The sequence below is a fragment of the Mustela putorius genome, unplaced genomic scaffold, assembly GCF_011764305.1.
Source record: "Mustela putorius furo isolate JIRA1106 unplaced genomic scaffold, ASM1176430v1.1 tig00003853_pilon_pilon_pilon, whole genome shotgun sequence".
NCBI classification, from domain to species: Eukaryota; Metazoa; Chordata; class Mammalia; order Carnivora; family Mustelidae; genus Mustela; species Mustela putorius.
Window position 1 is genome coordinate 9148491 of NW_025422005.1, and position 71590 is coordinate 9220080.

Consider the following 71590-nt stretch of genomic DNA (forward strand, 5'->3'; position numbering starts at 1 on the left):
TTCTCAGGCCTTTGGACTCAGACTGGAGCTACACCACCGGCTGGCCTTGGGTCTCCAGCTGGTCACCTGTGCGTAGAGGGACTTCTCGGCTTCCATACTTCTGTGAGCCAATCCTTTGTAATCTAGATGGACGGATGGATGGGTGGACAGACGGACAGACAGTAACAGATAAGTAATAGATATATAGAATACATATGTCCTGTGGGTTCTGTTTCTCTGCAGAGCCCTGGCTAATACACGCAACTCTCCGTTCTGGAGTTTAACCACTACTCTTCCACGGGATCTCATTGATATCTTTCACAGTGCTTGTCTCTACCTGCAATTACAGTTCGGTCTCCTTGTTTGTTTTGTGCCCCCCCCCCCACGCCCCGGTAAGAATCGAGGCCAAGAGAGCTGGGGGCTCTGTTTTCTCACTCAACACCTCCTCCCCACACCACCCAGACCAATGCTTGGCCCTTTGCAAGCGCTCAGTCGGTATATGTGGTCACAGAGATGGCAGGGAGCAAGGGAACAGGACACAGAAGGAATATATTGTGAGACACAATGGAGAGGTGTTTCCCAGCAACACCCAGGGGCTTCTCTCGAGCCCCAGCTACGTCTCAGTCTCCAGCAGGGTCTGAGGCTGCAGACGCTGTCACCTGGTATCAACCCGCCGGGCTCGTGACATGGTTTCGTATTATCTCTGCCCCACAGTGCCATCTTGCACATCCAGCAAAGCCGTGCCTGTCACAACGTGTGCTCCCAAGAAATAGCACACACACCCTAAGGCCACGGAGGGAGGGACGTTTCTCAGAGGCCAAGTCCCGGGTTTGGTTGCTTTTTTTGGTTTGGTTTTGTTTTTAACATTTTGTTGGTCGGGTACAACCTGCTTTTTGGAATCCTGGCCTGGAAGACAGTTTGCTGCAAGTTCTGGAGATGACAAGTCCAGACCGAGGCCAGCACAGAGACGGGGTCAGGCATTAATGGGCCGAGGAAGGAGGACGATTGGTCGTATTTCGGGGGGCAGAGTGACGGGGAGTAGAGGTCCTCCAGACTGTATGACCCACCGTCCTTCCTCTAGGAGTTGCTTCCTGAGGCCGAGGATGAGGGCGAGTCCTGCCAGTCAGTCTTCCTCACCTGCCTACCCAAATACGGCAACGAACACCGCTTGGCCTGAGCTTTCCCCTCCGTGCCCCTGTAGCCAAATGGGGGTTTGTCCTCCGCACCTCCCGAGGCTGCTGAAACCCATTACAGCAGGAGAAACCCGGCTCCAAGGACAGGGCCCTGGACACGGGTCCCTATCAGAGCCGCTGCATCCCGCGGGGTGGAAGGGGCCACTGCTCCGTCTCCGAGTCCAGGCCCAGAACAGGTGCACAAACCAGCTTGGCGGCGGGAACTGCAAGCGTCCACACCGCCTGACTTGGTGTTCAGCCATCAGCGGGGAAGCCTGACCCGCCGTCTCCTCCCCCATTCTCGCATCTCCCGCGGGGCGGGGAGGCAGGTCCCCCCTGAAATCTTTCCTGAGCTCCTCCCGGCAGGTTCTAAACTCTGAGCTAGGAGGTCCCAGAGGTCGGGCGGGGGCGTGGCCTCGGCGTGCCGGGGGCGTGTCCGGGGCGTGTCCGGGGCGTGGCTACGGGCACGCCAGGTGCACGGCCAGGGGCAGGGGCTTCTCTGGGCCCTGCCGAAGGTTGACTCCTTCTGGCTTCCCCCTTCCCCTCTTCCCTCTCCGCGTGGAGAGGAGCCCGGCCTGGGCTCCGGCAAGCCAGGAAGGGAGGGGGCGCCTCAGTCGTCCTCATCCTCGTCCTCATCTTCTGTGTCCTTGTTGGGCGCGCATCTCTGGAAACACTGCACCACGGTGGCCAAGAAGAAGCTGGAGATGATGGCAGCAATGGACACGGCCACCCCGGAGAAGATGATGATGAACAGGTCCGTGAGCGACAGGCTGAACCTGCACTCGCTGAAGCTGGCCTCGGACAGCTCATGCAGGAATATCCTCCTGTTCCCCAGGGGCAGGGAGCACTGGATTTCCTCGCGGCCTGTGGAAAAAGCAGGCGGGGTGAGAGAAACATCTGCGGGCCAGCCTAAAAGTTGGCGGGGCGAGGGTTTGCCAAGCGCAGAGTGGGAGTGTCCCCCCCCACCCCAAGAGCAAAAGGGGAGGGGGGAGTTGATTAAAATGGAATTTAACTTTTTAAAAAGCCCCAGAGGAATCCCCATGGGAAAAACAGAAGGCCTTGGTCTCCCTCGCCCCGCTCTAAGATATGGAACTGGGTTTTGAACCACCCCGTGGCCACGCAAAAGGAGATTTAGGGTCAGGGCATCTGCAGACCTTGATCCAGACCTGGGTACCACCTGGCCTCCCGGGAAGTGGGGGGTGGGGTGGGGGTGTCAATGGAAGGGCGGGGGGAAGTGCCCACGGATGAAATTCACTCCATTTTGGAGTGCCACCTTCTGGGCCATATGCCATTCCCCTTGTCCTCAGGACAAAAGTGAACACAACTCCACTACTCTACAAGGGTTTTCCCTCCACGGGAGCGGGGAAAATGGGCTCTCTCTGAAGGTGGCCTTCCAACAGCAGTTACCAAAGCTGTGAAGCTTCTGTGAGCTTCAGAATCACCTGAAGAGAGCTTTAAAATGCAGGTTCCCTGGAGAGTTGGCAAGCTTCTGGGACGCTGTCTCCCACGATGCCCAGAGGAGCCTGGTAACCTCTGTTTTATGTACTGAGGTTCCCTTTAAGATTTCACTTGGAAAGTGGCTGATCCAAAAAGAAGTTTCCCCCTCCAGTCCAGGAAAATCTGACTGCTGAGTGCGTGTGAGAAAGTGCTTTAAAACAACAGTCATGAGAAACACTAACTTGAGCTTACCAGAGACCAGACACTGGTCTAAGCTCTTCACGTACAATAAAGCATTTCATCTGCCAGCCAGTGAAGTACAGGGACAGCTCGGAGGACTGCAGGGAGGAGGGGTCCACACCCTCCTGCTTTCTAGGGAGCCTAAAGGAAAACTTGCCTGAGGCATGAAGATCCAAGCACCGTGCCAATGGTTTTCCACGCACTCCTTTATTCATTCAACACACATTTAGTGGACACTTTATCTTGTGCCAAGGGATTGGTGGCCCTTAATCTCAAAGAGTATAAATCCTGGAAGACAGACACACATTCGTGCCTTCAACGCGTGTTTATTGAGTATCTCCCACACATTAGGCCCTGGGAATACAGCAGTGAGCTCAACAAAATCCTTGCCCTAATACAGCTTAGGTGTAGACAACTAATGAGTAGATCAAGAAATACATAAATGTTGAGGCACCTGAGTGCTCCAGTCGGTTAAACATCTGACTCTTGATTTCAGCTCAGTTTGTGATCTCGGGGTCAGGAGATCGAACCCCTCTTTGGGCTCTGTGGTCAGCGGGATTCTGCTTCTCTCCCTCTCTCTCTGCCTCTCCCATTGCATGCATGCACATGTGTTCCTCTCTCTCTCTCTCAAATAAATAAATCTTAAAAAAAAAAAAGAAATACATAAATGTGAAGATGACACACTAGGGTAAAACGAGGGGTGTCTGGGAAAGAGGGTCGTCTTTAGATGGGGTGTTCGGGAGGTACAGTTTCAGCAAAGATCCTGAGAATGAAACAGAACCAGTCACAGAAGAATAATTGAGGCAGAGGAGGCAGGAAGTTGGCAAAGAGCTCAGTGTTCAGCAACACTGTGTAGCCAGGGGCAGCAGAGTGGGCAAAGGAGTGTTTAGTATGAACTGAGGTGGGACACGTGGACGTGGGTTGAGATGAAGCCAAGACTTGCCAGGGTCTCCAAATGAATATCCTGAACAGAGACCCCACCTCCAGCACCAAGCCTGTTATGGACTGAATTGTGTCCCCCTCACCCCCGCATTTGTTGAAGATCTAACCCCCAGTGTGAGTGTAATTAGAGATAATAATGGGATAATTAGGTTAAAGAAAGTCAGAAGAGTGGGGCCCTAATCTCATAGGACTGGTGTCCTTCTAAGAAGAGGAAGAAACAGCCCAAAGATATATATCTCTCTCTCTCTCTCTCTCTCTCTCTCTCTTTCTCTGCATGTGCACAGAGGTGAGGCCATGTGAGGACTCCAGGACACAAACAAAAGAGAGACTTGTGTGAGCAGTCAGCCCCCAAAGGCTATTTGTTACCAAGTGTAATCTACATACCCTGACTGATACACAATATGAACTGTACACAAAGTCAAGTTGCTTCCATGATTTCACAAACTTCACATACAAGAAAATGTGTCACTTTAAAATGCATAAAGAGATCAGGTCTTCTGTTTCTGATCTGGAAGAGGAGAGAAAGACAAAGCAGTAGAAACTAGCATCCGTATTGCACTCAGTACGTGCAAACTCTATTCCAAGTGCTACAAACATACCAACTCCTCATTCTTGCCACAATTTCACGAGCTAGGTAGTACGAGCATGCCCATTTTATGGATGAGAAAACTGAAGCACAGAGAGTTTTCATAGCTTGCCTTCAGCTTCCCGGAAACTTGAGGACACCATTTTGACATGTAGCTCAGCTGTCTACAACCTCCACTTCCCCTGGCTTCCTTTCAACTTTTAGGAAAACCCACAATTGCTCTCTTTGTCAGGGCTTCCATTTCAAAGAGCTGGCCCTCCATCCATCTCCAGAATTATATGAAAGTCAGAATGATCTCTTCACACCTCACAAGGGAGTTGGCTTCCGTGGAGCCTAAAGCAGCCTCGCTAATTGCCCAGCAAACCTGCAACCACCCTTCAGGTCTTGGTTAGTATCTCTTTCCTCCTCCAGCTCAGAAGAGGCTTCCTCCTTCCTTCTGTCCTGGCCTGTCTTTTCTGTGATGTACAGCCAAACCCACTGATGCTGTCCTCCCTGTGGAAGCCGTTGCCATGGCAACCAGACTCCGAGTTCCTCATCTCCCTGATCCCGCGCCCACCTCACATACCCCGGGAAAGAGCTGGACGAGAGCTCTGCATGGTTCTCTAGTTTATGCTGGGCTCGCTTCTGACTTTCTTTTTCTTAAAGAAGCCAATCTTCCGTTGACTACTTATGAGCCTTTTAAATGCGTCTGAACAGAATTAGGAGAACTTGAAGACAGAGTCATATTGGGGTTCCTTTGGGCTTCCCTTGTTTTCTTCTATGGAAAGTGGACAAATCAATTGGCCAGGCTCCTCTAAACAACCCCCTGCCCACAGCCAGGGATGTTATGAACATAAACAAGATGAACTCCAATGAAGCACAGGCCATTCCTAATTGCAATGTATTTGCAATCTTCAGATCTGTACCAAGTCACTACTATTGCCCGGAGAACCTTCCTAGCAGTTCTTGCCTTTGAGAAGCTGTAGTCACTGGAAAACACCCACAACGCAACAACACAAGCCCACAGAGCCTGCCGTTTAAATCCAACCTCTGCTCGCCAAGACTCCTTGAGTCCATTCCGATTTCCACAATGGTCTTTTTTATTTTTTTAAACACATTTACAAAGTGACACTTTTGGAGAATATCATTCCACATCTCTCTGTACCTAGGAGAAACAGGCTTGTTTGCAAACCACTGCCCACCAACCCACCCATCGTGGGAGACTCTAGAACCACACCTGGAGCTAGCCCGATGAGATACACTGTCTTAATGGGTTTTCCTAGCTCACAAAAGGCACAGAAATAAGAAGAGTCGGACAAAGAGTGTCATCCCGGCAGACAAGGCTCAGCAGAGGGGGCAGGGCGCTGCGGCTCATGTCCCAGGCTGGCTGCAGAACTCCAGAGTCAGGACAATCTGACCTTGGGTGTATCTTCTCTCCTCCACAATCTTACTCGAGACTAGAGTTTCTCACCCTTGCCAGTACTGACGTCTTGCGTCAGTTAAGTGTTGTGGGAGGGCGATCCGATGTGGGGCAGAAGGTTTACCAGCATTCCTGCACCCAGTAGGATGATCATAAATGTCTCACAACAGTGCCACGTCGGGGCAGGGGCAATAAAGTCCTTCTGGTTGAGAACTTTAGGGGAAAGTGCCCGGCAAAGGAAGTTACCTTCTATGCCAGGACCACTCTTGGTGACTAAGCTTAGCTATTCAATGGCTTTCTTTGATCTGTGCATTACACACAACAGGTAAGGTTTTATGCTAGAGGCTGTGATGGATGCAAAAAAGGAAGCAGAGGACGGAAAGAGGGAGAGAAGGAAGGAAGAAGAGAAAGACACAGTTCTGGCCTGAGAACCTTCCATCTAACGGCAGGGGCACTAGGGCAGGGCCAGTGGAAAGGGGGGATAGGGCATGGGCCCATGAGGGGAGGGAGTGAGTCCCTGGGATGTCCCTGCTTGATTTGGAATGTTCTCCCTCCCCTCCTGACCCCCATCTCCTCAGCTGTCTGAGTTAAGATCAGTGAACAAAAGCCCACACTGATACAGCATTTTGAGTGTGCTGGGCACTGCTCTTAGGTCTTTACATATATTAGGTAGTTTGATCCTCACGCCAGCCCAATGACAAGCCTGCTACAACTATCCCCATTTAGCAGATGATCCAAACAAGGAACAGAGACATTAAGTGACTTGCCCAAGGCCACACAGCTGGGGAATGGCCAAGCTGAGACTGAACCCAGCCAGCCTGGATCGAGTCCATACTCCGACCACCACCCGGCCCACCTGGACTCCCAGGGCTGCCCAGCCTCACCCAGAATCTCACAACAAGCTCCTTTCATGCAGACTGTCTTTTAAAGAGATGCTCAGAACTTTCCCAAAACTCTCCTGTCTTCTCCAGCCCTGACCTAGATGGACCGCAGAGGTCTCCCTTGTCAGGAGCATAGCTCTCAATGCAGATGCGCAGGGATGCCCCCCCGCTCCCCCCAGTGGCCTGGTGATGGTGTTGTGAACATGACATAAGGAGACATCTGGAAACTTACCATGGCGCCTGGCCACCATTCACGCTTAAAATACAGCGCTCATTTTTATTCAGATTTTTAAGGTTTCAAATTATACCCACACCTGACTCCAGATATCTGAGGAGGCTCCCTGTATTAGTCAAGGTTCTCCAGAGACACAACCAATAGAGTGTGTGTGTGTTTGTGTGTGTGTAAGGAAAGAGATGTATCATAAGGAATCGGCTCACACGATTATGGAGGGTAAGTCCCAAGGTCCGCACCCAGTAAGCTGGAGATCCCAAGAGCTGGTGGGGTACTTCCTGGCTGAATACTGGCAGGCTCAACACCCAGGAAGCCAAAGTTCCAGTTTGGGTCCAAAGGCAAGAACCCATATCCCAGCTCAAGGCCCTCAGGCAGGAGGAGTTCTCCCTTACTCACAGGAAAGTCAGTTTTGGTTCGTTCTAATCAAGTGATTAGATGAGGCCCACCCATACTGGGGAGGGCACTCTGCTCCACCCAGCCTACAGATTCAAATGTTCATCTCATCCCAAGACACCCTCAGAGGCGGACAATGTCTGCCTAAATGCCCAGGCAGTCAAAAATCCACCGTCACCGTGCTCTTCGTGCTTTTCTGCAGCAGCGAGAGGGGCATTTTTTAATTCTATGGGTCTAGCGCGAGAACTCAAAAGAAACGGTCTTCTTTCCTCTACTTATTTGGAATGCCGAAGAGAGGCAGAAAGAGCTCAGCGCCAAAGCAGGATTCAGCAGTGTGGAAAATGGACGATCTGCACGCTGAGAGCCATTCTCCGACCGCAGAGGAGGCGGCTTCTGCTTCTCCCCCTTGTCCTCCATCTTCCCTCCATTCTCCTCCTCTTCCTCCTCTCTCTCCTTCTCTTTCTTCCTCTGCATTCTTTTTTTTTTTTTTTAAGATTTATTTATTTTAGGGAAAGAAAGAGAGAGAGAGAGAAGAAGCATGCCAAAGAAGGGGCTGAGGGAGAGGGAGAGAGAATCTTCCCGCAGACTTGCCCCGTGAGCACAGAACCTGATGCAGGGGCGTCGTCTCTTGACCCTGAGACCCTGACGAGAGCTGAAATCGAGTCCGCTGCCCAACCAACTGAGCCACCCAGAGGACCCGCCTCCGTGTACTTTCTGTTGTGGTAAAACATACAGGACATAGCGCGGACTGCCTTACTTGTTTTTAAGTGTGCGATTTGGTGTCGTGAAGTATAGTTACAACGTGGTACAGACATCACCACTCTCGTTTCCAGAACATTCTCATCCCCTAAACTCTGTACCCGTTAAAGAATAACTTCCCTTCCCCCATCCCCAGCCTCTGCTAACCACTGTCCCACTTTCTGTCTCTATGAACTTGGCTACTCATAGAGGTGAAACCACACGCTCTGTATCCTTTTGTGACTGGCTTATTTCACCAGGCACGATGTTTTGAAGGCCCCTCCATGGCTGTAGCATGTATTGAAATTTCCCTCTTTTTTTAAGCTGAATAATACTCCATGGAGTGGATACACCACATTTTACATCTCCCTTTGTTGGCTGATGCAACCCTTGGGTTGTTTCCACCACGGCTATTGTGAATACTTCTGTTATAAACATTGGCATGTAAGTATCTGTTGAACTCTCCACCTGCAGTTCTGGATATATACCCAGAGGCAGAACTACTCAGTCATATGGTGATTCTATGTTTAACTTTTGGAGGGACCTCCCTACTGTGTTCTGCAGTGGCTGCGCCCCATTTTACGTTCCTGTCAGCTCCACACAAGGGATCGGGTCTCTCCACATCTTTGCCCATGCTTGTTAGGTCATATTAAAAAGATAATAATAAGACCCATCCTAAGGGGTGCAAAGTAGTATCTCATTTTTTTGGTGGGTGTGATTTTGATGTGCATTTCTCTAATGAATAGCGACTCAAGCATTTTTTCATGTGTTTACTGGCTTGCTCCTTCTTTTTAAATAAAAGCCATCATCTCCTAAAAAGCCGGCATGTGACCTTTCTTCAGGGATTTGCAGCCACATTGCAAAGGGCTGCTCCCTGGTGATTCAACATTTGGAAGGAGAGCAGGGCTGGAAGAGCCCATGGGAGACTCACTGGGCAGATTTCTGACAAGAATGAATATGCAAATCTCCCAACTCAGTATAATTCACCTACAATGTCCTGAGCCCTCACCCATGCCCTAAAGTGGGAAACGTGGACACGCCCATGTGGGGACCGTGTACCAAGCACCTGCTGTGTTTGGATATAGTGTGCGCCCCTTAGTGCACTTACGTCATCTGGGAGATGCTCAACTCCTAGCTGAAGAAACGGGCCTCAGAAATCTTTGGCAATTCACATGCTATTCAATGGGAAAGCCGGAATTCAAGCTGCACTCAACTCAGTCTGTTTTACTCTGAAGCCTGTGTTTCCTCCGTCTGCCCGTGTTGTCTGTAGCACCGAAGGAAGTGACATCCCTGGCCCCAGGACGTTTACAATCCAGCAGAGGAACCAAACCGAAAATACATGAGGCCACTGGAAAGGAAGATAATTCACCGCTGGGGATCTACAGGGCTTCACAAATGTAGAGAATGAAGCAAGAGGGTGTCTGGAAGGTCTAGTGCGTTCTCAACAACATTTATGGAACGAATGAACAGCTCTGAGTTTGAAGGATTATTCCGGTGGAATGAGAAAGGCCTTGCAGGCGAGGGGCACAGGTGGAATCCGAAAGCGAGGGTGGGTGGTAGACGCGCCACCAGGAATAGGACAGCGCCCCCTAGCGACGGTATCATCCCAAAGGATGGTCCTTGGCAGATTTCCTGTGGGCTGAGTGTGGGGTCACGGGAGAATCATGACCAGGAACTGAGAATTTGAATTAAGACATTAAAAAAAATTTTTTTTTTGTTTTTTTGGTCAGTGCAATGTGGTAGTCTTTAAAGAATCTTTTAAAATCCCATTTAAGGGGCACCTCATTGGCTCAGTGGGTTAAAGCCTCTGCCTTCGGCTCGGATCATGACCCCAGGGTCCTGGGATCGAGCTCCACATCAGACTCTCTGCTCAGCACGAAGCCTGCTTCCCCCTCTCTCTCTGCTTGCCTCTCTGCCTACTTGTGATCTCTATCAAATAAACAAATAAAATCTAAAAAAAAAAAAAATCCCATTTAAATCAGGAGCTGAAGCAGCATTTTCACACGGACACAACTGTCCGGCAGCTGTAATGAGACAGGACACATGCCGTGAGCCCCGTCACTCATCGCCACCCCCCCCCCGACTCCTGTGCAACCGTAGGAGTGTGCAGCCTCTGGGCGGTGGTTTCTGCCTGTCCCGTGTCCCAGATGCAACCCAGAGTGAGGGGCATGGCCAGAGTTGGGGCCAAGACTCCCTACCTGTGACAGAGATCTTGTGAGAGCCTACAGTCTAGAGCTGTGGTCCTTGGGATGTCATATGCTGGTAAAGAAAAAAGAGAGAGAAAGAAAGAAAAACAAGAGAGAAAGGGAAAGCGAGAGACGGTGGGAGGGGGAGGAAAGGGGAGGGGAGGGGAGGGGAGGGGAGGAAAAGAAACAGAGAGACTGACGCAGGACTACAGCTTATAACTTTGCCCCGTAAGAACATTCAAAACATACACCATCATCATCACCACAATATCATCGTCAACATTTTATAAGAGAAACTTCTGTAAACCATTCAAGTTAGGACGTGCAGGATAAGATGAGAAGGGGAAACCCTTAAGAACCACTCAGGACGCTGCGCTCACTGTCCTCCCTTTGGAAGGGCCTGTGGATGCCTGGACAGACAACCCCGGGTCTGGGGCTGCCTCGGGGGGTGCTGTCTGTGCTCTGTACTTCCCATTCCACCTGGAGCCATTCCTGGGGGGAGGTCATGTCCTTATTCCTCAAGAGTAGATGTCTGCGAACAACAGCTCTGGGGCCACACCGCTCTTGCTATGCCCCCGCCCCATATATTTTTGGGAGTCAAGTCATACCGGAAGACGGCCAGGCCCATTGGTTTCCACGTGCTTGCAGGCCTTTTTCACTATAATGGCAGATTCAAGTAGTTACACATCCCAAAAGATTTGCCCTCTGGCCCTTTTGAGGAAGTTTGTCAATTCCTGTTCAAAACTCAGGAAACTCCTCCTACGGGAAGTCTGCCCTGAATGCTACCTACGTTCCCCCTTTCCCTGAGTCAGGCTTCTCCTTCCTGAAACTCCATACATCCTCCACAGGGTGGGGAGCCCTGCCCACCATGTCTGCACCCACAGCTCCCAGCTTAGAGCCTGGCACACGGTGCACAAATATCACTAAAACCAAGAAAATCCAGAACAGGTCAGAAATGTCTAGGTGGGAAGGGTCCCAGTGTGTGCTGCCCAGCCAGGGTCTGGAAGGCGGGCTGCGGATCTGTCAGAAAACCGATCAGAAGCCACTGACTTGTTTGTGATGAGGCCGTAGGGGCTGTTAGTCAAACACGCAGGTGTGTGGTGGACAACACCTTTCAACGCTGGGGTCTGGAAACAGTAACTTAATAGGTTCTTAGTGGCAAAAATGTTGGGCGCTACCAATTTTGATGACTTTTCACCCTTCTTCAGTGAAGTGCATTCAAAGATGTGAACTCCTCCTACTTCTTACAGATGTGGGGTCCCACAGATAACCCCCAACCCTCCCTTCATTAGCCACAAGTGTTTTACGGAAAAACTTACATCCCATCACTCTTCAGCTCAGATCCCCTCCCTCTCAAGCATCTTCATCCTTCTCAGAATGCAACCCAAGATCCTCACTGCCTTCCCTCCAAACCCTTCACTCTACCTTTCTTGCCATTCCCTCAACAACCCCAAGCACCGGCCTACCTCAGGGCCTTTGCACCTGCTCCCTCTACCCAGCTCATTCCTTCACATTCTTAGGGCCCCTGCCCAGGTGTCATTTTGTTGGAGATGCTCTCACCACCCTCACGATCATTCTCCACCCCCCACATCTGGCTTTATTTTTCTCCAAACACACCCAACCACACCTGCCATATTGCCTAGATATGTATTCGTTTATTTTCTGCTTCTCTGATGCTCCCCACTCCAGTGTCGGCTCTGTGAGGTCAGGCTTCTCTGGTTTTGTTCCCTGCTGTATTCCCAGTATCTAGAACTTTCAAAATATATTTTTGAATGAATGTATGAATAAAGATAGGATGGGAAAATGGCTGAGCGGTGCACCACAAGGAGCTTCCTAAGTCATCACCCCTGACAGACAGGCCATTCCCCCTAATGGCTGATGATGCTGGACCAAACTCCTTTTCCCCAAATTCATCAGCAGATAATTCTCTGCTCCCTCCAAGGAAAGAGAACCTTTATGTATTTTTCCCGTGCTTTTCCCTCTTGAGGGGTGGAAGCTTGCAGTGCTCTTCAGGAACAGATGTTGTGGGAACAAAAAGCTCCCCACAAGTAGTGGGGGCACATCAGCTAACCCCCCTGGAGGTTAGCATCCTGCACTGTCTACACTGCTTTAACCCACAAAGCAGACACTGGGACAAGTACGATGGTGACTCCAGCTTGCAGGTAAGGAAACCGAACCACTGCGTTACTTGCGTAAGGTTCTGCAGCGGAGAAATGGTAGAACCATAATTCGGGATCAGGCAGTCTAACTCCAGACCTGGGCGGTTGGCCGTTACCCACCCTTATTGCCTTAAAAGGGCTTGCACAAATTACTTCAGGGGATATTAAGCCCCCAGTGGTTCATATCAGGACGCCGAGGCTGTACAGTGAATGTGCAAACCCGATCTGGAGCCCGTGCTGTCTCCAGCGGCAGCCCCTGCCCAGGGTACTTGGTGGAAAGAACACTCAAGGTCATGCTCAAGGGTCTGGGTGTTGTCTTCCTCTCCTACGGCTGCCCTAACTAATTGTCACACACTAGGTGGTTTCAAGCAAGTTTATTCCCTCCCAGTTCTGGGGGCCAGAGCCTGGAGCTGAAGTGCCAGGAGGGCCGGGCTCCCTCCGAAGGCTCGAGGGCAGGGGAATGCGGCGTGGCCCCCTCCAGCTCTCGTGGCCCCAGAGATTCCTCGGGTTATGACAGCATGTCCCCACCCTCTGCCTCTGTCACGTCTCTCTCTTGTAAAAACACACCTGCCGTTGGATTTAGGACCCATCCGAAATCCAGGATGAGCTCATCTCGAGATCTTTAGTTACCTCAGCAAAGACCCTTTCCAAATAAGTTCCCCTTCACAGGACTTGGCCATATCTCTTGGGGGGACACAACTCAACCCACTCCGGGTGTCTTATGTGTGACACATAAGTCACCTGCTGCCCTTGGGCCTCTCATCCCCCGTCTCCTTATCTGGAGGCTGCTCCCAGATCGCAATTTTGGGCGATCCCAAAATCCTTGGGGACCTCATGAAAATGTGTGGCCCTTTCCTGGCCCCGGGGGTCAGCATATGACTGACACTGGGCCACAGTCTCTCTGATTCGATAAACTGAATCCTGAGTGGCTTGACCACGAAGGAGGCCAGAGAGCTCCGTCGGGCAGCCCTGCCCCGCGGGAACTGTCCCCTGGAGACAGGCCTCCTTCCTTCTGCGGGATGGCTCGGCCCCCCGGCCTGCTGCTGCTCTGTCCCCTTGACTGATGACTCCTCCCCCGCAGCTGACACCTTTGCTGGAGAGGGTGAAGAGCTGCCACTCTCCCGAAATAGACGGTGACACAGCGGATGGTAGATTGAGATTAATCTCTTGCCCCTTGCCAACAAACAGGCCTGCAGCCAGAGGATCTCTGGGGCCCTCCCCGCTGAGCCAGCGTTCCCCACCCAACCCCAGACCTGCCTCACCCACACCAACGACAAGCTCTTCCAAGCACTTTTGTCATTAAAAATATATTGTTTTGTTTTCCCAACTCCGCGTAGGCAAAGCCTACGAATTCACTGGAAGAACAGAAAGGACCCACACATACATATTTAACACGCTGGCTTATACCTTTCTCAATTTCTTCTGTGCATCTGCGTACAGATATCACCCAGGTAGAAATATACTCTGCCGCTCTGTTGGGTAAGCACACTGGGAACCTCTTTCCATCTGACCAAGGTCATTGCCAAATGTCTTACTGATTGATTGATTGATTGATTGATTTTTAAGCAGACTCCACACCCAGTGCAGAGCCCCAGGCACAGCTTGAATTCACGACCCTGAGATCGAGACCTGAGCTGAGATCAAGAGTCAGACGCTTAACCAACTGAGCCACCCAGGCGCTCCCCCCCCCCCCAAATATTATTTTAAATGGCTGCAGGCACTGTACTGTGTAGCTGAGCCATGATTTCCTTCTGCAATCCCAGGGCCCTTCCCGTTTTTTCCTTACTAGAAGCAAGGCCGCTATGGGCATCTGTATACACATTCTTAATTATCTCCCCACGATGCATTCCCACAAGCCGAGGACTGTCCCTGCCCTTGTGGTGACAATGGATTTTGTTACTCGTTCATCTTGGCTGATCTCGTAAGCCATAAAAGAGCATAGCTGCTAATGTAATCTGCATTTCCCTGACGAGGAGTAGAACTCAATGTTGTATCATGGACTCATGGGCCATTCGGAGTGGTTCTTCTGCAAATGGCCTGCCCAAAACCTACAATAAATGCTTCCAGGTGTGAGAAGGCCCCAGTGTCAAGGAGCGTTGGGGAGAGAGTGTGGCTGATTCTCTCCAGCCAAACTAGCCAGAGCAACAGCTCCCAGGGAAGGAGCCTCCCCTCCCATCTCTGGAAAAAGGACCAGCATGAAGGCCCTCTGGGGACCCCTGGGCATTCGTCCCACTGCTTGTGACCAGAGCTCACCCTCCTAGCACTCTCCTCTCCAACACTCTGGGGTCAGAGGGCTCCCTGTGGGCCAGGGGCTGGCTTCCAGAACTCCAAATCCAAAGAAGCAGGAGACAGAAAGAAGCAGCGCGTTCTTTCACAGGCCGGGTCAGACTTCCAGACACGGCTTCCCGATTTCGCAGCCCTGTAGAAGGTTAGATCCAAAGGTGTCTGCACCTGTCACCCCACCCCACATCTCCCTTTTATTGGACCTGAAGGTGCAGGTCCCATGGCTCCTTGCTACAGCCTCTTGGTGTCACAGAAGAAGATTTTGCAGGGAGGCACCCCTGCATGGACTGCAGGGGGGGTGGGGTGCTGGGAACACCAGCTCTAATTTTCTATAGTGCTGGCCCTTGTTCTCCACCATAACTTTCATTAAATATGGGCTGCGGCATCAGGGAAATTCCCAATGGTCCCCCTGTCTCAGCCGCAGACACTTTGTCTGATTAAGTAATCAGCTGGCGTCCACCAGAGGAAGGGACATCGCAGCATCAGGTCAAGGGCTCCTGCTTGGGACTGTCTCCACAGACCAGGTTCTGTAGAATGGGCAGCAGAGAGCAGTCAGTCCTACGCCAGGGTTGGGACTCCGCTATGCTACCCTCCAGCCTGACTGGCAGCCCTGGACCTCAGGACACCCACATTAGTCACTGCACGAGGATAGAACATCGACAGACTCACAGTGCCGTTTCCCCATCCTGTCCTCCTCCTGGTAAGAAATGAGCAGGGATGATCACTGAGGGCTGAAAATCTTTCTCTGCGAAGGCATGCATTCATCTCCACTACCACCACCAGCATCACTGTCACTGCCATCACCTTGACCATCACCACCATTATTACTTCCACCACCTGTCCCATGTGCACCATCTCCACCATGATGTCTACCACCTGGCCTGGTTCTATCAACTCCACCATGATGTCCCCCAACCATCCTGGTTCCACCATCTTCACCATGATGTCCCCAACCATCCTAGTTCCATCATCTCCACCAAAATGTCTTCCATCTATCCTGGTTCCATCATCTCCACCATGATGTCCCCCACCTGTCCCATGTCCACCATCTCCACCATGATGTCCCCCAACCATCCTAGTTCCATCATCTCCACCATAATGTCTTCCACCTGTCCAGGTTCCACCATCTCCACCATGATATCCCCCATCTCTGCCATGTGTACCATCTCCACCACAATGTCCCCCACCTGTTCTGGTTCCACCATCTCCACCATGATGTCCCCCACCTGTCCCAGTCCACCCTTTCCACCATGATGTCCCCAACCTGTCCTGGTTCCACCGTCTCCACCATGATGTCCCCCACCTGTCCCATGCCCACCCTCTCCACCATGATGTCCCCAACCTGTCCTGGTTCCACCATCTCCACCATGATGTCCACTACCTGTCCTGGTTCCATCATCTTCATCATGATGTCCTCCACCTGCCCTGAGTTGTGGGATGTTTGAAAGTGACCATAGGTCAGGGGGTGGAGGGAGGGACAGGGGTGTCATTAGAAACAACCTGGGCAGGCAGAGAGGTCCTCACCTTTACCTAAGGCTCTGTTTTCACATGTGGGGAAACAGGAAACCAGGAAAGGCCAAAGGAACCCAGACACCTCGATTTCAGCCTGCAAGACTTGTTTTGAACTTCTGGCCCACAGAACTGTAAGATCATAGATCTGTATGACCTTAAGGCCCTAATTTTGTGGGAATCTGGTACAGGAATAGTTTCCTATAACACAGCCCCCAAGATCAGTGATCTTGTCAGAGGCAGAGCCCCGCCTGGGAATGGACCCTCAGTTCCCAGGACCCACAGCAGTATCACACTGAGACATATTGGATGCTCAGCGTGAGCCTCTGGAACTGGGGTCCTCGGGGAGGCGACATGGGCATAGATTTACGGCTGATAATAATAACAGCTGGTGTTCATTAGGGGCTTTCGGTGTGCCAGACGCTGTGCCAAGCTATGAATATTATTGTCCATATTTTACACACAGGACAACTGAAGCACAGAGAGGTTAGTTATCTGCCCTGGCTCACACAGCTAGTATATAGAAGAGCAGGGTTCAAGGGGTGGGGTCTCTAAATGCAAAGCCTGAGTTCTCAGACACTGTGCCACATGCCCATCTGGTGACTGGTGAGCAATATGAGGGTACGGCAGCCTGGAACTGGAGAGGGGGGCTGGGCTAGATCTTTGTCTGCGTTTCACTAGTTCACTGTGTGACTTTGGACAAGTCACTCGATCTCTGAGTCAGTTTCCTACCTGAAAATGAAGAAGGATAAACTAGATCACCCCATAAGCTGAGCTTGAGTTTCCTGGAGCGCACCCTCCAAGAGAGCGGAGTTTTCGTCCAGATCACTGCCACGGCCTTCCCGCTTGCAGCCGAACTCGTTTTCATACGTGTTTCGTCTGTTCCGGTTTCTGCGGAGACACTCGGGTGATCTTTGGATTCAGGCCAGCTTCTGAATCTGGAAAGCTCCATGACCAAGTCTGGTTCTGAGCCCAAAGCAGAGGCTCTGGACCCGAGAGGTTGGGCTCACCGCAAGGGGACCCCGGTTTCCGAAATGAGAGTTGAGAAGCTGCGCAGGGGCCTGTGACGGACGGAGATCCTGGAGCCAATCTCTCCGGGTCACACCTCCACTCTGGCCAGTGACCCGGGCAGAACTACATTAACCTGTCTGTGCCTTGGCTTTCTCACCTGTCCAATGGGGAGATACTGGCTGGAAATGTACTCTTTGGACAACACCAATAGACCTAGAGCTCTGCCGTCCCCTGGGGTAGCCCCTGGTCACATGCTGACAAGGTCACATGTGTCCAGTCCGGACTGAGTTGTGCTGCAGGTGTCAAATACACCCCAGACTGTAAAAACTCGGTGTGCAAACACAATGGGAAAAGATCTCATGAATGACTTTTCCCCTGACGACAGGTTGAAAAAAATTAACCTTCCGGATCTGCTGGTTCAATAAAATATTAAAATTAATTTCATCTGTTCATTTGTGGCTCACTTTGTCTTTCCAATGGGTGGGGCTGCCCTGGGCTGCTTAGCTCAGGGCCTGGAACATGGTCAGACACTCTGTTAATGAGCTATGGGAATTGCCTGCTCGAGGCAGGGAGCAGAGAACACCCGATCAAATAAACAAGAGCCTGATTTTACCTTTAGTGCTTATTCCCCTTTAATCAAATGCAGCGGAGGGATTTGCTTTGACATCATAAAATCTGACTGACGGCTGGACACCATTTTGGAGGCTACTGAACCCCAGCTCCTTGGTGTTCCTTGACCTGTGGACACATCACCGTGACCTTTGCCTTCTCTCTGTTGGCGTGTGCCCCAATTGGCCCTATTTATAAGGACATCAGTCCTACTGGTTTAGGACCCACCCTTGGGCCCGTATCCTAAGTAATTACATCTGCAATGACCTTTGTCTTAATCATGTTTTTGACTTTCTGTGTTTTATTTAGCTTTGACATCTTGGGGCCCCTCCCAGGGTCTGCCACTTCCTAGAGACAGTAATCAACCAGCTTGAAAGCACATTTTTGCTAAGCAATCTGTCCAGTCCCAGTCCACACACCCATCCACATTTTTTGTCAGATTCTTGCAGTCTGGAATTCTCGCCAGGGCCAGGGACTGAACACTAGGGGACCCCCTCACCCCAACCCACAGCCTGCCCAAATTATTCAAACTAGCCAACCCTGCCCCTTCCTCCTGCAAAACCCACAATAAAGATTCTTGATTGCACTTTCCCGTCGGTCCCTCTGTCCCCTGACGGTCCTTGGTGTCTCCCTGCTTGGCTTGCACACTTCCTGTTTCTAGAGATCTGTATTAAACATCTTCCTTCTTACAGTCATTTCTGTGTCTGCATGTCTCACTACATCTGATTAAAACAAGCCCCAGCTACATTTAAAATAACCCTATCGCCAAATAAGGTCGTAATCTGAAATACGAGGGCTTGAGATATGAAGTAATCAGATCTGAGTACATATGATTTTGGGGAGACACCATTTAACCCGTAGCATCCCCTGCCATCATTCCTTGCTCAAGAGTCTTTAAGAGCTCCTCAAGTCCGGGTCCCAGCCGGCGAGCACGGCCCACCCAAGCCCACCCAAACCCAGTTATTTGAAGGGAGTCCAACAAAGGGGCTATTTACAAAGGCGTGGACTGGCCTTCAGAAGTCAACAAAGTGCGTGCAGTCCCCAGAGCTCTCCCACTGGGGAGGGGCAGCCTTCCCTGAAGGTATAAGTGGAGTGGGCGGTTATCCGAACCTGGAGAAGCAGGAAGACAGAGGTGTGGCTAATGTAGATGTGTGCACCTGTTTGTCTGTCGTGGGTCATATTAATAGAGGTAAGGTCAGGGAGGGGGAACATAATACTTAGGCATTGTACCAACACAGAAGAGCACATGGAAGAAAAGGAAGAAGTGAAAAACTCTATGCCATTCTGGAAAAGGCCAACCATGGAGGCAGTAAAAAGGTTAGACTTTCCAAGAGAGGGGGTTTAGGAGGGACAGGAGGGGAATAGACAGGTGGAGCGCAGGACATTCTTAGAACAGTAAGATTACCTGTATGATACCATGGTGGTGGATGCCCAACACTAACCACCTGTCCAAACCTATCTGTACATCACCAAGAGGAAACCCAAGCATAAACTGTGGGCTTCCATTAATACTAACGTAATACTATCAGTCCTAGCTCCTCAATTGTAACAAATGGACCACACTAAGGCAAGGGTCACTAACAGGGAAACTGAGGGTGAGGGGGCCTATGGGCACTCTCTGCATTGTCTGCTTTATTTTCCAGAAACCTAACACTGCTCTAAAAAGTAGCCTATTTTTTTAAAAAATAAAATAAAACCACTTTTTCAGCCAGAGAAAATCATCAGTGGCACTTGACTGCCTACCCTTTCCAGCCATTTTTCTTTTTTTTTTTTTTCCTTTTTAAAAAAGATTGATTGATTGATTGATTGATTGATTTAACAGAGAGTGACACAGCGAGAGGGAGGAGCACAAAAACATGCTGTCGGTTCCGTTCCCACCCACCCTTCTCCCATGACTCCCACCTGTTGCCCCAAGATCTAGATCGCTGGGGTGATCTAGAGCAACTGAGAGAGGGACGAGACCCGCAGGCCCCACTGCTAGCTATGGACAGAGTCAGGACGAGGAACCCGATTCCTGCCTCTTTGGTTTAGGTTCACCTCTGAGAACCTTCCCTTTAATCTCAAGGGGCCCCCAGCTCCCTCGAGGTCCTGACTCATGCCCTGGGCACTTATCCCATAACCAGCCCCGAGGATGGGGGAGATGGGGCCCCAGGCAGTCCCTGATCAGCAGCCTCTGAAGCACAGAGACCAGGCTGCGAGCCAACAGCGAGCACACGGTCCCCATCTATGTGGATCTTCGGACACTTGGAGTCTGACCGTCAGTGCTGAAACCCAGTGGGACCTGTGAGGCTGTGAGCATCGCTGGGATGTTCCCAGGGGCCCAGGAACGTTAGGGGACGTATCTGCCATCAGACAGTGCACTGGAAGCAAAACCATGGTCACGGATGGCTCACAGTGGCCTGCCCAGCCCCCTCCCTAAACTCTGCCCCATGCCCCGGTCCCTGTGTACGCGTCACCGCAGCCATCCCCTCCCCTGCCGGCACCGAGAGGGGTGCAGCGGAGCCAGATGCAGCCTCCTCCTGGGACCAACAGCGCTCCGGGCCTCCGTGGGTCTCCCGGTTGGAGCAGCGTGGTTTGGCATGTGCGTGAGAACGTAGAGAAAGTCCATCAACGTGTGGAGAAGAGAACGAAGAGGTGTGAGAGGCAGAGAGGAAAGCACGAGAGAGGGGTGCGCCCGCAGCCTCACAGAGCTCCTTCCACACTGGGTGTGGCCCCAGGGGCTGGGGACACAGCCGCGAGCGGACTGATCTCTGGGAGCGTGTGTTTCCGCAGGGACACAGATATCTTGTGGACAACGGAATGTGGCCCTCAGGGAGTGCTGTGACATACATTCCACCAAGATGTGTTGGGGGTGGTGCAGGACGGCACAGGCAGGGTGGTCAGGGAAGGCTTCTCGGAGGTGGGGACATCTGAGTGGAGGCCTGAGGAAGACTGTGTGGCTGTCCACTGGAGAAGGAAATGTCCTAGTGGGAGAGGGAGCTGCAGGTTCGGAGGTCCTGGTTGGACACTGGACCTTGGCATGTTGCAGGGACAGACGGGGGTCCGTGTGGCCAGGGGAGGGTGTGGAGCAGGGGTGGACAAGGAAGTGGGGGAGGGCTTGTGGGGCATGAGCGGGAGCTGCGGAAGCTATCAGAAGGTTTCCAAACATGCCATATACTGTACCAGCCTCTGGGCATTGAAGGATGAAAAAGACACATTCTGTGCCCTCCACACAGGCTTGACAGAACCGGGACCTGGCCATGTCATGCCGCAGTCACAGCGATATTATGGGATCCAGTAAGGTCACTCAGAATAGGCTCCCCACCTGGCCTTGGGGGCCCAGAGGTTTGGAGGCTGGAAGGCTAAGTAGAAACCAGGAAGGTAAAGAAGTAAAAGTAGGGACGGGGAGGGAGAGCGGGAGGCAAGAATCCGGGCACCTGTGACAGCCGGGGCAGAGGCCTGAGAGCAGGAGCCCAGGACAGAGCCCCAGGACCGCATCATGCCCCCGGGACAGACGCGGTACCCCGCAAAGGCACCCGATCCAGGTCCTCACGACAGATGTACCCACGGCTCCTGCTGCCAGGTCATCGACACTGCCAGCCTGGAGGTGACCAGGCCTGCCCAGCCCAGCCTTCCACACCACACGGAATACCGCAGGATTCTGGGAGAATGGAAACTGGTCGACCCCTGGCTGTGGGGCCTCCTACTCTGGGGCTGAGTCACGCAGGCACCCGTCAGCCTCAGCCAGCAGTGACACGGGCCTCTCCAAAACAGGTCCCCGGCTGCTTCCCCCCGGGGCTGCCCTGGATGGGCAGGAAAGTGAGTCCACTGGCCCCCGTCACCCAGCAACGAGGCCGCCCTTTGGGTTAACTGACAGTACGGCTCAAGCATGTGACATTTTCAGAGAGATCCAGTGTTTGGGACGGAATCGCAGGACTCGGCTGGGCTCCCCGGGAGCCAACAAGACAAGGCGAGGTTGCCTTAGGTCACGTTCACGGCTGACTTTCCACCGGGACTCCAGAGCCTGGGGCCCGCCAAAGCCGACACTCGACCCGGACACCGGTAATGATGGGAAAGGTGACACCCCGTGACTCCACTCTAATTAAGAGACGTGTTAAAAACGCATTAGCTCGTGCACGCAGGACAGGTACAGACCTGTCAAAGGCACGAGAGAGGTCACACGCAAGAGGGCGTAAGACCCCTGTCTGCCTCTGCTGCGAACATGATTTTCTCAGGCGTATAAACACACCCTAAACATCCACCCGACTGGTCAGATTAAAGCAATACAATGTCGCTGCTTTGCCTCCCAAATAGAAAACATGTTTCCAAGTAATAGCACACCACACCGGGAAAGAGATGGCGAGACAGGTCTTCCCCATTCGCCAACGGCACCAGCTGCCCGGGAAATAAAATACCAAGAGGCACCCCCAAGCTTTACGCATATGGGAGGTTTGGTGTAGCGTTGTTTATGTACAAAAATAAATAAATAAAGGAAAACAAGCCTCATTTCCGACAACAGGAGGGGTTCAACGAAGAGACCCATAAAATGACGTATTACGTGGCCATGAAAGGTTACGTTTTCAAAGAACTGTAATGGCAGGAAGTTCTTGCGGCTCAATAAGAGAAAAAAAAACAGTAATAAGATCTGCAGTACCACAGCAATTTGTTTAAAAATGTATATGCACGTAAGAATAAAACCGGAATAAAATACAGCAAAGCTTTAATAGCGGTGGGATTCGGGGTGGCTTCTGTTTCCTTCACGATACTTCTCTACATTTCCCACATATACAAGGAGACTGTTATGTTGTAGTTAGGGAAGTAAAACTGCTTTGATTTCTAAAGGGAAAGAAATAGAGTCACCTTGGAGTCACCTGGGAGAAAGGACCCGTGTTACCTCCAGCAAGCATCAGCACTGGTCCCTTCGGCTGAAATACTGGTTACTTGGCGGTATGACAAGACGACCCCACTTGTCCGACTAAGCCAGGCTCTCATGGTGATGGACATGAGAAAAGGAAGTGGGGTTACTGGCGAGGGGGGCGCAGCTCCCCCAGGGAGCGGTCAGTCGGGCCGGGAAGAAGGGGTTCATCATGGAACCCTTTCAGGACCTCGCTGCCAGGACACCCCTTCTTATTGAGGGGCTTAGGAACCCACAGGGGTTGAGCCTTCAAATGCTTGAATGCTCCAGGCCCTCTAGGGGACCTTCTCCAGGAGGTGTCCCCTAAGGGGCCAGGGCTACAGACCCAAAGCATGAGCTGTGGCCTCCGGGCCCTCCTTCCTGGCCCCCAGCTCATCCCTCCCCATAGCTACATGTGTCGAGATCTTGGGGTGCAAGATGAGGTCAGGTCTCTTCGGTGGTACCGCAGGCTATGACGTGCAGGCCACGTGCATCGTGGGTAGAGAGAGAAGGGAAGGAAGGTGCCTGGGCAGTTGGGCCTCCCACTCTGGGACCGGCACACGCCTCCCCTGTGACCCACTCTGGGGCGTGGTGCAGGCTGTCACCTGGGTCATCTACTCACTCTGTGCACCTCTGAAGCCCATCACAGAGGCAGCCCCACCTTGCCTGTTGCTATGGTTTCTCAAACCCAGTAGCCATGGCTTCTTGTAGCTCCCGGAGCGACATGGGGATGGGTGAGATGTCCCGTGAGCCGAGTCCCGAATGGTTTGGGTGCTCTGCCCTCACTCTGCTGCACCGAGACACAGTCCCCTACATTCCTGCAGAGGGGTCTCTAGAGGGACCTGGTCTCCCCAGGCCCTCAACTTCCCAATCCTTAATATGATGACAATATTCCCTTCCCTTGAAACCAGACAATTTTAGAGTTAGAAGGAGCCTTGAAATCCTCCTACCCACACTCCTTTGCTTGCCAAAATAAAAAAATCTCAGAGATGTTTCTCTTGGTTCAGCTTCTGAACCAAGACAAGACCTTGGGTTTCTAGAGATGAACCAAAAGGCCCTCTCACCTCCAAGCGGTTCTCAAGCTTCAGGGTATACTGCAAGCCTGGGGTGGGGACCGGGGGCGGGATTAAATATGCAGACCCTGGGCCTCACCCCCAAGCACCCATTCAGTAGTCCTGGGGGGAGCACAAGAATCTGCATTTCAACCTAGTTCCTGTGTGTCTTCATTCCCCAACCCCCACCCCCCCGGGCTCCTATAAGGAAACTGGGTACTAGGCCTGCAGGGAAAAGCTTTAAAGCCCAAGGGTGTTAGCCAGCTGCTCCCCATCTCCCCCAAACACTCCCCACCCTCTCCCCCTCTACTCCACGGCTCACCTGAGTGATTTCCAAGGACCCTTGCTTCCAAGTCTGGAGTCCTAACTACTTAAAGAGAGATGGTCGCTGTTGCAAATTGCCTGGAATCCACTATCTCACGGGAGAACCACCAGCCCAGGTGAAGGATCTGGGGCTGGGAGGAGGTCGGCCAGCTGCGACCCGGGGCACTCGGCGATTGGGAGGGGGCAGGGTTGGGGACAGCCTCCCCCCCCTCCTGATCTATCAGAAAGAATTAGGTGTAGGGTCAGACACTGCTGAGTGCACTCGTCTCAGCCAGGGGCTGCATGACACCGTGACCTTGTGCAAACCACTTCCCTTCTTGGCACCTTGGTGGATAAACGGTGGGTTAAGTTGCCTGCCAGTGGGTTATGTTACCTGCCAGGCACAGCTGAATGAGAGGGGATGGCACCTGTCCATTACCAAGTGACATCCATCACAAGGTCAGGCCACCAGGTAAAATATAGGATGGCATATTTTATGCTGAATCTCAGAAAACGGCAAATAATTTTGTGGGTAAGTATATCCCAAATGTTGCATGGGACATACTTATACTAAAATAGGATTTGATGTTTATCTGAAATTCAGAGTTAACTGGGCATCCTGGGGGGGGGGGTGTTTCTAGTTTGTTTTCTTATTCTAGGTCTGTCTGCTTTGTTCGGTGCTAAGTCGGCCGAGGGGCATTTGGGCAGGCGTCCCCTTGCCCTCTTCCTTCAGCCCCAGCGCCAGGGGGACAGATGCTCCCGAGTCCCCAGACCCGGCCCTGCTTAACCCCCGAACGAGCCTGGATGGAGGGGGTCTGTTGCCTCCAAGGCATCCCTTCCTCCCCGCCGGGGTGTGTTCCGGGACGGAGCGCTCCCATCAGCGTGGAGACCACACAGGAGGCTCGCCTGGCAGACGAAGGCATTTCTGTAACTGTCCGAGCCAGTCAAGGTCACTTGCTCTGCTCCGTTCTGCTTCTCGAGGGGGGGGGGAGGGAACGGGGAGGCGAGAACAAGGCCACCAGGACGGGATCCCTTTGCTTCTGCCTTTGAGTCCCCTCTCCTGGGAGAGGCAGGGCCCTTGCCTAGAAAACACCGGAGCTTAGGCCTCATGGAGCCCCATGTTCCTTGGCAGGAAGCGGGTGGCCACATGGTAGGGGGAGGAACCTGTGTCCCCCAGCTGTTGTTAACTCTGTGCCGTCACCCCTCTGGGCCTGCCAGTTAGAGGATAGTAAGAGCGGCACTAACACTTAGACCGTGCTGCGGTGTGTCAGACACTGTTCTAAGAACTTCATAAATAATACCTTTTTAACCCTCCCAGCAACCCTAGGAGGGGGGCACCAGCATCCTCTCCATTTCACAGAAGAGGAAATGGGGGTGCGGAGAGGGTCACACAGCTAGCAAGAGGCCGAGGCAGGATTTGAACCAAGGCTGGGCCCTCACCCACTTTGTCCGGCGCCTCTCGGAAGATAGAAGGAGCGCAAGGCAGGAGGAGGAGGGAAGGGGCGGCGGGGACGGGTGTCCAGCAAGCACCGAGGCTGTGCTAAGCAATCCCAAGCCCCCGACCGAGCTGATCTCACTCACACCTCACCACAAACAAGGTGTGGGATCCTGTTCTGGCATGCTGAAGTCGGAGGGAAACTGAGGCTCCAAGAGAAACGTAAGCAGAAATCAGAACTCAACTGTCTTGCGTCAAGGCCCGTGCTCGTCCCCTCGCTGCCCACCTGGCTCTGGTTCATGGTTCTCTGGACACTGCTCTGGCCGCACACGTGGCCGCCCGCAGTGAGGCCACAGCTGCTCTTGGCACACACAGACTCCAACCACCCTCGAGGTGCCTGAAGTCCTCGTGCTCCCTTCTCGCTGCCTCCGTCTCTCTCCACGGAACCGGACCAACCCTCAACCAGGGCCAGGACACTGGTCCTTGCTCTGAGCCTGTCCATTCTTTCCCCCAGCCACACATCCCCACCTGGTGCCCCCTCTTCTTCCCTCTATCATGGGCCGGCCGTCTGAGGAATAACATCGTACAGTCTCACTGGTCTTAGCATTCACCCGGGTTGGCTGGTTTTGATCCTGACAACCACCAGGTCAGACCGACCACCTGGTGTTACCCATGTCCTATTTTCATACAGGAAGAAGATGGGGCTCAGAAAAGTTAAGGGTCCTGGCCAGACTCACCCAGTCTTTCCACCAGGACACAAACCTCTGTCTTCCGACTCTACGACCAGGACTGTGTAGGGATCTCAGAAGTCAACCAAAGCGTTTTAGAAATGAGAAGTCAGAAACCCAGACAGGACATATGGCCTGTTCAAGGTCATAGCCATCCATCCGTGGCAGAACTGAGAATGAAGTCTGCAGCTTTGAACCCTATAGCACCTTGCCCTCAAGCGAGAACACATGGAACTAATGAGACCCAGTCAACTCACGACAGAGGTTAATGATGCCCATTCCACCCAAAAGCAAAGACAGGAGAGATCAGAACCAAGGCACACTCCCTTCCACGGTGAGGTGTTTATCTGGACATTCTTGTCTCCAGAACAGTCTTCTACTGGGGCAGGGAAGGTGAATGAGGGCAGGTCGGACCTTTTTAGGACTTGCTCCCCTGGTAGAGGCAGCCCGGGCTGAAGATGCCAGTTCAGGGGCGTGATGGCCCCGATGCCTGGGGTTCATGCTTAGTAAAGTACGGAGTGAAGAAGGGACCACAGGAATTCAGGGCATAGAGGAGCAACATCCTCAAGATCCAGGAAGTGAAAAAAAGATATAGCAAAGTTCAATCCACATCTATGTCACTTTTTATAACATGTGCCTTACAGCTCTGGGTCCTATTCTGTCAAACCCTTGGGGGCAAGATCACTTGGGACTGAGGCCCACATGCCTACCCCTGGAAGCCTGGGATCCACGGGACAGTACGGACATTCTGCCTGCTCCCCATCCTGGGCTCATCTCTATGGATGCTGGGGTACCCTCTTCTCGGCTCTGCCTCTGCTTCCCTCCGCTGGGCTTTCCACGGCCCCTTGACAGATGTGCCCTCTGTGTTTCCATCTGCCAAAGGGATGTGTATGTCCATCCGTGTCACCACTGGAAAAGCAACCAGGAAAGCAAAGGGTGCACCAGCCTGCTAAGGTTTTCGCGTTCAGCTTTTCACATCTGGGCTGAAAAACCACAGAGCTGCAAATCTTTACTGCATCACCGGCTTTTAGCGGGCTGCCAGTATTCTTCACCAGGAATATTTCTCATCACTTTTGGATGGAAGAACAAACCTGGGAGCTCAGAAACAGACCTGCTCGGGCTCTGGAAGCTACTGGAGAGCCCCTAGAATTGGCTGGATCTTTCGATGTTCCATGTAGCAAGAATAGCGCTCAGCCTTTCCCACACAGGAGGGTGTCTTCCACTTAGGAGGGGCCCATAAATAACCTGCACCCACCAGTCCTGGGACCCAAAGCCCAGTGAGTTGGTCTCAAACATGGGTAACAGAAAAAGGGAGGTCCCTAACTTCGGAAACTGAGCTGCTGGAGAAACAGGTGGAGAAGCATGATCAGGGCTCAGAAACTCCAGAGAATCCAGATGTGAGCCTCCCCACCCACTTTCCCTGGAGGACTCCCAGGCAAAGTTCAGGCTGGAAATCTGCCAGGCTTATACCTGAGCAACCGTCCTGGGGCAGTTTCTCCCATGCACCCGGGCTGGCCTTCCAGACCTGACCCAAGACCCCTGCCCCCCATGCTCCCTGATCCCCCTACCCTCCCATCCCCAGCCTGGTGTGTAGCCCAGCCTGCCTGCAGGCTCACCTTTCGGCAGCTTGGACGCGTTGTCCTGGATCCAGGAGAAGAGGTGGGCAAAGTCGCAGTCGCAGAGCCACGGGTTCCCGTCTAGGCGCAGGGTGCGCAGCGCGGGCAGCGCGGCCAGGGCGGCCACGTTGAGGCTGCGCAGATTGTTGTCGTTGAGTTCCAGCACCTGCAGCGACTCCAGGGTCTCGAAGGCGTCCTCGTGCACGCCCGCCAGCTTGTTGTTGGCCAGGCTCAGCTTGACCAGCCTCCCCGCCGAGCGGAAGGCGCCAGCGCCCAGCTGGGTCAGGTTGTTGTAGCTGAGGTCCAGGAAAGCCAGCTTGGCGGAGCCGCTGAACGTGCCCTCCTCCAGCGAGCGCAGCGAGTTATTCCTGAAGTCCAGGTACACCAGGTCGCCGTAGAAAATGAAGAAATCCTCGGGGATGTGCTGGATGCGGTTGCCGGCCACCAGCAGCTTGCGCACGTCCAGGGGGAAAGGGTCGGGCACGCTGGGCAGCCCGCGATCGCGGCAGTCCACGGTGTGCGGGTCGGTGCAGGCGCAGCCCGCGGGGCACGCGTGTCCGGGTCGGAGCAGCAGCAGCAGCAGGAGGCTGCAGAGCTCGAGCGTGGCGGCGGCGGCGGCGCGGCCGGCGGGGGCGCGGGGGGCGGCGCGGGGGCGCATGGCCGGGGGAACCTGAGCGAGCCGCGGCGACTCGGACCGGGCTCTCGGAGCGAACCCTGGCGCGGGGCGGCGCGCGGGGTCCCGGCTGCCAGGCGCTGGGAGCTGGAGGGCGGCCGGGGACGGCGTGCGCCCGGGCGCGCGGGGGCGACCGAGCGCAAGGCGCACGGACTCCGGGAGTCCGGGGCAGCAGGGACCGAGACGGGAGAGTCGGGGAGGGAGGGGCGAGGACTCGCGAAGGACTTACCGGGACAGGAAATTAACCCGCTGGAAAATCCCAGGGAGAGGCGGGGAGCGATAGAGGTGGCCGCGTGGCCAGCGCCAAAGCGGCCCCACCCGGGCAGCTTTTTTCTGAGACCGGGTAATAAGACCTGTCGCGTGGACTTGGCCAGGAGGGCTCGACGACTAAGTTCGGTTACCGAGCGCCCCCCACGCCAGCGATTTCCAGAGGGCGTGTTGGGGGCCTTGCCCCGCACCCCAGCGCCCTCCTGGTGCCAAAGAGCGCTCCCCGTGCGCCAACCCCATTGCCAAAGGGAGCCTAGGTCCCTCTGGCTCTGTGCCCGGGGCAATCCCGGCGGGCTCTAGAGCCTAGAGCCGCTGACCTAGGGTTGGGCGGAGCTCCTGAGTGGCTCATTTTTCCCTCCTCACTCCGCCGCCCACCCGCACTTGACCCATCTCAGGGAGGCACTAGGGGTCAAGTGAGGCAGGCAGCTGTGGCCTGAAGGAAGCCAGGGCTTGTCAGCACTTTCCATGCTGGCTGGAGCCTGTCAGGAACCGGAATCCCCCCTGGCAGGATTAGACCAGACTGCTGGTCTACCAGAGGCCCAAGGGAGAGGCACTGCGGGGGGGGGGGGGGGGGCGCACAGGGGTCTGGCTCCCAGTGGTGAGGCCTCTTCCAGTGTCCCATCTGTGGAATGGGAAAGGGTAATAAGTATGATACTGGCAGGAGATTTCCCTCCAGGGAACACTACTCTCAAGCCAAACTCCTCCCCCCCCCACCCCCCAGGTCCTTTAGAAATGGTTGAGAGGTCCCCACAGAGCCACCAAGAGTTTGCCCTGCTGCTGGCTATTTTGGTCCAAATACCCTGGAATTGATAAGCTCCCACGGAACCAAAATAACCCAAGGAACAGCTGTTGGGCAGCGGGCCCCCAGAGACCCTGCCCTGGTCCCTGGCCCCCACACAGATGGGTAAAGGCTCAGATTCTAAAACCATAAGAGCTAAGCCTCAGCCTTTTTCCAAAGGTACATGCAGTCTCGATGCCTTCCGATGGATCAAAAACCTGAGCCTCTGGGACCGAGCCAACCGCTCAATAGATGACAGGTGTTTGCAGAAGACCGGGGTGGGGGTGGGGAGGAGGGTAGGTGGAGAGTTCCAGGGAACAGCTCCTGGGGTCCTCCAGCCCATTGCCTGCTTCTACTCTGAGCCACCATGCCAGACCTTCGGAATCCTCTGTCTGTGCCCCTACTTTCCCAGGGTCCTCCGCTTGCCTTTATCATCCCCAGGTGCAGAGGATCCACCCCGACTCTGGCATCATCCCCTTGAAGTGGCAGATGCGGGGGCGGGGGGGATCATCTCAATCCTCCTAGAGTGGGGGAGCGTACCCCAGGCTGCATACGTGCTGTGTTACTTCAGTCTCAGACAAAGCACGGGCAGGTGGCAGAATAAAAAGGTCCCCCTGTTGCAACTCTCCAGGAGTGCCCCGCACCCATCTGTGACACTCTCCACCTTTCCAGTCTCAGGCTTGGTTTCGGCTGCTCACTCCTGTACTGAGGAGAGCCTCTTTATCCCTGGCTTGGGCCCTCCGGATCACAGCTTCATGGCATCTGTGTTTGACTGGGCTCCCAGCTCACACGTGCGGACCCATGCCCCTGTGTGCCTGCCAAGGAGTCTGGCTGGCTGCGGCCCTGGCCTGGGAGTCGGGCTCCTGAACCTGGTCCTGGCCCCACTGCTAGTCACAGAAACGTTCACGGGCTACCTGATCTCCCCTGGGAAACATTTCTTAGCCTGGGGTCCCTGGACCCCTTGGCGATGAACACTTTTCTGAATTTAAAAAAAAAAAAAAAATCAGGTGAAACGGAGCCTTGATCTGCAAGGAGACCACCCAGAGTAAATGCTGCAACTTTTGGTAATGGACTTGATGGTAGCCCTGATTCTTTTGTGCTGTGCAGAAGCTGGCATTCACGGATGACTTTGATTAATGAAAACGGAGATGCGTTTCTACGTAATAAATGCAAAGGATTTAGCAAAGGCTTTCAAAACGGGGGTGCTTGGTGGTAGAGTAAGGAAAGGGGCTTCTGCTAATGAAACTGTTGAGAAATACCACTCCTGGCCTGGATCTTTCTCATCTTGAAACTTGGGAGAAAATACTGGCTCTCCTCTCTTCCACAGACTACGTAAGGCCCACATGGGGAAATACTGGGAGGAAACGTGATCTGAAGAGAATTTAGAGAAACTGCTTATAAAAGTGGCTCTCGGTCCTGTTATGACAAGAACGCCTTGTTTCTTGCTTTGAGTGTCCCCCAAAGTCCCTCAAATACAAATTTAAGCATTTTTCATTAATATCAGCAGGAGAAGACTCAGTTGGGGTTCACGGGGAGCAGGGAGGGGCCCCCGATGTTCCAGGACTCCTAGCCCTTGGGAAAATGCAAACTTTGTCACCTCTGATTTTCCCCAGGCAAGGAAAACATAGCTCTGACCTCAGCAAGGTCACACCATGAGTCAGTGATAGCTGCTGGAAATAGAACACAGGCATCCTGACTCCCCAGCTGCTCCAATCACCCTGCTCCCCCCCACCCCCAGGAAGGGGGCCTCTTACAGCCGGATGGGAAAATGTCGCAGGTGACAGGGACAGACTTTCAGAGATCCTGTGTCAGCACCTTCTTTGTGATTCCTATTCAAGAGGCTCAGAACCCGATGTGGCAAATACCCAAGGTATTCTGATGTTTTCAAAACCCAGGGTCACGCCTTCCCCAACTGGCCAAGCAGAGCTCCCCACTCCCCCGGTGTTCCCGGAGCTATAGCTACGTGGCCCTTCTCGTCTTGTTTCATAAGTGGCATGTCTGTCTCCCTGCGAAGTTGGGTTTGGGGAAGCTACGTGGACAGTGGCCCCCAGAAAATCCCCTCTGTGGGCCCTGCTTCCTGCATACAGAAATAGTCCTTAGTCAGGAGGTTTTCCCCCTTTGGTTGGCAGACTGACCACTAAATTAGCCAAAATCCTAGGCCCTAGGTTGTACACAAGATTGTTTCAGTATGGGCTGTGCAGAAGTCTGCACTTAGGAGCCGATGCTGGGTTTGAATGATGAACGTGGCTGGTGTTGGTGACGTCATTTGGGTTACGGGTGTGTATTGCCTCTGATGAGCAAAACTGTTTGGGCAGGAGGCAGGAGGACACCCAAGAGCCCTAGGAAAGGAGACATGCTCTGGCCCTTTGCTTGGGACAGCCTGAGTTCATGGAGCCGGCTCTCTACTCCGTGGGCACTGCTCTGAGTCTGTCCCACAATTAACGGGCCAACTCCAAACTCCTCTGTTCTCATCCACGGCCCTTTCTCATCTTCACCACCAGGGGCACTATCTGCCGCCTGCACGGGGGAGAGCCAAACCTAGCTCCATCTCTCCTAACCACTAGGTCTCTGGCAAGCCTGGACCCACTTAGAAGAAAAGCTCCTGCTTCTAGCTTCATCCCTGGAGCCAGGAAACGAATCTTCAACCAGCTTAAATGAGAGGCAGTGAGAGCGTAACGGTTAGGAACGTGGGTTTGGAGTCAGACAGAACAGGATCAAACCCTGGCTCTCCCATTCATGAGCTCTGTCACCTTGGGCAAGTTGCTTACCTTCTCAAAGCCTCAGTTTTCCCATCTGTGAAATGGGATAATCCTAGTGCATGGGGTTGTTAGGAGGATTAAATGAGGCATCCATCAAGAGCTTGGTGGTGAGACTGTCACAGCAAACGGCAGCCTCATAGTTACCTAACTTCTTTACTTTTCACCCAGGTGTTCTTCAGGCAAAGTCCTAAAGTGCTTGTTTGTCTGGAATTTATTTGTTCAGAATGCCCTAAAATTCTAGGGTCAGTTTTCAGAAGTCTTCCTTCCCTGAACCATATTCTCCACTCCAACCGTAGATCATCTGAGGGACAGAGAAACATGTATGCACACGCACATACACGTATGCACTCATGCATGCCTACCTTCACTCTCTCTAGCTCTGGCTGACTTTGCGAGCATGGGTATAGGTGAGTGGCTCCCCAACCACACCCCCGGTTCACTGGCTTGATTGGTCTGAGCGTGGGCAGCTTAATAAGAGGAAGGATGTGGGGACAGTCCCTCAGTCCTGCGCAAGGAGACATCTGTTCTCTGCTCGTGGCTGGCGCTCCTAATTCTAGCTAGCCATCCAGCAAATGGGTGACCTTGGGTAACGCCAGAGGACGTTGCGATGGTCTTTGCCAGGAGGAAAAAAATGCAGAGCACATGTCCCAAGAGTCAAAGGCACCCTCATGCCATGATGTCACAGCCGACTCAGAGCAGTCATCCCCGGTTCCTCTTCACTTGTCCCCACCCCCTCCTATCCATTGTCAAGGCCACCTTGGCTGTCCTCCTCTGCCTCTCCAATGTTACCTCCTTAGCCCAAACCAGCATCATCTGGTACAGAAGTCCCCACCAGCCTTCCTGCTTTCCTTTCACAACCCCCACCCACACTCCCAATACTTGAGGAAGCCAAAGGGGTCCTTTGAAGTTATGCCTTAGACCATCTCACTCCCTGTTTAGACACCTCGATGGCTTTCTGTGTGTGTTCAACAGACTTTTAAAATGACACACACCCCCTAGTCTGTGACCTCCCCCCACCCACCTAGGTATTTTTTGACTTGGGACAAGACCTGTGACCTACATCTAATGAATAGAATACAGCCAAGGTGATAGAGGTCATTTCTAAGGTTCTATTACAAGAGACAGTGACTTCTGTCTTGCTACCAGACCCTCTCTGTTCCTTCTTTGGCTTGGGCGCTCCGATGAAGCAAGCTGCTGCGCTGGAATGGCCCATATGGTCGGGAAGTGAGGATAACCTCTGATGAGTAGCCCGTGAAGAAGCATATCTCCCCAATAACCATGTGAGCTTCAAGCCAGCTCTTGAGCCCAGCCAACAACTTGATGGCAGTCTAGGAGAGCCCTGAAGTAGAGGACACAGTGAAGGCAAACCCAGATTCCTGACCCACGGAAACGGTGAGATAAAAAAATGTGTTCTGTTTTAAAACATTACATTTTGTGGTAATTTGTTACACAGCAATATCTAGCTAATACACTATAGTGCTTAAAATAAAATCCTACCAGACCCTGTGCAGTCTTGGTCCCAGGTGCCTCTTCTGACCCATTTGGGACCTCTCTCACCTTGGCTCACCACCCTCCAGCCACTCTGGTCCTTTGTACCTCTAATTCATCATGTTTATTTCCACCCCTGAACTTGCACGTTCTGTGCACTCTGGCTGGAACTCTTCCCTCTGTTCTTAGCATGGTTGGTGCCATGTGGTCATCAGGTTTTCTTTTCTGTTTTTTTTTAGAGAGAGAGAGAGCTCATGTGCATGAACCTGAGCATTGGGGAGGGGCAAGGGAGAGGGAGAGAGAGAATCACAAGCATGGAGCCAGACTCGGGGCTTGATCCCATGACCCTGACATCATGACAGCCCAAATCAAGAGTTGGATGCTGAACGGACTGAGTCACCCGGGCATCCTGGTCATTAGATTTACTCAGTCCAAATGTCACCTACTTAGACTGGCCTTCACTGACTTCCCTCTCTTCCCAGTTGCTCTCTATGCTACCCTTTTGTTTTCTTTTCTACCTAGCTTGATAGTTAGTTTACTTATCCACTCTACCTTCTGCCACCAAATGGAGCTCCTAGGAGGGCCATAATGTTGATCCAGTTCCTAGAATCAGCCCCAGAACATGGGAGGCACTCAAAAATGTTTAAGTATGTTAATTGCTACATGCAAGTGACGCTTCTCAACCAACCTACCAGTTTCTCAATAGCTTCCGATGGCGTCTCACCTGAAGATGTCCATGCAGCTCTTCTGGGCAGGAAGGGCCTTCATCCCTCCAAAGCTGGCCTCGACTCTGGTCTCATGGAGGGAAAGGCGTCTGTGTCAGGGGCACAAAAGTTCCAGCGACACCTCTACAGTAGCCTGGGAGTTTGGGACTCCTCCAACCGCATTCCTAGTTCCTCTCCACTCCATCCAAAGCCTGCAGCAACCCACAAACGGATTTATGGATTTATCACATTTACTTTCTAGCCTTCACAATAGCCTCGGATCTCAAGTTTGGCTCAAAGAAACTTGGCCTCCTCTAGGGAGTCCTTCCAGGATTGCCCTGGACAATTCCCTGGTCCTTATTCTCCATCCTGGGAGAACAGTGCCGTGCTGGGTATGGGGATACAAAGACAGAGCAGGCACAGCCTTATGCTTAAGGGGCCCATGGCTTAGGAAGCAGCCGTGAGAAGAAATAACCTCAGTTTGGTTAGAGCTCAGGACTTATACTGACATGTAAGTCTAGAAAACTCTAAGTCATACTGTTTTATTAAGCACACCACATGGGGTCAGTAAAGTTGGGTAGAGTCAGAGCTAAAAGCATTGGCCCCTGGGCCGGTCAGCTGCATTCAGATCCTCATTCACCATTTCTAGACTGTTTCTCTTCTGCAAGTAATCTCGCAAAACCTCAATTGCTTCATCTGTAAAATGGGGATTCATGGTAGCCCCCCCCCCAGGGTTATTGAGAAGATTAAATGAGATAGTGTAGAAATCAGCACGGGGCACAACATCTCAAAAGTGACAGTGTTCCGACACTGTCATCCAGACACTTCCTGTAACAAACGTCTGTCGCTTGCCTGATATTCACAAGAAAGACACCGACCTGGGTCCCGGAGAGACAAAGATGGAGTAGACAGTGTCTGTTCTCAGATGACTCACAGTCTCCTTGAAGAGACGGGATGCAGCAGCAGCGGACAGCAAACAGTTCAAGGACTTGCTGTCTAGGGTAACCGCCAAGAAAATCTCATGGGTTCATCAATGTCACAGAGGAGTCAGGGAGGCATGAGTGGGGAAAGGTACGTCTGGACACTGTTGGCCGTATTTTCCAAATCAGACCATGGAGCACATGGCCATGTGGCTTCATGCTTCTGTACCCAGGCACACAGCCTTCCCTCTGCCAGCCACCTGGCAGGCTCCTGCTCACCCTTGAAGACACCATGCATTTTTCCAAGTGGCCTTGACCTTCCCAGGTGCTGCCAAATATTTCCTTCTCTGCGTCTCTTGCTCTCCGGGCTTCTGTTATTGTTCCTTGCACGCAATGTGACATTTATTGATGATACGCTTGTCTCTCCTGCCGGATGGTTAGTGAGCTCGGGTGTGAGAAGAAAAGAGGTCCTTGTGAGCAAGGACAGCAGAAAAAGGTCCTTGTGAGCAAAGATCGTGTCTGTTCCATTTTTTTAAATCTTGGGACTCAGCATAGGGTAGGACCCTCTCGGGACACTACACCCAGCTCAGTGTCTTTGCTGAAAGAGTGAATAAGGGCAGACGGGGATGAATGATGATTCTGCCGGATGGAACGATCGTCGGACAAAGTATCTGAAGCCTGAGCTGCTTTGGAAAGCTCAAGAGGTAGGGGTCTCTGTAATCATGCTACCAAACTATTTGTTGAACCCCGCAAATCCTGCAGCGTGCCCCACGGCCCCATAGCTTCTGCTCCTTGCTCACACCCTTCCTCACAAGCATAATCACGGCCAATCCAAGAATCCAAGCACACACATTAACCATTTATAAGACTGCAAAACAGCCCCTTGCACCCATGATCTTAGTGGGCCCTTAAAGCAACGGTCAGGTGCGCAGGCCCTGGGTCCTTATGTCCGTTTTACAGAAATCAAGACTCAGGTGACTCCGCTGTTCACAGCTGGTGAGCTCTTTCAAACCAGGAACAGGCTTCCCGGGTTCCCTTTGTGCCTCCTGTGTCCTCCAGTGTGGTTCTCTAATAATGCGAGACGAGTCCGTGGCTGTCGAGTGGAGGCACTGATGGGATGCAGGCCCTCAGAGCCTGGCGTTTCAACGTTTATTTTGGACCAGCCACACATCTCTGATTGCACAGCGGTGTTTAAGCCGTCCGCGTGAGCCTCCCCGAGCCTCCCCAGGCCTCCCCGCACCAGAGCGCACACAGCCCTGAGCGTGCCCCACGTGCCCACCTCCGCGTGCTTGTGCGCACTTCCCTCTTTCCAGGTGTGTCTTTCTGAGACAAATGGTATAAAGCCTCCAGAATTCTTTCTAGTAAATGCAGAGGCACAGGGGAGGCTATTTTTATGTGGATTTGTATGTGATTTGCATAAATCTGCATGTATCTCCCCAAACCGGCACACTGAGCTCGTGAAGCAAACCGTTAAGGGGTGAATCCCCTTCATTCATGCCAGCCGATGGCAGAAGTTGATTCGTCCGCTGTCTTAGCTGCCCTGGCTATTTTTCCCCCCTGAAATTTCTTAATTTAGCATGAAATCATTTTCAGGGGGTGCCTGGGTGGCTCAGTCCATCGGGCACCTGCCTTCGGCTTGGGTCATGATCCCAGGGTCCTGAGATCAAGCCCCATGTCAGACTCCCAGCCCGGCAGGGAACATGCTTCTCCCGCTCCCCCTGCCTCTCCCACCTGCCCCTCTTCTCTCTCTAGCTATCTCCCCCTCTCAAATAAATAAAATCTTAAAAAGAAAAGAAAAGAAAAGAAATCATTTTCAGTATTACTGAAGACCTCAAGGGTGCAGAAAACATGACATTTATACAATAATAATAATTAATAATAATGGCCCCTAACAGGGAGCTCTTGCTACACGTTAAGCATTGCTCTGTGAGTTGTAACTATATTATCTTTTTGGTTTCGTAACTATAATCTTCTCAGTAATCCAAATGGTGAGTCCCATCACTATCCCTATGCTACAGGTGAAAAAACTGAGGTCCACGGGGTTAGGGTGACATGCTTGTCACTGATTCAAACACGGGCATCCAGCTTCATTTATTTATACAGCAAATTCTAGCTCAAGCCCCTACTAGGAGCCAGGCATAATTCCAGGCACTGGAAACACTTCGGCGAACAACAAAAAAAGAAAGTCCCAGCTGTCACAAAGCATTAGGGTGCATTAGTTAGGGCGAGGTTGGGTTGCTGTAACAAAGAGACCCTAAAATTTATTAACTCAAAGAACAAAGAAGTGAAGTTCTCTCTTGAGTAGTAACTCAAGGTGTGTTTCACAGGTCGGTGGGTTGCCCTGCTCCGCCTGGTCCCTGGGGGAGAACCCAGGCTCCTTCCACCTGGTTGGGTGGAGCATGGCGCCAGTCACACTGTGTCGCTAGCAAGAAGATGGGGGGGGACACGGAGGGGCTAGCTCGGTGTGCTAAAGCCTAGGCCTGGGGGCAGAGGCAACAATCATTTCTGTTTCTTTGCTGTGAGTGAAACCTAGCCCCATAGCCACCTCCAACTTCATGAGGGGCTGGGGAATGGGGTCCCGTGGCGGACCAAGGAGGATTGGAGAGTGGACCCGGGTAGGCAACCAGCAGCACGACAGTCACCACGCAGATAACTCTATTGCATGACATCACATAGCGATAAGGGCAGTGAGGAAAGATGAAACAGGAGAAGGGACCAGAGGGAGATGGGGCCGGATTTGTCGACAGTCACGGGCTCTTTATCACGGTGCTGAACAGACCTCCAACCACAACCAGGTTCACAGTCCTGGTGCAAGCTTAGGAGAGCCCCAGGCACTTCCTGAACCAAATAGGGCCAAGTCATGTCCCGCTGAGTAACCAGAGACTCTGGCCAAGCCACAGGTTACTGGACTTGACCTTCATGGAGTCTCTCGTGCCTTTTTTCAAGGTGTTTTTGTTTATTAGACATGCTATTCTCATTTTTAAAAATTGCTTACGGTGGCTAGGCACGTATCGTCATTCCCCTTGACGTTGGGGGAACTTGAAGCTTGAGCGTGTTTAGTTCAGTTAAAAGATAAACTGTAGGCGCCTGGGTGGCTCAGTTGGTTAAGCGACTGCCTTCAGCTCAGTTCATGATCCTGGAGTCCTGGGATCGAGTTCTGCATCAGGCTCCCTGCTTGGCGGGGAGTCTGCTTCTCCCTCTGACTCTCCCACTTCTCATCCCCTCTCTCTCTCTCTCATTCTGTCTCACAAATAAATAAATAAAACCTTCAAAACAAAAACTGTATCCAGCTCCTGTGTGCCAAGAATTGGGATAAGAAGGCAAGTGGGATATAATCCCCCCCAAGATGCCAGGGAGGGGGTTTGCCTGTGTGCCAAGAATTGGGATAAGAAGGCAAGTGGGATATAATCCCCCCCAAGATGCCAGGGAGGGGGTTTGGTGTGGTATAAGACATGTAAGCAAATAATATATAAAACGTGCTGTGATCCAAGTGTGTACAAAATACAGTGACATCAAAGAGATAGGTATGACGATAAGAGGAAATAATTCTGCACCAATGGGAGGGATCGGGCAAGGTATCATAGAAGAGGTGACGGCTGACAAAGTTTTGAAGGATGAGTAGGAGTTCTTCAAGCAGATGGTGAATCTGTTGTTCTAGAGAGAAGAACCATATAAATAAAGGCACAGAATTATTACCAAATGCTTCAGAATTTAGCCATCAATGTTTGGGAAAGGGCTCACTGAAATTGTGAAATCAATGCTCCTGGTTCCTAGTCCTACACTACTGTTTGACCTTTTCTAGCATATGTCCCAGGGTCTGGTGGTCCAATGCCTGGAGGTTGAATAAGTATTTGAAAAGCTCTGATCATAGGGCTACCAGTCCCATGCTTTTATCCAATAACAGTAATCAAGTGTCTTCTAAATGGACTTGAGCACTGGGGATACGATGACATTCCTGGGCTGGCCTGGTCCCCAGTGTGAGATGATGACTGGAGAGGCGCTGGCAGGCTACACCAGGGAGACCATTGCATATTCTGAGGTCAGGAGTCTGGACTTATTCTGAGCTCTTGCAAGGTTTTATGCTGATGAAAGCCATAACCGGGTGTGCCTTTCAGAGACATGACTACGGGGACAGTGTAGGGCTTGAATTGGAGGGAGGCAAGTGTGGAGTCAGAAGAGAGGGTTCTAGAAGAATTTCACAAAAATTCAAGGGGGGAGGTGATGTCACCAGCACTCCTAATAATCTACCCAAGACAATGGAGGTCCACCCCAAACCATCTAGCCTCAGGGTCCCAGCAGCACTATTCACAAGTGCCCTAAACTAAAAACAATCCAAATGTCCACCAACGGGAGACTGATCAACAAAGGTGGCATGTCCATTCAACTAATTAGCAATAAAAATGAATACTACTTAGCAATAAAAAAAAGAAGGAACTACTGATCTATAGCATAACATGAACAATGTTAGAAACATTATGCTCAGTGAAAGAAGCCAGACAGGAAAGACCATCTATATTATAGGACTACATGACATGTCCAGAATAAGAAAATCTACAGAAACAGAGAAAACATCCGCCCACAGAAAACAGTGTCTGTGGGGACTAACACACAGTCAGGAGGATGCTTTTTGTGATGCAGTGTTCTGAAGCTGGACCATGGTGATGGTGGCACAGCTCTATAAATTCATTAGAAATCACTGAGTTGTACATTTACAATAAATGAATTTTGTGGCATGTGAATTATATTTGAATAACATTATTTAAAACAAGGTGGATGATGGGGTTCGGTGATAGTGGGGTCTGGACAGTGGGGCATGAGAAGCTGGAAATCTCTCAAGGAGCCGATGTGAGAGACAGGGTTGGAGTGGAGGACTTGCCCACCCTGGGTCCCACTGACCTGCCTTTGGGACCCCAAACCCCACTGCCCTGCCTTTTCTTATCCTCACTGCTCAATGCCTCATCTTCAGATGGGAGCCCTGGATGAAACGAGCAGGAGTTAGTGCTGGGAGACGCCATGCAGCCAAGAGGGCTGTAGAGAAGAGGGAGGTATATTTCTAGGGACTTGGCCTTAACCTCAAATGGACTTTGGGCTGGTGTGCAGCTCTGGGCTGAGTAGAGACCCTGAGACCCTGTCATGTGGACCATCCACAGTCCCCACCTCTTCCCAGCAGACCACGTGGTACTGGAGTGTGTACCCTGGGGCCATTTACTAGCTGCAGACTAGCAGAGACTGCGAGCCTTCTTCTCATCCACGAAATGGGCCAACATCCCTCCCTCATAGGACTGTTGTAAGGACTAAATTCTCAGGAGGTGCCACATTTGGACTTCTCATTTTCTGGCTACTCTTAGCAACAGCCACCATCCCCCCCGCCAGGCACCTGTCTTCATGGGTCACCAGAGACTTCAGAGGTGCTGGCTTTCCTAGGTCTGCTGGCAGCTGTGGAAGCTCTAGGAGTGCCCAGCGTGGCTCCCGTTCTCCAGTTTCTCGCCACGGCCACCCTCCATTCCCACCTATGGAATATACCAGTCCCTGCTTTTTCGGAGGATCCACTCATTTTTGAATCCTGCTACTGGGTAAAATTGAATTAATAAGCTTCCCTTAGCAGGAAATGCCTTTGCCACAGATGTGTTTATGGAGATGCTGACCAGACGGTGTGTCCTGGCACCAGCTGACCCCCTGCAGAACCAACCTGGGGGTCTGCAGGACAACCACATGGCGTGGTAAGCTCTTCCTGCTTACCACAAAGCAGAAGTCTATGGGGATGGCCACTCCTGACGGTGGCGAGGGGCAGCGTGAGCGTGGGAAGCAGCATGGTCGCGGACACAGTGGAGGATTTAAGCCAGTGGGGGATGGAGACTGGGCAGCCATGGGGCTGGCAGGGCAGATTTGGGGCTGGGGGCTTCTGGGTGTCCCTCGAGGTCCCTGCACTTCCAATGACTGCCTACTCCCTCCTGTCTCTGGCTGAGGCCTTCCCTGGCAGAGGGTAGGGATGGCAAAGGAAGGTAGACATTCAAGGAGACATTGAAGTTACTTGTTAACAGCCGGTTGGTGGCATTTTCTACCTGTGGTGTCCCATTTGGGCTGCCATTAGGGTGAGATCCACGACCCTGGTCAGCCCAATGGGGGCTGCCGGTCCAGTGGGACTCAGCGGATGGGGCTCTGCAGCTGCGTTCAGACCCCACAAACCAAGTAAGCAGCCCAGCTGGTCCCAGTCACCTCCAGCAGCGCCCAGCTTCCAGGCAGCTATTCCAGAACACCCCTCGCCCACTTCCCTCCTCTGTCCTCCCCTGTCCTGTTGCCTGTTTCCGCCACTCCTCGTCCCCGTCTGGTATCTCAAGAGCTGAGAAATGACAGCTCGCTCCCAAGAAGGCGAAGAAGAGGGAGAAGGTGAGCAGGGGAAGACAGAGTGTTCCTTAGCTCACGGTGCCGTGGGGATGGGGAGGGACTCTGGCTCCCCGGAGAGCACATTACAAGCTATGGGTTAAACACAGATTCAGCACTGGTTTAGAAAGGGGCACGCTCACCTTCCTGTTTCCGTCACAGGGTGTGCGCTCAAATTTAAGCCGTCTTTCTCTTAAATCAGCTTTCTTAGCAATAAAGAGAAAGAATGTTCCATTCCTCTGGCTACTGATGGATCTCTTATCCTCAGGTGATTCAGAACCCTGGTTGGGGTGCAGGAAGGTATTTTTCTGACCTCCGCGAACCCCATTATCTCCTGCTCATGCCTCCTCCAACCTTGACCAGGACACACTGCGACCCTTCCTTCCTTTCTTCTCTAAGCTGTTCAGGTGTCCGTTCAAAAACCATCACTCCCCAAAGCAACCCTCTTCCTCTCTGGGCAGTGGTAAGAGTTAGGAAATCCCTGGTGTTATCTCCTTCCTACTTTGATCAGTTGGCTCTTGCTTGTTTTCCAGCTGAGTTCCAATCTGACTTTGCCTGAAGCTGTAAGGCTAGCCAGTGGTCTCTCCGGCTGAGTGCCAGGCTTGCTTAGGAGTTTAGGTACACTGTCTTCTCAAGTTTGCTGCAACAACCAGACGGAGTGATACCTTCGAAGCTTCTGGTAAATTCTCCAACACTTTGCATATGCGAGGTCCTCTTTCGCCTGCGCCTCTGAAGCCCATGTCACACCCATCCTTCAGTCAAGTATGAAAGAGCAGAAAATTTAGATGCATCTGTTTTCCACCGAGAATGTTCCCTTTTTCAGATATCATAATAAATCAGAGGAGTTCCAAGTTCTCTGGGGTTTGAGGAAAGTGCACTTTATACCAGTGCTTTCGTGGAAATCCTATCAGATGACTTACCCAGAAGATTATGTGTGTTTCTTGGCCAGCCTGCAAGGAATTCTTGGGTTATGTGTGTGCCAAGAGGTTTTGTTCTGAATTTTCTGCAAGGTACTCTAAACAAGTGTCATTTTGTTTATTCTTTCAAACATCAAACATCCTGGTTGCCTGACTGGACTCTGGGGAAGGAGAAGATTTGAAGTCTATGCTGCAGGCTAGTCTCTGAGCGGGGAAAATGAATTCATTTCCACAGCAGGTGGAAATAAATTACACCAGCTCCAAGCAAGAAGTCTCTTGCTCATTTATCCTGCTTTTTCCACGAAGTGCCAGTCCCCCTTACCTGCAATGCTGCCAAAATTCTGTTTCTGGGTCTTGATGATAATTTATGGCATTTCTAGCAGGATGGTCCCATTTGGGGGGGGGGGATCTTTGAAGCAATTTACCCAATTAAGTTAGGCCCCATCATGCTTGAGACATATTACAGCCCGTGATGTGCTGCTAAGTGTGAATCATCTGGGTCTCCAGAAAAATCACGCCACGACTTAGACACATAAATAAGCAAAACATTTTGCTGACATAAAGGAGGTATAGCACACAGCTTACAAATAACAAATCCCACAAGACTTCTTGTAAATTCCATACAGCCAACTGATTGTTACAAAATGTTTTCACTGATTTTTGTAGAACTCTTGATTTGTAGCAAACCTCTAGTTGCAATGCAACCATGTTGGCAAAATTCCTGGTTGATCTGACTCAGCAAAGAAGTAGCTTATGTTGTTGATGATGGACGGGCGTTCCAACGTAATGCCTATTAATTGATCTCTTTATTTGCATTAGCGAGAGAAATAAGAGTAAAGCAAAGCACAGGTGTTGAAACTTCATTTAATGATGCAAGCGACTTCTTTTCTGAATCGGTTCTCAAATACTAGAATATTTCCTCAGTACTTTGTGTGAGTCTCAATATAATAATCACAGACAGAACACGCTTTTCAGTTTATCAGTTTATTGATTGGTTAATTGATTGATTGATTAGGGCAGGGAGGGGCAGAAGGAGAGGGAGAGAGTCTCAAGCAGTCCGCATGCCTGGCACAGAGCTCGATGCGGAGCTCAGTCTCAGGGCCCCGAGATTACGACTTGAGCAGAAATCCAGAGTCACCAACTGAGCCCCCAGGCACCCCTGTTTTTTCCATCACTTTTAAAAGTCTATACAATTTAGGGGCACCTGGGTGGCTCAGTGGGTTAAAGCCTCTACCTTCGGCTCAGGTCATGATCTCAGGGTCCTGGGATCGAACCCTGCTTCAGGCTCTCTGCTCAGCAGGGAGCCTGCTTCCCCCCCCCCCCGCCTGCCTCTCTGCCTACTTGTGATCTCTCTCTTTCTATCAAATAAATAAATAAAATCTTTTAAAAAATAAAAGTCTATACAATTTTAAAAGAAGAAACTAAGTCCGAATTTGTAGAGTTTTCCAATTTCTTTGATGGAAATATTCACATCACAGCTGATGTCAAGCTACCAACGTGTCCTCACCAGGCATGGAATTGAGAGGAAATGTGCAAGAGTACAACATTTATTAGACTTTCTACCGTGTAGACTCAGTAGATGCAAATAACCCCAATAGTAATAGTAATGGTAAGTAGTGAAATCATTAGACAATGATGAGCTTTAAATATTTATTACCTTTTCTTTCTTTTTTATTTATTTTTATTTATTATTATCTTGGAGGGGAGAGTGATCAAGTGAGGGAGGGAGAAAGGGCCAGAGGGAAAGAATCTCAAACAGACTCCTCGCTAAGCGTGGAGCCTGATGTGGGGCTTGATCTCACCACCCTGAGATCATGACCCGAGCTGAAATCAAGAGTCGGATGCCCAACCGACTGAGCCACCCAGGCGCTTCTCTTTTCGTTTTGTTTTGTTTTAAATCATTTTAACCATTTTAATGTTACATGCCAATAGCATGAAGAACATTCACAGTGTTGTACAACCAGCATTACTATTCAGTTCCAGAACTTTCTCATGGCCCCAGATGGAAACTTCATACCCAGTAAGCAGCCATTCTCCACCCCCTCCACTAGTCTGCTCTCTGTCTCTGTGGATTTGCTGACTCTGGATACTTCTGGCTTCTTCTTCTTCTTTTTTTTTTTTAATTTGATAGATATCATAAGTAGGCAGAGATGCAGATGGGGGACAGGGAAGCAGGCTCCCCGGTGAGCAGAAAGCCCTATATGGGGCTCGATCCCAGGACCCTGGGATCATGATCTGGGTCGAAGACAGAGGCTCAACCCACTGAGCCACCCAGGCACCCCTTTCTGGCTTCTTTCACTTAGGATGATGTTTTCGAAGTTCATCCATACTGTAGTGTGGATCAGTAGTTCATTCTTTTCATGGCTGACTAATATTCCACTGTTCAGATAGACCACATTCCATGTATCCCTTCATCCACTGATGGACCTTTGGGGGGTTTCCACCTTTTAGCTATTCTGAATATCATTGCTATGAACATTTGTGATGGCATTCATTTTTAATATAATTTACTTAATTATAAATTTATATAATTTCATTTTAATCATGGTTTTGTGAGACACCTGTGTTGGGGCACCTGGTAGAGCATGTGACTCTTCATCTCAGGGTCATGAGTTCTAGTCCCATGTTGGGCATGAAGTCTACTTAAAATAATAATAATAGTGATGATGATGATGATGATGGTGATGGTAATGATGGTTGTGTTGCCAACCAACCTGCAACATTCTTGAACACTTAAAGATTGGCTCTTGGGTATGGGCAGGAGCTGGCCCCAGTGTTCTGCTGGTTGTCACCATCTACCAGCCTATCTGTATTCTGGGATCAGTGCAGTCTTTTCTTTGCTTTGTCATTCTAAGCAGGTCACTACACTCTCTTGTCTTTGGTCTCCTCTCTAGAATGAGCCTCTTAGCTAGGTGATGTCTAAGGTCCCTGCCTGGGGTAGCTTCTCTCTAATTAGCGGCTATGCCAGGTAAACAAGTGAAATGAACCCACAGTAACCTACCCCCACAGTTCAGGGCTGAACAATGTGATTCTGCAGGTTAGGGTCATCGGCTCCATGCCCCTGGTGGACGTGTTTTGACGATCACCCCTCCAACCTGTCTCTCCTCCCCCCAGCAGTTTTCCTGTTGGTGGATTCAGCCCCTCCCCATTCTCAACCCAGTGTTTTGGGTACTGACCTAATGAACATTCTCTTCTTCACCAAACTCTACTCAGACTCCTCTGAGCTCTCCTTCCGCTGAGTCCTTGGGCATGTCGTCAAGGGTCCAACTGGAGCAAGAATCCTGCTCCATCAGCTTAGCCAGAATCCCTACCCTCAGTCTCTGCCCAAATTCCGCACCCCCCTCTTCATTCCCCAGGTGACTTGTGACCACCCTGGCCTGCCTTCAGTAAGAATCCTGCTGGGTCAATCTAGCCAGAATTTCCCCTTAACCCTGATGTTTCCTCTTGGTAATTTTCCATCCACCGACAACACCCCCCACACACCCCTGCTGCTCCTTGGCTATAAATTCCCACTTCTTGTTGTATGGGGAGTCAAGTCCCACTTCTCTCCCCTACTGCAAGGCCCCATTAGAGCTGTCCTGATGCTTATTTCTATAGTCTCGAACAAATTCTGCCTTACCATGCTAACAAGTGTCATGGCTTTTTTCTTTAACATATCCCTTCCCATCGCAGGTAATGGGGCCAGATCTAAACCCATGACCCAGCTGCAAGGAGATGCCAGCAGCTGTTTTGATGGGGCTTTTGAAAAAGAAAGCCTCTTCTCCCTCCGCTGAGATACTATGATGTGAGGGTATGGTGCTTGCTGTTGCTGGGGCCATTTTGTGGCCATGATAAGCATTTCCTAAGCACCTCCTGTGTGCCAGGCCCTGAACTAGTGTGGAGTCTGTGAGCAAACAGAAAGAAGCAGAGTGGAGGGGCCCCTGGGTGGCTCCGTTGGTTAAGCATCTGCCAAAAGCATCTGCCTTTGGCTCAGGTCATGATCCCAGGGGTTGAGTCCCGAGCCGGGCTCCTGGTTCAGTGGGAAGCCTGCTTCTTCCTCTCCCTCAATCCCTCCCCCTGTTTGTGCTCTCTCTTGTACTCTCTCTCTCTCTCTATCTCTCCAATGAATAAATTTTTAAAAATCTTAAAAAAAAGAAAAAGAAAGAAAGAAGAAGCAGAGTGGAGGGTCCTATGAAAAGGCATGTGGTCCCTCTGGACTTCGCAGTTACACAAGCCAGTAAAATCCTGTTTTTTTTCTTGGGCCAATTTCCGGTTTAAGCTGGGTTTTCTTTCTCATGCAACTTGAAAAAAAAATGCAATCAAAGGATACCACCTCCATGAGAATGAGAGCTTCACTACTGCTTCTATCTCAGACCAGCTGTGGTCAGTGCCTTTGATCTGAAGAGATCCTGGGGATTCCCACTGGTCCTGGGGATTCCCACTGGGAATATTAGAAAACCCATCCCCTGTGTAACCCGAAGGATCATCTCTGGATACTGTGGTGTAATTAATAAACATTAATATAATATGATTAATATATAATTCATATAAAAATATATTTGGTCTTTGTCCCTGATTCCTGGCACAGTGCTCCTAAACCTTTGGCATTTCCTGAATGATAGGAGTGTATTTGGTTACTCATTACTAACCCCTTTAAATCCCACCTGTGTTTGTGCCAATGCAATGACTCACGGTGGGGCTCCGAGATAGCCTCAGCACGGGACCAGTCACCAGAAAGACCAAGAACTTTCAGCCCCACCTGAACTCTGGAGAGGAGAGAAAGGCTGAAGATTGAACTCTGTAAGAACTCATGGACAATGTGAATCACAGAGCTTTGGGGCTGGGGAGCATATGGAGGTGCTGGGAGGGCCGTGCCCCAAAACAAGGCTTTGTTTTCATGTCAATGGTACTTTCTTTTCTCCCCAGCCTTGCATCGCTGCCTCATTGCAGGCTCATGCATTTTTCCCAGCCCTTCTTTGAAGCAGATAAGCTTCTCAAAGCTTGGAAGAGACAATGATTCATGGCCTCTCCTGTGGCCAAGAGACTAGCTCTCTCCCCAGCGCTTTACAGATGAGGTGCATTTCAGTTTATTGATGAATGGGACAGAGCATGACCTCAGAAGTACTCGGGTGGTGGAATGGAACGGTGAGTGAGCACAGGTAAGCCTAAAATCACTCAAGGAAAGGAACAGATTCAACTAAATAAACTAATTTTGCATGTAAAGAACTATGCCAGCAAGAGGACATCAGTCTTAGCAGTATTTTCTTGGATCTGCCTCCTTAGGCAAGAATTACAAAAGCAAAAATAAACAATTGGGACCACATCAAAATAGAAAGCTTTTGCACAGTGAAGGAAAGCATCAACAGAATGAAAGGCAACTTACTGAATGGGAGAAGATATTCACCTATGATGTATCTAGTAAGGCGTTAACATCCAAAATATATAAAGATCTTATACAACTCAATATTCAAAAATAAAAATGAAAGACAGTCCTACTAAAAAAAATGGGCAGAGGACCTGAATAGACATTTTCCCTCAGAAGACACCCAGATGGCCAACAGGCACATGAAAAGGTGCTCAGCATCACTCATCATCAGGGAAATGCAAATTAAGGCCACCATGAGATACCACGTCCCACCTGTGAGAATGGCTATCACCAGAAAGACACAAGTGTTGGTGAGGATGTGGGGAAAAGAAAACCCTTGTGCAATGTTGATGAAAATTTACATTGAGGCAGCCGCTATGGAAAACAGTATGGAAGTATTTTGAAAAATTAAAAATAAAACTACCATACTCTCCAGCAATTCCACTTCTAGGTATTTATCCAAAGAAAATGAAAACACTAATTCAAGAAGACATATAGGGGCACCTGGGTGGCTCAGTTGGTTAAGCATCTGACTTTTGATTTCCGCTCAGGTCATGACCTCAGGATCACGAGATAAAGCCCTACACTGGGCTCCATGCTCAGCACTGACTCTGTTTGAGACTCTCTCTCCTTCTCCCTCTTCCCAGCCCCTCTAAAATAAATAAATAAAGCCAAGTTACAGAAGCAACTTAAAGGTCCACCAATAGGTGAGTGGACAAAGAAGATGTGATATACACACACGTATACACACAACAGAATATTAAAGGAAAATGAAGAATGAAATCTTGCCATTTGCAACAACATAGATGGACCCAGAGGGTATTATGTTGAGAGAAATAAGTCAGACAGAGAAAAACAAATCCTATATGATTTCACCTATATGTGGAATCTAAAAAACAAAACAAACAGAAAGTGGCTCATAGATACAGAGAACAAACTGATGTTACCATATGGAAGAGGTGGGTGGGTTGGTGAAAGAGGTAAGGGGAGATTAAGAGTGCAACCTCCCAGCTATAAAATAAATAAGACACTGAGATGTACAGCATAAGGAACATAGTCAATAACACTGTAACAACTTTGTATGGTGACAGATGGTAACTAGACTTATGGTGGCAACAATTTCATAATGTCTATAAATCTCAGTCACTGTGTTGTATACCTGAAACTAAAACATTGTATGGGGCGCCTGGGTGGCTCAGTGGGTTAAGCCGCTGCCTTCGGCTCGGGTCATGATCTCAGGGTCCTGGGATCGAGTCCCGCATTGAGCTCTCTGCTCAGCAGGAAGCCTGCTTCCCTCTCTCTCTCTCTGCCTGCCTCTCCATCTACTTGTGGTTTCTCTCTGTCAAATAAATAAATAAAATCTTTAAAAAAATTAAAACAATGTATGTCAATTATTCTTCTATAAAAATACAGAAAACATGTCAGTAAGTCAGTATTTATTGAACACGTCCTGTATGCACACAAGAGTCCTGCCCCAGCCCTGGACCCGGTACCTGGGGTAGAGGGTGGTGTGGAAGGCATAATTCTGGACCACAGGCACGAGTCCTTGGCTCTCAGCAGTCACTAAACCCTAATCATCTCATGGCTGGCTCATCATGGAAATGCTCTTAATCATCACTGGGTTTAAGGGAGAAGCACTTAGGCAGAGCCACTCAAATCAGATTGGAGATGCTGAATTTGGAAACTCTCCAGTATCTATTAGGAGGCTAACTGTCTAACTCTTTAGAGAGCAAATGACCTCAGGGGACGGTATATTCCACCACCTGAGAGGGTGGGAAGAGGTGACAGGGGAATGTCTCATAGGAAGTGACACCTAACTACCCATTTCCTATCCTGTTTCCCAGCCTGAGGGGCAAACTCCCTCTGGGCATCTGGTCTACCCTTCACCGGCAACCACCAGGCTCAAGTTCACACACGTACGCACAGAGGGTGAATCGAGGCCTTTTTCTCAGCTTAATCACAGGCCCTGTAAGAGCAGAAAATGAATGTTCTGCATTGTGATTCTCCATCTCCCACTCCTGATTAGTTATTCGGGAGCTGTGGATGGGTGACACTTGCCTTGAAGTTGGGGCGACTCAGTATCCTGAGATGTGGAACGTAGGGAGAGAGCTCTCTGCACAGAATAACAATGCACATTGAAAAAAGAAAATAGCACCACTGCTGCCTTGGAAATAGGAATGTATCTTTGATGAGAAAGCACTTTGCAGATGAGACTCTCAGGAGAAGAAGTTTCGCGATGATTATTTCTGAGAATGTACCTGCAGGCAAGCAGCTATTTTGCCAAAAGACTCTCATTGTCTGATTATGAAGGAATGAATGAACAGAAAGGGGACAAGGGGACTTCTCGTCTCATCTGGATACGCAGACCCCTCACTTTAGGGAAGAGATGTGTTCCTGAAAAGTCAATGGCAAATTGGAATTTTTATAGCCTGAATGATTTTCTTTCCATTACTTGCCTTGCAAAATGGGTCCTCAGAATATTCTAAAACTCTAGGATGTGTTAAAACCACAGCTAAGACTGCAGCAAATCTTCGAACATTATCACTTTTATACTTGGAACTGACCATTTTCTTATATTAAAAAAATACATTCTGAAAAACTAAAAAAACATGAAATAAGATGCTAGGGTTATTTCTCCATATGGTACAATAACTTCCATGTCAACCACCATTTCTTGAGCAGTTTCTAAGTTTGGGGCACCAGGAGAGACATTTTTACGTTGTATCTAAATTAATTCCCAGCACAACCTGTGAGCTAGATATTATTATTATTTTCCTTTTCTTTTCTTTTCTTTTTTTCTTTTTCTTTCTTTTTTTTTTTTTTTTTTTTTTGGATGCAGTAATGAAGTTTACAGAGCATAAGTCACTTAACTATGTTCATGCACGGAAAGTGACGAAGCTAGAATTCAACCCAGGTCTGGCCGCTCTGGGATTGGTGTATTTTCCCCTCCACCGCTGGTATGTCGTTTAAAGGTCTAAAGTAGAGCATTGGAGCGCCTGGGGGGCTCAGTCATTGAGCAGCTGCCTTCGGCTCAGGTCATGAACCCAGGGTCTTGGGATCGAGCCCCACATCGGGCTCTCTGCTCTGCAAGGAGCCTGCTTCTCCCTCTCCCATTCCCCCTGCTAGTGTTCCCTCTCTCGCTGTTTCTCACTGTCGAATAAATACATAAAATCTTTTTTAAAAAATAAAATAGAACACCGAATAAAATGACCCCAACAACAACCTCAACTGCTAAATGAAACAGATCTCAGCCCCATATTCAAACAAGCTTCTTTCGTAAGAGTCCTTTAGAAGGTAAGAAAGCAGCCCCACATTTTGTTGCTCGGATCTCGCGTCCAAACCATGCATGAAATCTTTTGCCTTTCCTAACAGCTTGGGCAATGCTGGATGGGTGATGGGACAAAGACCCTACCACTCAAAGCTCAGCTGGAAAGGAACAAGAGGGGGCCACATCTGCAGAGCCGATATCAGGAGTCAAAGTCTCTACAGCTAAAACCCGAAGGGCTGCAGAGTCTGGGAAGCCCAAGCTGGTGGATCCAGTCACTGGCTTTGCAATGTGACTTTCTAAGGCTGTCAGTGTTCCCACTTGGCCATCGTGGGACAGCTGGCCTCCAAGACGGCCCCCAGCAGCTTGCCTCCAACCATCCTGGGATTCATACCCTGGTGTAGTCCTCTCCCACACTCTACCGAGGTGTTCTAGGCAACCAATAACTTACGGCATGTCAGTTCCTGTACTTGGTTAAGAAAAGACTGAAATTTCTGTTTCAGGCACTCACTCTTGCTCTCTGTCTCAAATCCTTCTCTGGGGAAGCCAGCTGCCAGGCAATGAGGCCATGAAGTCAGGCTACACAGAAGACCCCGTGGCAAAGAGCTGAGGTCTCCTGAAAGAAAAGCCTCCAGCCAACAACCACAGAAGTGAGCTTGGATGCCCCAGCCCCAGGTGGCCAAAGCCCCATCTGACCTTGACTATAACCTACAGAGAGGTCTTGGGCCAGAACCACCCAGCTAAGTCTCTCCTGGATTCCTGATCCACAGAACCCGTGAGATAATAAACATTGGTTGTCCAAAGTTGCTAAGTTTGGGGCTAATTTGTTTTGCAACCAAAGAAAACTAATACAGGTTGTTCTCTTTCAAGAGCTTGCCCATCGCCTACATCAGGGAACAGCTGTCTGGTGAATGGCGTCCCTTTGCGGTGGGGTATAAAACCCACACAGCTCTATGGGGGTTCCTGCCAGGCCTGAACCGGAAAACCGCCCGATGCCAGGTTTTTCTGCTGGGCGGAGTGAATGTGGCAGTCTCTCCGAAGATTACAAGGGACAGAGGTGGTGGTACAGTGGCTGGTTTTCTTTTTTAAAGATATTTTATTTATCTGACACAGAGAGAGAGCAGAGGTAGGCAGAGAGGTAGGCAGAGAGAAAGGGGGAAGTGGGCTCCCCGCTGAGCAGAGAGCCCGATGCAGGGCTCGATCTCAGGACCCTGGGATCATGACCTGAGCCAAAGGCAGAGGCTTAACCCACTAAGCCACCCAAGTGCCCCTGGTGGCTGGTTTTCACTGGGGCTGGGTTGCAGGCAAAGCTCCAGGGTTTAGGTCATCCTCTCTCTTCCTGTCTCCGGGAAGTACCTGCAGGGCATGAGGGTGTGGTGGTCAAGAGTTTGGGCACGGGAGGGGCGCCTGGGGGACTCAGTTGAGCATCCGACCCTGGATTTCAGCTCAGATCATGATCTTGGGGTCGTGGGATGGAGCCTCAGTGGGGAGTCTGCTAGAGATCCTCTCTCCCTCTGCGCCTTGAGTGCGTGCTTTCCCTCTCTCTGAAATAAATAAATGAATCTTAAAGAGAGAGGAAAAAAAAAAAAAAGAGCTTGGTCACGGGAGTGGCACAGACAGGTCTGGTCCATGTCATTAGGGAGTGAGCCGGTGGGTGGTTTCCTCTCCCTCTGGGACTCCCATTCCTCAGCTGTCACATGGGAGTCACTGTGGCACCCCCAACCCCCCAGAGTGGCTGGAGCTCGCAGTGAGTTCACACACACACATATTGTACCGAGTTGAGTCTGGCACCTACACAACAGCAGGTACCATCTTTCTGTTCACCCAGGCGAGCCCCCCCAGCCCCCACTTGTCACAGAGCAGGTGCTCAACAAAGATTCTCCCATGCATTGAGTGAGAGGCTCCACTTCTCCCAAGAGGGAGACAGCCCTGCCCTCCAGTTCCGGGCAAATCAGCCAACAACAAACAGTAAGAATAATCATGGTAATACAGCCATCTTTTAACTGAACAGGACAAAGCACTCAGACCAGTTGGGACCCTTAGTCTCATAAGCCAGCGCCTTAATTCAGACATTTTTTTTTTCCCCACACTGGAGAAATTTCAGAAGAAAATTCTTGACCCCATCTCTCAGCAAAATATAGAATCAGAGGCAGCATCTGTGCCGTTCCAGATACTGTTGGAAGGTTCTGGATGATTCCAACCCAGAGTCGCACATGCATACATTTGGCCAGTAACTTAAGCCTGTCTTAACTGGAATCAAGCTGCCGAGTGCCCAGAAGCTATCAGTTGGCTTGTCTGGACGGTAGGCCCTCCCCCTACATCAGGGATCACCTCCGACAGGTGCCAAGGGGAAGAGAAAATGCCGCACATTTCTTCTCTTCTCCGGCTTCAGGACACAGGGCAGATCAACCTCTGACGTCAGAGGGGAGTTCATGCCCGTTGTTCTGGAATTTCACATTGACCATGCCTTGGACAGAGTGGGCCCCAAGATGGACACACAGTGCCGGCTGGGTAGGGGAGCTTGCTGGCTCAGCCTGCACTCGAGCACCCAGGGTAGATTTAAAAAGAACAGAGAATTACCCACCTCCTCCCAACTCCTGTACCACTGTGCCTTCCTTCACTAAAACCCACAGGCCCCGGCGCCCACAGAGCCGGCTCTGCGCTCTGAACGGGGGCACCCCTGTGGGCAGACGGCGTGAAAAGAAGAGACAGACAACAAACACAGAAAGAACAAAACCATCAGGTCCTTTCAGGCACGGAGGGTGTCATGAGAGAAATTCAACAGTTCCAGGAACGAGAAAGACCAAAGGCGGGGCTCTTTGGACAGGTGGCCTGGGAAGGCCTCTCTGAGGAGGTGACACCTGAGCCAGGAAGACTCTAGCCACTAAAGGAGACAGACGTGCCAGGAGCAGAGGGTTGTAGCTAGAGGCAGGACCCGCCACATGATATAGGGGACCCGGGGCGAAATGAGAACATGGGGCTTGGTTCCAAACTTAGGAAGCATTTCAAGATGGCGACAGCAGAGCATTAAACGAGCCGTGGAGCCCCTCTAAGCTCGGGCCATGTGACTGCATGGTCACTGGCCTGAGAAATGGGCCCTGAGAGAAGGAATACCAGTGTGAGAGCCCCAAGGCTTGGCAGGCGGCCATACCTTATGGTCCTCACTCATCCCCAGCGCTCCCCCCAACCCCAGCACACCTGGTGTCCTCATGACCTTTCCCTTGCACACTCACACCCTTCTCTCTGCTCCATCGGGAAGGCCACCTCTTCCCTGAGGCGCCCTGCAGGCGCGCCCCCATCCCCCATCCCCTGGGTAGCCTCCCCAGCGGGACGAGGGCATCCTTTGTGCTGCCTATGTCCTGCAGAGGGCCCTGCACGTGGTGCTCGAGCGTGATCACTAGTTGTCGACTGAGTGAACGAGTTTATTAATTTAGAAGAAAGAAAGCCCTCCTTGAGCCCAGCAAATCTGAGCCCAGACCTTGACCTGACATAGGAGGTTCTATTTCCAAATTTGGAACGCTTCCCTCTCATTTGATGTCTTAAAAAAAAAAAGTCAAAAAAAGAAAAAGAAGCGGCTGTCATCGGAGGCAAATTACAGCCTCCAATGCTTGTTTACGCTATATTTGTCCTGTCTCCAGGCGTCGTTCTGGGGGGACAGGAACCGGCCAAACGCGTCCTCCCGGCGTGTTGCCCTGCGGCGCCCTCTCGTGGCCAGGACGGACATTGCAGAAGCCCAGAAGCGATTTTGCCAGACTGAGGGAGACACAGGATGGTTCCGATGATGGGAGATTTAGCCAAGAGGGTGGGTGAATTGCCAGGGAGGCTCGGGATGCTGAGGGCCTCTTGGGCTAGTGGCCCCCATTAACCTGGGCTCTTATTTATCCTGGATCGTCCCAAACCAGGACTGCCAAACTGCACAAGGATAGCTCTCCTGGACAGGAGACTGGCAGCCCTTGCCAGGGGAGGACAGAACACTGGGCCTTTACAAGGCTTTTTATGGTCCCTTCACAGGGCTGTTTTATTTACCTGCTGCTTGGATGAGGCCTAAGAAAAACCCAGAGCCACCATATAATTTAGAGCTGAGTACATGATGGATGCCCAGAAATTTAAAATTAGCCAAGTAAACTTAATACTGGGCATTATGCTTGCTTTCAAGCGCCTGGAAGTCTGTTAGGGAGACATCACTTGAGAAGGACTCTTGATAAAATAATCAGACTCTATCCTCCCTAACGGGAAAAAAAAAAAAAAAGACCAGTTCTGAAGGTGACCAGTTATCCCAAATATCTTCCAACCAAATCAGTGACTAGAGCTGCCTGTCTGTGTGCATTCACGTCCTGTGTGTGACATTATTTTGTGGTTGCACAAATTAAAGTGAAGTGTGGGGTGATTTCCAACAGGCAAATAAGTATTTGTTATTTTATAAACGCATCTCACTTAGCTTGCAAAACCAAGGTCTTCCTCTCTCCCCCACTCCATGATAGGCGAATGGTAGGTGGGGGGGGGGCAATGAAGAGGCATGTCCTTCAGCACCTCTTGCAAGTTCATGATAAGAAAAGAGATGACATGAATTCACAGGAATAGTTAGCACATGAGGGGATGTCTGCCCTTATGCTCTTTACCTGTGTTATTTCCTTTCATTCTTAACAACTTTACAAGGTAACCATTACCTCTATTGACTAAATGAAGAGGCTGAGGCTTTGCATGGTTAAATGAGTTGCCCGTGATCACGCGGGAGGGACCAGGATTCAAACTCTGGTCTGCCTGATGTGCGCTCAAGCTGCCTGCACTGTTTCCTCCCAAAGTAGAGTTGAGTCTACTGGGGTATTACCCCGCAGATCCTGTCATCTATTGGAATTGTAGGCAGTCAATCCAGAACACCTCTTACTTCCCTCGGGAGGGTGCAAACAATTGAGAAATAGACTATATTACTGATCTGTTCCTGTGTGACAAATTTTCCTCACATTTAGCAGCTTCAAACAACTATACACATATGTTGCTCACAGCTTTGGAGGGTCAGGAGTCAGAGAGTAGGTTAGCTGGGTGATTATGAGACAGGGTCTCTAAAGAGATTTCGGTCAAGATGGCAGCCAGGGCTGCAGTCAGCTCAAAGCTCGGCTGAAGCTAGAGGATTTGCTTTGAAGCTCAATTCGTTGGTGTTGATGGGAGGCTTCATTCCCTGCCACATGGGCTTCTCCCAAAGGGGGGCTCATGATACAGACTTCTGTATTTGGGCTTTTCCCAAAGCATACAACATGGCACTCCAACAGAGCATGAAGACCAGCAGCCAGGGATTACTGGCGCCATCTTGGAGGCTGCCTACCAGTGCGCAGAGAAATTGGAAAGATGGAGAACAAAATGATGGCTTTAAAACTAAAAAAGTGGGTGCCTCGATGGTTCAGTTGGTTGAGCCACTGCCTTCAGCTCAGGTCATGATCCTGGAATCCCAGGATCGAATCCCACATTGGGGTCTCTGCTGAGCGGAGAGGTATGCTTCTCCCTCTGCCACTCTGCCTGCTTGTGCTCTCTTTCTCTCAAATAAATAAATACAATCTTTTAAAAAATAAATAAATAAAGTGAAAAAAAACCTTTAAAAGTGCATCAGAGGATGTGGCATAAGATGTGTGGCCCAAAGGGACTTTGTACTTCATCCTCCCTGAAGCAGACACACATAGTGAGCCTCCTGTCACAGCCGTGGCTCCCCCTGTGGGGGTGCAACAGGTCAGGTAGGCTTACTATGTGGAGAAGCAGAGAACACACCTTCAGAGCAGGACATTCTGCAGAGAGAACGGGCAGTGGCAGCAGCTTCTGCCAGCTGCCCGACCCAGGCCACGTCTCCTCTCCCAAGAGGCTGGGAATTTGCTTCTCAAAGACCTGCCCTCACCTGAACCTATGGCCAGGCAATGGATTTCTCACTAACACCATCCATGTTCCAGACCATTAGCTGTTCTACCCCTGCCTAGTACATCTGATGAGTGTTCTGAGAAGCCCTGTGGGCAGGGGATGTTTCTCTCTGTTGCTGACATCCCCAGAATCTGATGTGGTACACAACACATGCCACCATCATCAGCACCATTCTCCTACATCACTAAGTGCCCAGCATGTGCCAAGCAGCATGCTAATGCCTTCACAGCAGTGATCCCATCCATCCCCATAACCCTCTGCAACAGGTACTACTAGTATCCCTACTTAGTGGGGAAGGCAAGTCAGCCTCAGAGAAGTGTCTGTGTCTGTGGTCACCCATTTAGCAGGTGGCAGAAACCAGGCATTCTAATTCCACAGCCTTGCTCTTTTAAAAAATTTTTTTATTGAAATTCAATTAATTAACATACAGTGTATTATTAGTTTCAGAGAATTAAGTAATTCATCAGTCTTACATAGTAATTTAGTTGGTTGAGCCACAAGACTCAGCCAACTGAATTACTATATAAGACTGAGTAATTTATCAGTCTTATATAATACCCAGTGCTCATGATATCACATGTCCTCATTAATCCCCATCACCCTGTTATCCCATCCCCCTAACTCCCCCCACCAGTAACCCTCAGTTTATTTCCTATGATTAAGAGTCTCTTATGGTTTGTCTCCCTCTCTGATTTTGTCTTGTTTTATTTTACCTTCCCTTCCCCTATGACACTCTGTTTTGTTTCTTAAATTCCACGTATGAGTGAGATCATATGATAATTGCCTTTCTCTGATTTATTCCACTTAGCATACTACCCTCTACTCCCATCCAGTTGGTTGCAAATGGCAGGATTTCTTTATTTTGATGACTGAACATTTCATTGTATGTATAGACCACATCTTTATCCATTCATCTGTCGATGGACATCTGGGCTCTTTGCATAGCTTGGCTATTGTGGACACTGCTGTAATAAACATTGGGGTTCAGGTGCCCCTTTGGATCACTACATTTTTATCTTTGGGGTAAATACCCAGTAGTGCGATTGCTGGGTCTTAGAGTAGCTCTATTTTTAACTTTCTGAGGACCCCTGATACTGTTTTCCAGATTGGGTGCCGTAGCTTGCATTCCCACCAACAGTGTACGAGGGCTCCCTTTTCTCTGCATCCTCGCCAACATCTGTCCTTTCCAGACTCATTAATTTTAGCCATTCTGACTGGTGTGAGGTGGTATCTCATTGTGGGTTTGATCTGTATTTTCCTACTGCCAAGTGAGGTTGAACATTTTTTCATGTGTCTGTTGGCCATTTGTAGGTCTTCTTTGGAGAAATGTCTGTTCATGTCTTCTGCCCATTTCTTAACTGGATGATTTGTTCTTTGGGTATTGAGTTTGATAAGTTCTTTATAGATTTTGGATACTGGCACTTTATCTGATAAGACATTTGCAAGTACCTTCTCCCATTCTGTTGGTTGACTTTTGGTTTTATCAACTGTTTCCTTTGCTGTCTAAAAGCTTTTTATCTTGATGAAGTCCCAATAGTTCATTTTGCCTTTGTTTCCCTTGCCTCTGGAGATGTGTCTAGCAAGAAGTTGACCAAGGTCACAGAGGTTGCTGCCTATGTTCTGCTCTAGGATTTTGATGGATTCTTATCTCACATTGAGGTCTTCCATCCATTTTGAGCCTATTTTTTTTGTGTATGGTGTAAGGAAATGGTCCGGTTTCATTCATCTGAATGTGGCTGTCCAAGTTTCCCAACACCATTTGTTGAAGAGACTGTCTTTTTTCCACTGGACATTCTTTCCTGCTTTGGCTAAGATTAGTTGACCGTAGAGCTGAGGGTCCATTTCTGGGTTCTCTATTCTGTTGCATTGATCTGTGTCTCTGCTTCGGTGCCAGTACCATACTGTCCTGATGATTATAGCTTTGTAATAGAGCATGAAGTCCGGCAGTGTGATGCCACCAGCTTTAGTTTTCTTTTTCAACATTCCTTTGACTATTTGGGGTCTTTTCTCATTCCTTATAAATTTTAGGATTATTTTTTCCAGCTCTCAGAAAAATATTGATGATATTTTGATAGGGATTGCACTGAATGTATAGATTGCTCTAGGTAGTACAGACATTTTAGCAATATTTGTTCTTCTAATCCATGAGCACAGAACTTTTTCCATTTCTTTGTGTCTTCTTCAATTACTCTCATGAGTATTCTATAGTTTTCTGAGTACATAATCTTTGTCTCTTTGGCTAGGTTTATTCCTAGGTATCTTATGGTTTTGGGTGCAGTTGTAAATGGGATTGACGCTTCACAGAGGACACGATACGTATGTGGAAAACCCAAAAGATTCTACCCCCAAATTATTAGAACTCCTACAGGACTTTAGCAAAGTGGCAGGATATAAAATCAATGCACAGAAATCAATTGCATTTCTATCCACAGCCTTGCTTTTAAGCTCTAAGCCAAAGAGGCTGTCAGTAAATATTTGTTGAAATACATCAATTCAAAAACAACTATGACTTGATAAAAGGAAAGAAAGTCTAAAGAAGTAAAGTTGTTGAACCATAGCAAATTCTAGAGAAAACCCAATGCCCATAGTACTTTTTCCAGTTCCTAGGAATAGACTTAAAGTGGAAAAAGGAACAACATCTTACAAAATAAATAATTAATTTCCCAAAGGCAGAAGCATGTGCCAGGAGGTATCTTCCTTTTCAGATTGGAGCTTCCTCTTCCTCCCACTCGCTTCTGTAAGTACTGAGTCCATGGTTGAAACAAGGTTGCTTGTTTCAGGCCTTAGCAAAGCAGGAGTAGGTAGGAACTTATCCCCCCACCACCAAGTGCCCACTGGAGGCAGCTAGCACAGCAGTCAGTACAGATGGCTTGCTGGCAATGAGCACTAGGAAATTAGAATGTGTTTGTACTGACTTCCCAAGAAACAGAAGCCCCAAGTTTGTTTGCTTATGAGACAAACAAATGAAAGGCCAAGAGACAAGCTGCTTAGGGTCTTAAGGCCTTCACTCCAGTTGTTGGCCTGCCTGGGAACAACAGGCCATTTACTGTTACCACCCCTGTCTTGTTTGCCTCTTATGACCCCACACCCACTTCCAGCTGTGTCCCTCTGGTTACATCAACCTGTTTCCGTGTACACACAAAACCACAAGGTTTTGTGGGAGACGAGGTCTTATGGGAGGACATGGGGAGATACGGGGAGATGAGATCTCATGGAGAGACACAAGGAGATAAGAGCTCATGAGGCGATGTGTAGAGATGCGATCTCCTTGGGGAGACATGGAGGGACAAGTTTTTGTGGGGAGCTGTGGGGAGATGAGGACTCACAGAGAGATGAGGTTTTGTGAGGAGACAAGTTCTTATTGGGGAGATGAGGTCTTGTTGGGGGACATGAACTGATCTCATGGAGAGACAAAAGAAGATAAGGTCTCATGAGGGGGCACGGGAAAATGAGGTCTCCTGGGGAGACAAAGAAGCATAAGAGATACTCACTCTGTGGGGAGTTGGGTTTGGATTTTGTTTTTGGATTTTTTTGTTTGTTTGTTTTTTGTTTTTTGTTTTGTTTTGACTGTCCTCAAAGAGCTTGTTTGAGTTTTGGAGTGCGTTAGGGTTATGATTCAGAATACAGAGGTAAGTAGGGGAGAGATGTTGAAAGGCACTGGCCCCAGTGCTTTCATCACTGGGAGGAGGAAGGAAGCACTTGGGGCTGGCCTGAGCAGGAAAGCTTTCAGGGAGGACGTGGATCTGAGGAACCAGGAAGACACAATCAAGTGTTTCCCAACCCTCATTCTCTTATGATTTTCGTGACATTTGGTTACAGCCTGTCTCCTGTTTACTTAACATCTTCTTTAAATTGAATCATTTTTCATATATAAATCAATTCTTTAAAAAAAAAAAAAAACTTTAGGGGCATCTGGGTGGCTCAGTGGGTTAAGCATCTGCCTTCAGCTTAGGTCATGATCTCAGGTTCCTGGGATCAAGCCCTGTGTCGGGCTCCCCGCTCAGTAGGGAGTCTGCTTCTCCCTCTCCCTCTGGTACTCTCCCTGCTTGTGCACACTCTCTCTCTCTCTCTTTCCCTCTCCCTCTCTCTTTCTGACAAATAAATAAAATCTTAAAAAAATTTTATTTTTTTAATAAAAAAAAGGTATCTTATGGTTTTGGGTGCAGTTGTAAATGGGATTGACGCTTCACAGAAGACACGATACGTATGTGGAAAACCCAAAAGATTCTACCCCAAAATTATTAGAACTCCTACAGGACTTTAGCAAAGTGGCAGGATATAAAATCAATGCTCTCTTTCTAAAATAAATAAATAAAATCATTAAAAAAAAAAAAAAAAAGAATGAGTGAACTAAGATAGATCTGAAAAAAGTAACCGGAATGCCAAACAGGGGCGCCTAGGTGGCTCAGTGGGTTAAGCCGCTGCCTTCGGCTCAGGTCATGATCTCAGGGTCCTGGGATCGAGTCCTGCATTGGGCTCTCTGCTCAGCAGGGAGCCTGCTTCCCTTCCTCTCTCTCTCTCTGCCTGCCTCTCTGCCTACTTGTGATCTCTTTCTGTCAAATAAATAAAATCTTTAAAAAAAAAAAAAGTAATCAGAATGCCAAACAGACAAGGAAATGGAAAATATGAATGATAAGGAAGATGTGATAAGAAAGTGTTATATACGCCCAATCAAATTAGTTAATAAAGATAAAACACTTAGAACAGTGACTGGCAATTAGTATCAACAAAGCCAAATGTTGGTTCTTCAAAAAGACTGATAAAAAAAACATTGTAAAATCTCTGGCAAGCTAATTTTCAAGGAAAAGTCAAGGAAAAAAGAGACTTCCTAAATAAATAAAATCTGACATAGAAAACTAGATGCAGCTGAGATTAAGAAAATAATTGGAGTACACAGTAAGTATTATGCCAATTAATTGGAAAATATAGTTAGAATAGTCAAGCTAATAGAAATCATAACTTATCAAACTGACTAAAGGAGAACTAGAAAATGTAAGCAATCATATAATTATTAAGGATATAGAAGCTTGAATTAATAGTTAAAAATTGATCCAAAGATATTATACCAGTCCTAGAGACATTTGTAGGTAAAGCTTACCAAACTTTTATTTTTGTTTTTTGTTTGTTTGGTTTTTTTTTAAGATTTTATTTATTTATTTGACAGAGAGAGAGATCACAAGTAGGCAGAGGCAGGCAGGGAGAAAGGGGGAAGCAGGCTCCCCGCTGAGCAGATACGGGGCTAATCCCAGGACCCTGAGATCACCACGTGGGTGAAGGCAGAGACTTAACCATCTGAGCCACCCAGGAGCCCCCCCCCCTTTTTAAAATTATGCTTTACACCCAACGTGGGGCTTGAATTCAAGGACTCCCAAGATCAAGAGTTACATACTCTACCAACTGAGCCAGCCAGGGGCCCCAAAGCTTACCAAACGTTCAAAGAACAGATTGTTGGAAGAAATATTTTCTAATTTATTCTAGAAGGCAAACAAAACTTATATTAAAGCCAGACAAAAATAAAGAAAGGAAAATTATAGGGCTGTTTCATTTAGGAACATCGATGCAAAAATTATAATCCAAACATTACCCATCTCAATCCAATAATCTACAAGAGGGTAAGGAAGACCAAATTGGGTAAAATCTAAAAAGAAAGCATAGTTTGGGCGCCTGGGTGGCTCAGTGGGTTAAGCCGCTGCCTTCGGCTCAGGTCATGATCTCAGAGTCCTGGGATCGAGTCCCGCATCGGGCTCTCTGCTCAGCAGAGAGCCTGCTTCCCTCTCTCTCTCTCTGCCTGCTTCTCCATCTACTTGTGATTTCTCTCTGTCAAATAAATAAATAAAATCTTTAAAAAAAAAAAAAAAAAAAAAAAGAAAGCATAGTTTAACATGGGAAGGATGTATAAACACAATTTGTCACGTTAACAAATTAAAGGATAGAATCATATCATCTTAGTAGATGCAAAAAATCATTTGAAAAAGTTAATACACATTCATTATTAAGAATAGAAGGGAATAGGGGCACCTGGGTGGCTCAGTGGGTTAAGCCACCATGATCTTAGGGTCCTGGGATCAAGCCCCCGCATCGGGCTCTCTGCTCAGCAGGGAGTCTGCTCCCCCACCCTTTTCTCTCTGCCTGCCTCTCTGCCTACTTGTGATCTCTCTCTGTCAAATAAATAAATAAAAATCTTTTTAAAAATATATTTTAAAAAGTAGAAAGGAATTGGGGCTCCTGGCTGACACATTCAGTGAAGCATGCAACTTTTTTTTTTTAAGATTTTTTTTAAATTTGACACACAGAGAGAGATCACAAGTAGGTAGAGAGGCAGGCAGAGAGAAAGGGGGGAAACAGGCTCCCCGCTGAGCAGAGAGCCTGACATAGGGCTTGATCCCAGGACCCTGAGACCATGACCTGAGCAGAAGGCAGAGGCTTAACCCACCGAGCATGCAAATTTTGATCTTGGGCTTCTAAGTTAGAGCCCCATAGTGGGGGTTTAGACAATTTTTTAAAATGAAATCTTAAGGGTGCCTGCGTGGCTCAGCTAAACATCTATCTGCCTTTGGCTCAGGTCATGATCCTAGGGTCCTGGGATCCAGCCCATGTGAGGCTCCCAGGAAGCCTGCTTCTCTTTCTCTCTTTGCCCCTCTCCCCCACTCCTGTTCTCTTTCTCTCTCATGCTCTCTCTGTGTCTCTCAAGAAATAAGTAATTTCTTTTTAAAGGAAAATCTTTTCAAAAATAATAACGAATAGAAGGGAATTGCCAACAGCAAACATCATTCTAAATGGAGAAACATCAGAAACATTTCCTGTTACAACTGAACCAGACAAGGATGTCCACCATCCCTGTTTCTATTCCACTAGGGGTACTAGTCGGGGCAATAAGGCAAGAAGAAGAAACAAGAGCTTAAGGGTTAGAAAGCAAAAGTGTGGGTGCCTGAGTGGCTCAGTGGGTTAAGCTGCTGCCTTCAGCTCGGGTCATGATCTCAGGGTCCTGGGATCGAGTCCTGCATCGGGCTCTCTGCTCAGCAGGGAGCCTGCTTCCCTCTATCTCTCTCTCTGCCTGCCTCTCCGTCTACTTGTGATCTCTGTCAAATAAATAAATAAAATCTTTAAAAAAAAAAAAAAGAAAGCAAAAGTGTCAGTATTCCTAGATGATATGATTTATCTGCAAAGATAGAGCCAAAAAGATTTTCAGATCTGATTGTTAGAATTAATAAAAAGTGTTTAGCAAAGTGGCTGTAAATGAGATCAATATACACAAATCAATTGCATCTTTATATACAAGCGACAAATAAAAACGTAGTATTTTAGAAGATGTTATTTACAATAGCAACAAAAGAGAACGTTCTGAGGAATAAATATAACAAAAGATGAGCAAGAAGTTGATAGAGAAAATTTTAAAACTTTCTTAAAAGATATTTTTAAAGCCTAAATACTGTGTTTAGCTAGAAATATGCAATACAAAGTTATCAGTTCTCTCCAATCTGATCTATAGAGTCAGTGTGATTTCAGTCATAATTCCAACAGTTCCAACAAAACTGGTTTTTGTTTTTGTTTTTTTTTTGGCATTTGTTTGCTTTTGGTTGACAAATTTGAGAAGCTGATTCCAAAACGTATATGAAAGGGGACAGTGGGCTCAGTACAGCCTTTCTCAGTAGAGTTACTCCTGTATCACAGAAAATCAGTAATTATGTTCTCAATCTTCCTAAGGATAAGGGTAACCAATTCTATCCTAGAGGCCTAGGGAAGAAGTTATTGTACATATAACAGGCGTTTTAAGGCATTAGGTGAAGAAAAGCCGACTGAAAGGTGAGGGGGAGGAATTTGCCTAATCCCATATCGAGATGTGTTATGAAGTTAAAGTAATTAAGACAGTGTGATATTTATGCAATTACAGACATACTAGCCAATGTAGCAGAGCAGATCCTCAATTTTTTGCAAATCTGATACATAAAGAGGACGTGCAGCAGTTCTGTGCGTCAAGGATGGATTAGGCAACAAATCCTGAGACAACTGATTACCCACCTGGGGTGGGGATGGGGGATCCCCTACCTCACACAACCTACAAAATCCATTCCGTGTAGGACACCTGAGTGGCTCAGTCGGTTAAGCATCTGACTCTTGATTTCAGCTCAGGTCATGGATCTCAGGGTTGAGAGATCAAGCCCTGCGTTGGGCTCAGTGCTCAGCACAGAGTCTGCTTGAGTTTCTCTCTCTCCCTCTCCCTCTGCCCATTCCCCCACTTGCACTCTCTAAATACATACATGAATACATACATGCACATATACATACGTACATAAAATCTTTTTAAAATCCATTCCACATGAGTCAGCAACATAAATCACATAAATGTGAAAACGAACATTTGAAACCTCAGAAGAAAATATCAAAGAGTATTTTTATGACCTTGGAATAATGAAAGATTTTTTTAATATAAGACCTAAAAAGAAAAACTTGACACAGTGAGCTACATTAACATTATTCCTTTCTGTTCACCAAAAGACATCATAAAGAGAAAGCCAGCGACAAATTGGGAGATATATTTGCACACATATCAGCACAAAGGACTAGTAGCATAGACAGAAAACATACATCTATTAAATTCCTACAAATCGATAAGAGAAAGGTGAACAACCTAATAATACAATGGGCAAAAGAGGGAACGCCTGGGTGGCTCAGCTGCTTCAACTGCCTTCAGCTCAGGTCATGATCCCAGGGTGCTAGGATGAGTCCCGCAATGGGGCCAGGGTGGAGGGGTTCCTTACTCAGCGGGGAGCCTGCTTCTCCCTCTGCCTGTTGCTCTCCCTGCTTGGGCTCTCTCTCACTCTCTGTCAAATAAATAAATAAAATCTTTTTTTAAATGGGCAAAAGATACAAACAGGAGTTTTACAGAAGAAAAAATGTATATGATGGATAAACATAATGGTGTACTAATTTGCATATAGAACCCTAGTGAACTGTGCTATTTTACACCATCTAGATCCGCATTGTACAGGAGGTAAAAGAGCACAGACCTTAGAGCCACACTGGCTCTTCCAAGCCTTGAGAAGGCACCCACTTCTTCATGCCTCAATTTCCTCCATGTAAAATGGAACGTTAGCCCAGTAAAGCCTTATTGAAAATTGGCTCCCAAGCTGGTGCAACCACTCTGGAAAACAGCATGGAGGTTCCTCAAAAAGTTGAAAATAGAGCTACCCTATGACCCAGCCATCATACTACTGGGTATTTACCCTAAAGATACAAATGTAGTGATCTGAAGGGGCACGTGCACCCGAATATTTATAGCAGCAATGTCCACAATAGCCAAACTATGGAAAGAACCTAGATGTCCATCAACAGATGAATGGATAAAGCAGATGTGGTGTATCTATACAATGGAATACTCTGCGGCCATCAAAAGAAATGAAATCTTGCCATTTGCAACGACATGGAGGAACTAGAGGGTATTATGCTGAGCGAAATAAGTCAATCAGAGAAAGACAATTATCATCTGATCTCCCTGATATGAGGAAGTAGAGAGGCAGGGTAGGGGGTTGTGGGGGGTAGGGAAGGAAAAAATGAAACAAGTTGGAATCAGGAGGGAGACAAACCATAAGAGACCCTTAATCTCACAAAGCAAACTGAGAATTGCCAGGGGGAGGCAGAGAGGGTGGTTATGGACATTGGGGAAGGTATGTGTGATGGTGAGTGCTGTGAAATGTGTAAACCTGGTGATTCACAGACCTGTACCCCTGGGGCTAATAATACATTATATGTGAATAAAAAAATTAAAAATCATTTAAAAAAGAAAAGAAAATTGGCTCCCATCTTCTACCCAGCCTTGATTCCGTTCCACTAACCTCACAATAATGCCATCTAATATCTTAAACAAGTGTGTTTTGGGGACCTCGTTTATGAAGTTACAGCAGGCTTTTACTGTAGTACCCAATTCCTAAGTTCGTGAAGGTTGCATGAAAACTGGTATATGTAAAATACGGAATAATGCCGGACACACAGTATTATGTAAGGATTAGCTATGGTATTGAAACATTTGACATTAAGTGATGGGGGTGTGGTTTGGAAACTGGCAGGGCTGCTGGAGTTAGCTGGTCCAGTGTCAATTAGAACAATGAATTACTTTGGAAAACAATGTAGCATTATCTTACAAAGTTAATGTCTTTGTCCTTTCTGGCTGCTATAACAAAACACCACATACCAGGTGGCTTATTCTCAATGAAAGTTTATCCCTTACAATTGCAGAGTCTAGGAAGTCCGAGGTCAAGGCACAGGCAGGTTCAGTGTCTGGCGAGAGCCCACATCTTGGTTTGCCAATGGCTCTCTTTTCACTGTGTCCTCACATGACAGAAGGGTCAAGGCAACTCTCTGGGGTCTCTTTTATAAGGATGCTAATCCTATTCATGACCTAATGACCTCCCAAAGGCCCCAGACAAACACCTTCACATTGAGGGAATAGGTTTCGACACGGGAATTTGGGGGACACAGAGACATTAAGTCTATGGCAGTTAGCTGTGCCTATGCATGTGCACATTCCTTATAATCTAGCAATTTCGCTCTTAGATGTATGCTAGTGGTTCTCAAATTGTCATGGGCAACAGAATTGCCTGGGGGTGGGGGTCCCTGGGTGGCTCAGTGGGTTAAGCCTCTGCCTTCACTCAGGTCATGATCTCAGGGTTCTGGGATCGAGCCCCACGTCGGGCTCTCTGCTCAGCAGGGAGCCTGCTTCCCCCTTCTCTCTATGCCTGTCTCTCTGCCTATCTATGATCTCTGTCTGTCAAATAAATAAATAAAATATTTAAAAAAAAAAAGAATTGCCTGGGGGTGTCTATTAAAACGTAGATTGGTAGGTCCTACTCTCAGGTTTCCTGGTTCAATAGGTGTGGAGTGGGGCCCCCAAATTTGCAGTTCTAACAAGTTCCCAGGTAATAGTGATGCTGGTCCAGAGCTAACGTTTTAAGAGTAATTGGCTTAGAGAAATTCTCCAAAGTGGGGTCCAAGAGATGTGTACAGAAATGTTCATAGTAGTTCTGTTCACAATAGCAAAAACCAAAAACCCAACCCAAAAGTCCATCAACAAGAAATCAAAAAACAGTGATATTGTCTTACAGTGGAATATTACACAACACTGAAAAACAATGACCTGTGTTACACACAGCAATAGAGATGAATATTAGCAACCTAATTTTAAATGAAAAAAGCAAGTTGCAGAGAAATACATACTTTTGGGAAACTTTTTTGGGGGTTCAAAAACAAACAAATTAATCAGTGTTTAGATATATATACATATGTGATAAAACTATTTTAAGAAAATCAAGGTTAAGGTAAGTACCAAATTTGTGATGGTGTTAGATTTGGAGGTTGGCAGAAAGGCTTTGGGGGGGAAATCCTATAGCACTGGTGATGTTTTTGTTCTTAAGTTGTGCAGTTCATTTGATTATAGTGCTTTATAATTCATGTTTATATTATCTATTTTTTGCACATGTCCCTTATTCAATAATTTTTATAAAGGCAAATTGAAATGAGAATAACTTTCTCACTGTGATTCATCATTATTCAATGTAATGGAAAACACTTTGTGTGGGTATGAAAAATTACACACTTCTTGGCAGGGATGTGGAGAATGAGGAATTCTTTTTTCTTTTCTTTTTTTTTTTTAAGATTTTATTTATTCATTTGACAGACAGAGATCACAAGTAGGCAGAGAGGCAGGCAGAGAGAGCAGGGAGCCTGATATAGGGCTCAACCCCAGGACCCTGAGATCATGACCTGAGCCGAAGGCAGAGGCTTTAACGCACTGAGCCACCTAGGTGCCCCAAGGAATTCTTTTATAGATGTTTTCACAGATGTCTTCACTTTGATCCAGATATTGGGTATTAGAGAAACTTAACCCCTCTCAGTATCCCTCACTTAATCTCTTCTGGTTTAGAACAGTCCCCTAACATCAATTCCAAAAAGAGTAACGTTTAGGGTGCCTGGGTGGCTCTGTCAGTTTAATGTCTGGCTTCTGCTTGGGTTATGGTCTCAGGGTCTTGGGATCGGCCCACGTGAGGCTCCCCACTCAGGGGGTGAGTCTGCTTGTCCCTCTCCCTCTGCCCCTCCACCCCAAATAAATAAAATCTTTAAAAGAGAGAGAGAGTGAGAAATAGAAAGGCTTAGTTCTTCAGGATCTTTCTTCCTAAACAGTGTCTGCATACAGGGGAGATCTTCTCATGGGAATAATGGTGAAAGGCTATACTTATTAGACAGAGTGTGACAGCTCTGGCTTTGTCCTTGGGCATCTACCTTGCTTTTGGGCTTGACCTCTGTCCTTGCTGAATTGCCTGGTGATGTCATGGGTGCTGCCTGCTCTTAAGCCATGAGCTGGCATCTGTTATTATCACTGATTCTCAGCTCTGATCTAAGATCATTGCTGTGTGAGGTCTCCCTGTCAGGCTTCTATTAAGACCTGTGATCCTCTTAGCAACTCTCTCCCCTCTGGGAAGACATAAGGGACTTCCCACCGTGGGGCGCCAACTGTGCCATTTCATGGTCACCTCTCTGGAACCTGGACACCTCCCTCCACTGTGCCACACTTCTTCCTCCTCGCCATGTTGCTGGTTCTGGAAGCAGAAACTGGTCCATGTGTTCTTGGGATGTGCCCTCGACTTGTCTGGGGTTTCTGTCTTCTTGCTGTCGCCCCCAACTTTAGGCAGAGCCCCAAGGAACCCAGGCAACATCTTCTCTCCCTTTCTCCTCCTTCTGCGTGCCTTGAATCTTCTGTCTCACGTCAGAAACATCCATCATGTCCTCGCGGCCTCCACTCTTTCTTTTTGTCTTCTCTTTGCATGGCTCTCCCAGAGCTCTCCCTCAGAGCCATGCATCTGGGTCAAGAGCCAAAGTATGGAAGAGACCAGGCCATACAATCAAATGGCCGTCGCTCGCCATAACTGAATTCAGAATAACCCAACCCGGGTCCAAATACCCCAGTTCTAAAACTAGATTTCACTTTTCACAGAGATATCCATATGATAAAAAAGACAGAAAGCCCTCCTTGCTTAAAGGAGGCTGCTTGTACACCCCCGTTTCGAGTTGTCACCTCCTCGCCCTTGGAGGGGTTCTACAGCCCATAGACAGTGCACCATCGTACAATTAAGGGTGATTAAGAGATCATCTTTCCACCGCAAAGTGGAAGAAAAACGACCAACAGGGCAGTAGAGTCACATTAGCCAAGAGAGCACAAATGAGCTAAGAATTTGAAAATTGATGTTCTTTAAACTTTGCTGCCCATGTCTGTCACCCGAGGGTCAACACCTCTCCAATCCCCATGCAAGATTGTCCCTCTGCTCCACTGACATCTTTTATCATTTTTATAACCCTTCCCACAACCTCCACATACCGCATTTACCTCTGTACCTATCATCCGTCTCCCCCCACAGAACGTGAGAGGCTCAGAAACGGCCACCCGGTTGCCTTGGACCCTGCCATGTCCCTGGAGCCCAGGACACTGCCTGGCACACAGTCGCAGGTCCCATAGATGGTTGTTGAACTAAAGAATACATCATCCGTATTGTAACTGCCTGCTGTTGGGGGCAGTCATTAAAAGGTGATCATGTTCCCTAGCTCTGCTAAGGAAAACAGTTAAATCCCTCCAATAACATCTCCTGGAAACTGTTTTGTGCCTCACACACACCCCGGGATGCCCGCTTACATGCTGCTCTGATGCAAGAAAAGTCCTTGCTCTGATGGAAGGCAGTTGAGGACAGGGTGGGGGGGCCGGGGCTCTGGGTATTGGACTGCTAACATTAAAGCTGTTTTCTCCCAGCTTTATTAAGTTTTAAGTCCTTTCCTGTTTTTCTAGCATGGACAGACCCACCTCTTGGCAGAAACTAATGTCTGAATTTTTTGAATTAGATTCCCGAATGGTGATGAAAACGGATTTGGGACCTCAACAAAAGATTTCAAAATACCAGCAAAATCCAGGCTGTTCCATAGGGAAGCTACCCATTGGAGGGAGGCGGTGGGGGCGGGGGAGGCCTATCTTCTGGGCCTCTTGACCTCATCCTTGGGGAAGGCACTAGCAGTTCTGGGCAGGGAATTCCAGGCTGGGACAACACAAGGTCTGTGGTTGGGGGTTTGCTGTCATTGCCCTCAGCGTGCAAGCAGGAGCTGGTGGGATGCAGGAGGAGGTTGCTCAAGGCTTCAGCACACAGCCATGCCTCACAGGTCATTGATCTCATCACTGACATTTCCACAAGCCCAGCTTTGGTTTCCACTCAGGGACACTGAGGGAGAGAAAGTAGGGAATGGATGTCTTCAAGGCCACCAGCCTTAGAGAGAGCAGTAAGATCAACACTGGCCTCTCAGGCCTGTCCCTACTCGACTTCACAGCCTCCCACACTGAGACGCATTCATTCAGATTGTTTTCCAAGCAGTACTGAGTCTCCATAATGAAGGACTCTC

General features: G+C 49.2%; 1 protein-coding gene across 1 annotated transcript; it reads right to left on the bottom strand.

The window, feature by feature from the left end:
- Positions 1 to 509: 509 nt before the first annotated feature.
- LRRC38 (leucine rich repeat containing 38) lies at positions 510 to 28552 on the bottom strand. The gene is made up of 2 exons (XM_013064578.2): positions 27764 to 28552; positions 510 to 2015 (listed from the first exon to the last, which is right to left on the bottom strand). The coding sequence occupies exons 1-2, from the start codon at positions 28419 to 28421 to the stop codon at positions 1762 to 1764; spliced, it is 912 nt and encodes a 303-aa protein (XP_012920032.2). The 5' UTR covers positions 28422 to 28552; the 3' UTR covers positions 510 to 1761.
- Positions 28553 to 71590: the final 43038 nt, after the last annotated feature.

Excerpts from the sequence above, each read along its gene's own strand:
- LRRC38 (XM_013064578.2), bottom strand. The coding sequence starts at position 28,421 with ATGCGCCCCCGCGCCGCCCCCCGCGCCCCCGCCGGCCGCGCCGCCGCC. Across the intron at positions 2,016-27,763 it reads CGCGTCCAAGCTGCCGAAAG|GCCGCGAGGAAATCCAGTGC; the intron begins GTGAGCCTGCAG and ends CTTTTTCCACAG.